This window comes from Miscanthus floridulus, chromosome 10, assembly GCF_019320115.1.
Source record: "Miscanthus floridulus cultivar M001 chromosome 10, ASM1932011v1, whole genome shotgun sequence".
NCBI classification, from domain to species: domain Eukaryota; kingdom Viridiplantae; phylum Streptophyta; class Magnoliopsida; order Poales; family Poaceae; genus Miscanthus; species Miscanthus floridulus.
This window is the reverse complement of record NC_089589.1, coordinates 106,535,311-106,607,399: the sequence shown is the minus strand read 5'-3', so window position 1 is coordinate 106,607,399 and position 72,089 is coordinate 106,535,311. Positions and strand designations below refer to the sequence as shown.

General features: G+C 43.7%; 2 protein-coding genes and 2 long non-coding RNA genes across 4 annotated transcripts; 3 read left to right on the top strand and 1 right to left on the bottom strand.

Annotated features, from left to right (window-relative positions):
• Nucleotides 1–10,705: 10,705 nt before the first annotated feature.
• On the top strand, nucleotides 10,706–13,481 carry LOC136489214 (uncharacterized). Its single transcript, XM_066485919.1, has 6 exons — nucleotides 10,706–10,718; nucleotides 11,285–11,641; nucleotides 11,763–11,967; nucleotides 12,572–12,748; nucleotides 13,113–13,234; nucleotides 13,320–13,481. The coding sequence occupies exons 1-6, from the start codon at nucleotides 10,706–10,708 to the stop codon at nucleotides 13,364–13,366; spliced, it is 921 nt and encodes a 306-aa protein (XP_066342016.1). The 3' UTR covers nucleotides 13,367–13,481.
• A 21,039-nt stretch (nucleotides 13,482–34,520) lies between these two features.
• Nucleotides 34,521–38,844, bottom strand: LOC136489213 (UPF0481 protein At3g47200-like). The gene is made up of 3 exons (XM_066485918.1): nucleotides 38,311–38,844; nucleotides 36,613–37,020; nucleotides 34,521–34,646 (listed from the first exon to the last, which is right to left on the bottom strand). The coding sequence occupies exons 1-3, from the start codon at nucleotides 38,842–38,844 to the stop codon at nucleotides 34,521–34,523; spliced, it is 1,068 nt and encodes a 355-aa protein (XP_066342015.1).
• A 1,065-nt stretch (nucleotides 38,845–39,909) lies between these two features.
• On the top strand, nucleotides 39,910–44,390 carry LOC136485256 (uncharacterized). The gene is made up of 3 exons (XR_010766382.1): nucleotides 39,910–40,175; nucleotides 40,728–40,834; nucleotides 43,755–44,390. It is a non-coding gene; the product is annotated as an uncharacterized lncRNA (long non-coding RNA).
• On the top strand, nucleotides 41,570–42,321 carry LOC136486673 (uncharacterized). The gene is made up of 4 exons (XR_010766910.1): nucleotides 41,570–41,672; nucleotides 41,743–41,826; nucleotides 41,942–42,106; nucleotides 42,188–42,321. It is a non-coding gene; the product is annotated as an uncharacterized lncRNA (long non-coding RNA).
• Nucleotides 44,391–72,089: the final 27,699 nt, after the last annotated feature.

The window sequence follows — 72,089 nt, the reverse complement described above, 5'->3', positions numbered from 1 at the left end:
TAGTAAGCAAAAGCACAAAGCCACCTAAGCTCACTAGCAATGCTCAATAAGACAACCAATGCCTAATTAGAGAGCACAAATACTTAGCTACACAAACTAAACAATGTGACTAATAAGGTTACACATACCAAATTAGCCACGCAAGGGAGCTACTTCTATGCTACACAAGCTAACAAATTACAAGAGTAGCTACACAAGCACAATGTATATGAAATGTAAATATAAGCTTGTATAACGAGCATTCAAACCAACGAGAATACAACGATGACACGATGATTTTTATCCCGAGGTTTACGTGCTTGCCAACACACTAGTCCTCGTTGAGACAAGCTCCAAGGTTGTCGCCGGTCCTGTTGCTAGTGGTGAACCGCAAGTCACACTCTCCCACGTGGAGTGCTTACCACAAGCTCTAGCACTTGACCTGGCCAGACCACTTGTCGCCCTTCGTGTCTCGCTTTACTAGAGTTGCTCTTCACGGCTCCCGCGGGGCGAGCACAATGCCCCTCACAAAGCTCTTCTCTAGAGCACCGCACAAGCTTCTTGCGGGCTTCGACGGAGACCACTACCAAGCCGTCTAGGAGGTGGCAACCTCCAAGAGTAACAAGCACCATCGGCTTGCAAGACGACCACCTAGTGCCACTCGATGCAACCTCACGATGCAATCGCACTAGAATCGCTCTCTCACTCGATCGGTTGAACACTATCAAGCTAGATTGAGTTAGAGGGCTCCCAAGCACTACTACATAAGCCACCAAGACTCCAGTGTGCTCAGCTATACTAAGCTATCATCCAAAGGCCGACCCACACTTTTATTTATAGCCCCCACAAAAATAGAGCCGTTGTACCCTTTCACTGAGCACTAGTCGGGGCGACCGGACACGCCGGTCAGATCGACCGGACGTATCCAGCCAGCGTCCGGTCAACGGATGGCTGCCACATCATCCCTGGCTTGAAATACTGAGCACCCGATCTTAACGGTTAAGTTATGACCGGACGCAGCACAACGCCAAGACCGGACGCGCGAGACTCAGAGTCTGGTCGTTTCCAGAGAGCTCCCTAAGCATCTGTTTTGCGATCGGACGCGTCCACTCCTGCACGACCGGACGCAGACAAGCCAGAGTCCGGTCTTTTCCAGAGAGCTCCCCAAGCGTCTATAGTGCGACCGGACACGTCAGGTTGGTCGCGATCGAACGCAGCACCTGAGTCCAGTCCTTCACCGCATGTCACGTGTCACTGCTGCTCCTCGCGCCAAGACATCAGCGTACATTATCACTGATCGGACGCAGTACAGTGAGGATGACTGGACGCTGCTACGCCTGAGTCCGATCGTTTCTAGAGAGCTGCCCGAGCCTCTGTTTTGCGACCGGACGCGTCCGATCACAGGTGACCGGACATAGCAGAGCGTCAGGTCCTCGCTGCCTCAGCTGCCCGCGCTACGTCACCATACGTCACATGCAACCGGACGCAGGCCCTGCGCGTCAGGTCACTTTTCGCCCAACGTCTGGTCGAAGACCGACGCCTGCGCGCTCTCTACTGCCACTAACCGAACGCGCCAGTCCTGCCGAGGCCAGCGTCCAGTCACTCACAGTGACACCTTCTCGCCTCTATTTCTTCACCGAGTTGATCCTCATCAACTCCAACTTCTTCTCCTTTGCAAATGTGCCAACACCACCAAATATACACCACCATGTGTATGTGTGTTAGCTTTTCACAAACATTTTCTAAAGAATTAGCCACTCAACTTGCCTAGCCACTCGATCCTAGCGACGATGCAAAGTTAGATCACTCGAGTGGCACTAGATGACTGATATGCAAACAAGTTTGCTCCTCTTGATAGTACGACCATCTATCCTAAATCCGGTCATAAACTTCTCTACACACCTATGACCGGTGAAATAAAATGCCCTAGGTTATACCTTTGCCTTGCGCATTCCATTCCATCTCCTCCATTGTTGACGCAACACATGCATCAACCAATCACCAAATGATATGATCCACTTTATATCATCACGTGACCGTATTTGTTCATCGATCTTGACTTCACTTGTTTTTCATCGTTGCCTTCGTCCATTGGTGCCAAGTCTTGCTCAAGCTTCACCGCCATGCGGTCCATCACTCCAAAGCCTCCGACTTGTCCTTCACGTTTGCAACCGGTCCATCAAGCCAAGTCATGTCTTGATCTTCTTCACCTTGATCACATGACTCTATGTCATGTCTCATGTGCAATAAGCTCCTTCATCATCACATGTGTGAGCTTTGCCACATCTTTGAGCCATCATCACCGTCATGACATATATTGCTCACACACATGTACCTGTGGACTAATCACCTGTGTATCTTACTTAAACACATTAGTCCACCTAAGGTAACCAAACAAGGACCTTTAAATCTTCCTATTTTTGGTAATTGATGACAACTCTACAAAGATATGAAAATTAAGCTCAATTCAAGCTAGTACTTCACACAAGTGTAAATTGCCAACTTGATTTGGATTTTATGCCACTTATCCAATTTTAAGCTCTATGTTAAGATTTAGATAAGCATCATAAAACTCGTCTCGGTAGTGATAGCTCCCCCTACATTTGTGCTCAAATGATTTGGTTTCAAGTTTGCACACATGCATAAATATAAAATTTGTGGGAGTGTTATCACTAGTAAGTGATGCTAAGGTGTATAGAATAACCTTTGAAGCGTGATACCAATCGGAGTTACACTTTTAACACCATCCTTAGCATCATAAGTAGCTAGACAACAAAAACACTAGAAACCCCGTGAGATCAACATTATAAGCAAGGTTCTAGTACCACATGTAAAAATATGAGTCTAGCTACCATCCTATGTATACTAGTTATCAAATCATCATTCAAATTCTACAACTAACATACACCACACAAGCATGCATATTGAATTTCAAAAGCTTATGCAATGTAAGCAGGCACATGAATATGCACATATCAAATGCAATCAATCAAAGTTCATGAGCTTGCTCTCCCTACTTGTGTGCTTCTCTTGTCCAAGAATTTTGATCCTTTTCAATTCCTCAATGTTGCTCCCTCTTTGTCCATGTCCATATCCAGCCTCTACTTCTTTGTCTCAATCTCTCCCGAAGCTTTTATATCTTTGTATAATCTCTCCCTCTTTGTCATCAATTTCCATAAAAGGTGTGCTTCTCATTGATACAAATGTTTGTATTTGGGGTAGATGGTTGATGCTTGAATCTTGCATTTTTTATGGACATCACTTGATTGTTGGAATGACACCACTTGTATAGCTTCTTGAGATACCACACATAGGATCTTTGACTTGATACCAATTTGTGGGACACCTCCCTCTATGTCATAGCATGGGTCATCCATTTGATTCACTTGAGCTCTTGTAGGTGAGGGATGCATTCTTCATTTGATGATCACTTAAAGTTGAGGATCACTTGTGGAACCATCGTCTTGCATGATTGATACCATGTGTAGATGTGATACCACTTGAAAGAATTTTCTAGTATGGAACCACTTGTTGGATTTATCAATAAAACCATTTCTTGAACCTTTGCTATCTTCATGAGTACCACTTATAAGATATCACTTGTGAGTTGATCTAGACATCACTTGTAAATTCTTGATGAAATACTTGAGTCTAGATACCACTTGAAACAAACAAACTAGATATCCATTTGCATTGTTGTCTTGTGCTCGTACTCTTATCACTATCATGAGCTTCTATGGTTGACTTGAACTAAATTGATTTACCTATGCTTCCAAGTCTGGTTTGAACCCTCTCTAAGCTTTTTCACACTCATTTGAAGGTTATCTTATCGAGGCTGTACTTGTCACTTGTTGGCAATCTAAATCAAATCAAGTACTTGGGTTCACTAGCTCATGAACAAATTCATATAATAACCACTAGATCAGCTAATCATTCAAGTAATAGTGGTAGGTTATGAATTTTAAACGTTTCATTTGTTATGCATGATCCTAGGAAGCATGTACTATATGCACTAATCGCATACTAGTAAGGGATGAAATGATCATGCACATTACAATGATACATTTGCTATGTTGGAGTAGAGGATAGTCACATAGATTCCAATTTATTACTCCAACAGCAATGTGAAGTCCAATTATAAGCTTGGTGAAGACCAATAGATACCATTTTAAATTCCATTCTTCACCCATATAAAATGAATACCACTTATGATCAAGTACACTATCTTGTTGTGGTTAGCTTGCTTCATCTTTTGATCAATGCTTGCATGAGAGATCTATTTGGAATACCACTTGAATTGCCATGAGTAGCTCTCTTTTGGGTGTTGCTTGCTTTCCTTGATCAACCCTTTTGATTATTCAACTGAGCATCTCAAATGTTCCTTGGATCACCACTTCCATGTTAGCCTTCTAAGTACCACACTTAGTTTACCTACACATAGGCGGCAAGCCCCTACACTTAGGGAGAAATGACCTCTCTCCAAAGAGCCATTCTTGACACTCACTTGAAATAACTTGATTGATTGATCTAAATGATGGACTTAACTTGATGAGTAACCTTGATTCCTTCTTTAAGTCCTTTTCTTTCTACTTGTTTAAGTCATTTTCTTTCTACCAAATGATTTCCAATAGTCATTAGAACTTAAACTTCATCTTCATCTTGAGTTTGATCTTGATCTTCCAATTTGAGTATAAAATGTGTGCAAAGTACACTCCATAATTAAATAGCCTTGTACTCTTTACTTGTTATGCTTCTAGATCATCTCAAAACCAATCTTAGGTGCCTCAATCACTTATAAATATGATTCCCACTTGAGGACCTTTTAATCAAAGCGACTTCAAATAAATTTAATAATGATCACTTATCTGACAGATTCTATACTCTTAAAAAAATACATATCTCCCAAAGTATAAATCCAAATACCACGAAATTTGGTGGAGATGTGCTTCACTAAGTCATCTAGCAGCTGTAAAAATTTGAGCTTTATTTGACTTCTAGATTGCTACCAGATTTCAATTCTTCCACCACTGTTACATGCTGAAAGCTGTTGCACTATTGCTGACAAGATCTACCCTAAAACCGAAGCATCTCTATCCAATTCTCATGAAATTTATACAACATCTTATACCATAAGTCTAGAGCATGTACACCAATTTTTATGCCAATCCAATAAGTTTTGATCACTCATACATGGCTAAGATCACAGCAACATCAGATTCTCAATTATAGGACATATTTTAACTATTGAGCTATACTTCATCAAATATGAATCAAACTTAAAATTAACTTGTTTGAATACTTTCACAAGACATAAATCCATTCAACCACTCACTCAAAGTTATCTCATGAATTTATCCAACACAAATCAATCCAAACTTGATTACTAGTCAATTATACATTCAATCATCTTATAGCAAGCAACATTGCATATTTATCCAATTCAATTAACTCATATGCACCAAAATGAAATGATCAACAAGGGATATACCTTGGTTAGCTCATGATCATTCAATTAGCAAGCTTTAACTCAAGTATTTTTGCAAGCCATCAAATAATCCAATAAATCACCACAACTTGATCATGACACTTGTATGTTGAAGCACATTCGGACTTGACTAAATCTTGGCTTGGCATTGGGATATAATTGCATTAAGCTTCAATGCTTGATTCAACATATGGTGATCAATACGGAAACAATTGAATCAAGCCTCCAATGCCATGGTACCTACACATATTCATCCACTTTTTGATGGTACCTAAACTAGTTTGGGTCCTCTCAAGTTAGATGCAACATACTTAGGCAAAGCCCTAGTATGAATAGTGGGATGTTTTGCAATTACAACCAATAAGGTACCATTGCCATCCTTTCTAAGCATATTATTATCAACAATTGAAATAGACTTAGAAGAGTTACCTAGGTGACATGAATGAGCCATGTGTCCCCTTTCCCGACATGAGTAACACTTTCTTTCTGATTGAGCCTTTTCTTCCTTGCTCATGTGGTGCTCCTCATTGCCTTGCCTCTTATGAGATGCTTTAGCCTTCTTCTCAAGCTTGATAGGACACCTCGAGGCAAAGTGTCCCATATCTTCACACTTGAAGCATTTGATGTGAGCATATATCTTCTTCTCATCATGTGTCTTGATCATCATCTTGGCATCTTGAGTTTGCATTGGATGCCTTGCCTTTCCACCCATTCTTGTTTTCTTCTTCTTCGTCATCAAGTTACCACCAACTTCATGATAGATCTTGACTTGCTCTTGGGGTGTCTTCTCTTGCTCAACTTGTGGCTTTGGTTGAGGCTCTTCTAGTTGCTTCACCAATTGCTTGGTTGGGCACATTAAGGTAAGATGACCTCAAGTGCAGCACTTGAAGCACTTCACATGCTTGAGTCTCTCTTCTTCTTTTATCTTCTTGAGCTTCTCAATGTTAGGGCAACCATTTGCAAGGTGTCCTGCTTCATGACACCGGTAGCACATGGTATGAGAGAGCTTTCTTTGTTGTAGCTTCTTCATCTTTCTTTCTCCTTTTCTTTTGCCCTTTGTCATCTTCTTCTTGAAGCCAAGGCCATAAGGCCACACTTGTCACCATAGTTTCTTTGAGTCTTTAACATGTGCTCAAAGGTGACTTTTGAGTTGTAGCACCTCTATAACTTGTTGCTCAAATTCTTCACTTGTTCATTGAGCTTATTGTTCTCCTTCAAAAGGTTAGTCTCACAAGACATAGAAGTAGAACAAGCATCTATATATGAAGAGCATGGCATATCTAATAAATCACCACAAGAGGTAGATAAATGCTTCTTCTCTACATCACAAGAGTTAGTCACATGTTACAATTGATCACTTGACTTATGTGATGAGCTCTCATTCTTTTTAAGTTTCTTTGAAAAAGCTTTAATGAGAGAAGCATGTTGTTCTAATAATTCTTCATGAGACACAAGAAGCTTCTCATGAGTCAATTTTAGCTCATCATGTGAAGATTTGAGAACATCAAGTAAGTGCTTATGTTCTTCATATGAGTTCTTTAGAAATGAGTTTTTATTTTCTAATTTCATTGTTTTAGCTTTCTCATTTTCTAAAGACATGGTCATGCTAGCAAGTCTACTCACAAGCTCATCATATGAATCAACATGATCAACCACATTAGTATTAGATACCTTGGTGTCACCTTGTGACATGAAGCAATGTGGTGATGTAGGAGAGCTTGTAGTAGCAATGTCATCCGGGCATGATCCATCATCATAACCATCAATTGTGCATGGGGTCGTATCATCATTTGCAACACTTGTGGCATCACCATCAATCTTGTCAAGTGATTTTGTGGTAGCATCATCATTATTATCACTTGACCATGAGGTGGAGCAATCTTCCACAATCACCAAATTGTAGTCATGCTCAACACGCTCATGTGCCTCCACCTTGTGATCATTCTCCTTCTTGAATTTGCCATCATCCCATGTGGAGGAATCACCGAAGGTGTGCTTGATTGATTCCCCATATCTCACGAGCGGTTCCCACATAGTTTATCCTTTTCATTAAATCAAAGCTTAAAGCATCCACTAGATAACAACAAGCATGTGCATCAAGTTCATAGAGAACCTTTTGAGCTTTGGTGAGATTTCAATGGTCCAATACATGAGTGAGACCACTAGTGACAATCCACCAAAACTTTGGTCCCTTTGCATGAAAATGATCAAGCATAGGATTTTTCTAAAGTGTAAAGTTTGTGCCATCAAAAATGTGTGTCTCACAATCAACTAGCCCACTAGACGCTATCCTCTCAAGTCGGTGAAGACAAAAAATGAGAGACCTAGCTCTGATACCACTTGTAGGGTCTAGATGGCGGACTAGAGGGGGGTCAGTAGTCCTTTCTTAAACTTAATCGCATCGGCTAACCAAAACAAATACGGAATTAAAACTATCGGTCTAGCCAAGACTACACCCCTCTATCAAAGTTCACAAGCACCTTATAAAGATCCTAATTAGACAACAAAGATGTCATGCTAGCTAGAGCTCACCTAACCAATTCTAGAAGCAAGGTCACACAAACCTATGCCACTAGTATTTTAAGCAATGAGGGAGCTCCTACACATGCTAATAAGCAAAAGCACAAAGCCACCTAAGCTCACTAGCAATGCTCAATAACAAGGCAACCAATGCCTAATTAGAGAGCACAAATACTTAGCTACACAAACTAAGCAAGTGACTAACAAGGTTACACATACCAAATTAGCCACGCAAGGGAGCTACTTCTTTGCTACACAAGCAAGAAGGTAATTAGTGAGCTACACAAGCTAACAAATTACAAGAGCAGCTACACAAGCATAATATATATGAAATGTAAATACAAGCTTGTGTAACAAGGATGCAAACCAACGGGAATACAAGGATGACACGATGATTTTTATCCCGAGGTTCATGTGCTTGCCAACACGCTAGTCCTCATTGAGACAAGCTCCAAGGTTGCCGCCGGTCCTCTTGCTAGTGGTGACCCGCAAGTCACACTCTCCCACGTGGAGTGCCTACCACAAGCTCTAGCACTTGACCCGGCCGGACCACTTGTTGCCCTTCGTGTCTCACTCTACTAGAGTTGCTCTTCACAGCTCCCGCGGGGGGAGCACAATGCCCCTCACAAAGCTCTTCTCCGGAGCACCGCACAAGCTTCATGCGGGCTTCGACGGAGACCACTACCAAGCCGTCTAGGAGGTGGCAACCTCCAATAGTAACAAGCACCACCGGCTTGCAAGACGACCACCTATTGCCACTCGATGCAACCTCACGATGCAATCGCACTAGAATCGCTCTCTCACTCGATCGGATGAACACTATCAACCTAGAGTGAGTTAGAGGGCTCCCAAGCACTACCACATAAGCCACCAAGGCTCTAGTGTGCTCAGCTGTACTAAGGTATCGGCCAAAGGCTGACCCACACTTCTATTTATAGCCCCTACGAAAATAGAGTCGTTGTAATCCTTCACTAGGCACTGCTCGGGGCAACCGGACGTGCCGATTAGATTGACCGAACGCACCCAGCCTGCGTTCGGTCAACGGATGGCTGCCACATCATCCCTAGCTTCAAATACTGAGCGCCCGATCTTAACGGTTAAGTTGTGACCGGACGTAGCACAGCGCCAAGACCAGACGCGCGAGCCTCAGAGTCTGCTCATTTCCAGAGAGCTCTTCGAGCCTCTATTTTGCGACCGGACGTGTTTGCCCCTGCATGACCGGACGTAGACCAGCTAGAGTCCAGTCATTTCTAGAGAGCTCCCCGAGCGTCTGTATTGTGTCCGGACGCATCAGGTTGGTCGCGATCATACGCAGCACCTGAGTCTGGTCCTTCACCGCATGCCACTTGTCACTGCTGCTCCTCGCGCCAAGACGTCAGCATACGTCATCACTGACCGGACGTAGTATAGTGAGGATGACTGGACGCTGCTACGCCCGAGTCCGGTCGTTTCTAGAGAGCTCCCCGAGCCTCTGTTTTGCGACCGGACACGTCCGATCACAGGTGACCGGACGTAGCAGAGCGTCAGGTCCTCGCTGCCTCAGCTACCCGTGCTACGTCACCATACGTCACATGTGACAGGACACAGGCCCTGCGCGTCCGGTCACTTTTCGCCCAGCGTCCAGTCGAAGACCGACGCCTACGCGCTCTCTGCTGCCACTGACTAGACGCGCTAGTCCTACCGAGGCCAGCGTTCGGTCACTCACAGTGACACCTTCTCGCCTCTGTTTCTTCACCGAGTTGATCCTCATCAACTCCAACTTCTTCTTCTTTGTAAATGTGCCAACACCACCATGTGTATGTGTGTTAGCTTTTCACAAACATTTCCCAAAGGATTAGCCACTCAACTTGCCACGCCACTTGATCCTAGCATCGCTGCAAAGTTAGATCATTCGAGAGGCACTAGATGACCGATATGCAAATAAGTTTGCCCCTCTTGATAGTACGACCATCTATCCTAAACCCGGTTATAAACTTCTCTACACACCTATGACTGGTGAAATGAAATGCCCTGGGTTATACCTTTGCCTTGCGCATTCCATTTCATCTCCTCCATTGTTGACGCAACACATGCATCAACCAATCACCAAATGATATGATCCACTTCATATCATCACATGACTGCATTGGTTCATCAATCTTGACTTCACTTGTTTTTCACCATTGCCTTCGTCTATCGGTGCCAAGTCTTGCTCAAGCTTCACCGCCACGCGGTCCATCACTCCAAAGCCTCCGACTTGCCTTCACACTTGCAATTGGTCCATCAAGCCAAGTCATGTCTTGATCTTCTCCACCTTGATCACATGACTCCATGTCATGTCTCATGTGCAATAAGCTCCTTCATCATCACATGTGTGAGCTTTGCCACATCTTTGAGCCATCATCATCGTCATGGCATATATTGCTCACACACATGTATCTGTGGACTAATCACCTATGTATCTTACTTAAACACATTAGTCCACCTAAGGTTGTCACTCAATTACCAAAACCAAACAAGGACCTTTCAAGCGGCCCAGAGAAGCGTGGATTCTTCTTCTTGTCTCGCGCCTTCCTTCCGCTTCCCGCCAACTTGGTCCCTAAGACGTCTTCTGAGTTTACGCCACCAACTTCAAAGGTTTCTTCAGGGTCACCTTCATCAGAGCGCTCCTCTACATTAGTTCCGGTCACCGAAGTGGCACCGGTGGCAAACCATTAGTGTCAATTATGAGGACCTGCATCAATGGATGTTGGAGGTTAACCTGAACACCGATAGCTCCTTTGGCATTTCCATGTCTGCATAGGAACAGAGTTCGATGGTCGCATGAGAGTTCGATGGCTTCACCATGACGACTAACGACTGGAGAGAGGATGAACAATCGAACACGGAACACCTCTGACCTCGACCACATCCTCAGAATCTCTCTAGGTGCCTTGTCGCCTCTGTGCAAATGCTGCAGATGTTACTAGTCCTCACCACAACCCTGGCCCATTTTGTTGTGAAGCTCCTCTGGTTCTTATATCCAGATCGGGATCCTCGCGGGTCAAGAGAAGAAAATCCAAAGGCTAACTTTCCCAAAATGCTCGTGTATGGTACTTTTTTTTTGTCCCTTGCTCCGTCCAGCCGAACTACACCACAACCCAAAAATAGCTTCGGAGGTGGGTCGCTAAAAGTACCAAAATATCAATGGATGGTTGGTCGCTAAAAATTTATAACAGATGGTGGGTCGTTATTTCTCATTTCTCTAACCGGGTCGCTAAAGCCTGACATTTGAATCAAACTATCTGTCGCTGTATATATATTGGGCTTGCGCAAGGTCAGCTGGCCCATTTTGCGTCAATAGAGCTGGAAAACATTGCCAGCCCCAAATTTTCCCTCTCACACCGCCACGACCCCATGCCTCACACCTCCGGCGCGGCGCTCCCTGTCCCTCGCCTCCGGCTGCGCTCCCTGCTCCTCACGTCCGGCGGCACAATGTTGATCCCCAGCCAAATCCCACGGACGGCGTCGGCGGCAGGCACCCTCCCCTCGTGGATCCGCTGCCATGCTGCTCCCCTTCGTCACCGGCGGCGGCATCCTCTCCACCCCCACGCGGGGCGGCGCCACTCACGGTGGCGGCAGCCTACTCCGTTCGACGTCCCCTCTCCTCACCCCCGCTCCCTCCGTACCGGCAGCCAGGTATCACATCCTCGTCCTCCTCGTCCGTGCGCCTCTCGGACATCCGTTCCCAGTAAGCGCGGCATCCAGCTGCCCCTTATCCCCGTCTTTGACTGCCTCTGACCTCCGTGCGGATCTTCAGGATGTCACAGCATCCATCTGAAGGAGCTCCACTCACGGTGCCACTGCCACAGCATCCATCCTCTCTGTGGCTGGCGGGTGGGAGCAACTGGAGCCGGCGTCGTTGGCCTGGTTGGAAAATGTGGGGGTACCTGGTCTGCAGCGGCGAATTCTTCCTACCAATGCCGCCGCCCCTGCATCAGCCCCCTTCCCCGATATGGGCTCTGGTGAGTTGGACAGACCTAGATTGAATTTTTAAATTTGTCTATTGCGAGATGCGGTTTATGAGATGCATGAGCAGTGTGTTCCAAGTGTGCTTGGTGTTGCAACTGAAAGTATAGTATTTAATTTTATATCAATGAATTGGGCAGCATGATTACTGTAGCCTCATTAGCACTGTCCAAGTCCATGATATATTTTGGGCTATGCAGAAAGTGACAAGTGAAAACAAGACACATTTGCATGCTATATGTTACAGATAGTACGACAGGGCAATGTCTAAATTGCAGATTCTTATGACAGAGCTGTAAAGTCTTGGAGATAAAACTTACATCTTCTTCGGTTATTGCTTCAGTGAAATGACTTTTCCCTCTTAACAAATGCAACAGCAGGGTCCTCCTGTTACTGTCATCGTTGATTCGTTGAAAAATGTAGGAGTATCTATTAGTAGCAATTTTTAACAACTCAGAATAGAGTACATTGCCCATATCTGGTGCTCCTAAATAAATGGTAACACATACTTGATGTGCTTCCAATGGAGGATTAAATGAACATCCTGGAGGCTCCACTTCAACAGTAGGAATAACTGATGTAGTTGCCTATTGTGTCCAGTACATGTAGTTTTTGGTCAGATACATGTGTGGGTGGACTCGGAGCTGGGCGGCGGGCGCGGGCATGCATCCACAGCAGCACTCTGCGGGCTCTCCATCTCCAGTCCAGTCTCCACACTCCACCTGGCCGCTCATCCCCAAGTCTTCTGCGGCAGTGCACCCCTGCCATGGCTAAAAGGTTAGTATTCAGTTTTGTACTAAAATGATTAGATCTACTTAGTGTTCAGAGTGATTTGCTTGCAGATAAATTGGGTGTTTTTGGTCAATCTTTTAGCGAAAAGGCTCAATCTTTTTAGATGTTTTTGGTCAAATATATTGTACATGATCTAGCGAAGTTGTGATTCCAATTTCATGTCAATCAGAATTGGATTTTGTTCTTTATTTTGTCAAATAGTGAAATAGATCGAGTTATTCCAATTTCATGTCAGTTCTCCTTTCATTTGTTTTTCAGTTTGTCAGTCTACACAGCAGCTCAACTCTCCTTTCATTTTCAGAATAGTGGTAGTAGCTTGCTCGATCGATTTCATTTTCTCTCTTTGCAGTACTATAGTAGCAACAGCTGGACACCTTTTTATTCTGGTGCCCAGCAATTCAACAACAGCAAAGCTAAGAGAAGCAACATCTTGGAATCCTTCTCAGTTGGTCACCTCGACAGGAGCCACAGGTTTACTTTACAAATTGGTGCTCCTTTGATTCTATTGTTTTGTATTTTTCATTAAAAATACTGAATCTTTTAAATGCGTATGCAGATAACAGATGTGAAATTTATACCTTCCTACAGCTCGCAGCGTTCTGAGTACTGTTAGAATTCAATCTTTGATGGTTACTGCAAGTGTGGCAATGTATTCAATGTTTACAAGTCTTGGGCTCATTGAAAAAATTCTCATTTTTGCCAGACCATCTTCATGCCTACCTTAAAATGAGTCAGCCAACACCAGACAAGTGCTACTCCCTTCCTCGATCCATTGCTGTTCAAATTAAATTTATTGATCTACAAGTTGAATTTACAAGTACTGGATGCGTGGATTGAGTAGAGGATAGCTTATCAGCTTGTGTTGTTGAATCATTATCTTTGTTGTCTGCTTTGAGCCTGTCATCAAAGTCTGAGAAACAATAAACTCAACTAGTGAAGTCTTGAATAGTGAAAATAAAACACAAACAGCTAAGGGGTAAGCACTGGACGTTTCATTTTTGGAGGCTAACTGAATGTGATTTATATTCGTGAAGCTGTGTCTTCTCACTCCCTTATAAGTTGTACATTGGAACTTGTACTTCATTAGACTACTGATTCTATAATTTTTTCAGGAACTTTTGGATGCTGCCACCAGCTTGTTTGTTTTCATGGACATGTGCTATGCTAAACTTTTGATCATCAGCTAGGATCAGCCTTGTTTTTGATCAGCAGATACTTCAAACAAGGATTAGTTTGATGTTAAGTGGCATTACATGTATAATGTACTTGTTCAATACATGAATCAATGTATGGATAATGTGATCACTTTTGAATGTCATCACTTTTGTGTACGTGAATCAATGTATGGCTAATGTTTGATCATCAACTATACCTTCAGACCAGCTTTTATTTTTTTTTATTTGTTTACAATTGAGCCCGTCGAACTGTTGGTCGCTAAAAGTTATTATAGCATTGGACTGTCGGTCGCTAAAAGCATATTGTGGGTCGCTAAAAGTTGGACCGTTGAACTGTCCTTTGCTAAAGATGATGTCTGTCGCTGTTTACATATAACGGTGGCTTCATTAGCAATTGTAGGGGTCTGTCGCTATAACCTTTAGCAACTGACTGTCCATCGCTGTACACCCCTTTCAGCAACTCTAAATCAGTCGCTGTTTAAGGGTTGTGGTGTAGTGCCCTAAAGAATCGACATTTTGAACGTCCACAGTTTCTCCAAAGCATAACTTCAACCACAAATTTTGTTATAGCACCTGCCATGAAGAAACTGCAGTACTACCGTTTCCAAGTATGCAAAGTCCTGCTGGGCTTTTGCCCTCCACTACCGACCACATCAGCATCAGTGGTTAATATATCAGGTGAAACTTTCAGAAAAAAGGTATGCAAAGTCAACACTTAATACTTTTAATTAAGTTTACAATGGTTAACTTCAGACACTAACAAAGTCACTTGACTTATTTGAGGGAGCAGATCCTTTCCCAGTAATGTGCGACACTGATCGTCTCAGTGTTCCAACAAAAGCACATTAGAAACTCGTTTTAATTCTGCGTCAGTAATTTTGGTGTCTCCTTTGTCCTTTTTTCGACCTAGCATAGTCCAGTCACAAGTGAAAATAGCATTTTGAGTTTGTCCAAAGCGATCTGATGACTGTAAGTTACTCTTCGTGCATGTTTTGATTTTAAACATATGAAAATGTCACCAGTGTATTAACAAATTTTATTTAAAGTATACATTAACTAAATTTTATAGATATATTGTAACAAAATGTGGCGGTCAAAGTATGAGATAATTGACTTTACACCACTTGAAAATGTCATACGTGACTGCATGGATTCTCAAGGCGCCTAATGTACCGGATGTGTCGCCCTCATTTTTTTCTTTCAAAAAAGACAATCACCTATGTACAGGTTGGCCGTATGGGCTGTTGATTGTTGACCCGACGGCCCATAACTTATGGGCCATAAGCCCATAACCTGGGGGCGTGCAGTGCAGCATGCGTTGGTTTATAAAGAGTGGGAAAGCAGCACGCGTTGGGCGTTCTCCCTCGGTCGCCTCCTCGCTTCTGCGCTGCTGCTCCCAGTGCACTCCCACTCAACCATGGAGCCGCCGCCGCCACCACCCTCATGAACGGTGGCCGGAGGAGCAGCAGGAGGCGGTGAGGACCCCTTTGACGACATCGTGATCCCCCCGGACTTGCTCCAGGGTCTCGGCGACGACGATGGGTGCTTGTACGGCGCGGCAGCAATGGGCGCGGTGGCGAAGGACGAGCGACGGCTGGCCGAGGCGCAGGCCGCAGGCGACGGCGGCCGTGTGGAGGATGGGCTGTCGATGACGTACCGGGGGCACAACAAGAACATGGTGATCATGCATCATCGCGCGGTGCAGTGGGCCTGCCTATTTTGGTTTTGGCTTCTTGGGAACCAAAGCGGTTTTGCGATTCTCAAGATGCATGGCTGAGTTTTTTTTCTTTGTTCTGATAAATTAAAGGAAGTTCTTTGACAATGTGCATGTTTTGTTTTCTTGGAATTGTTCAGTCATATCCTTTAAAGGTGGCATTGTGTATTTGTGTTTCAGTAGTTAGAACCCTGTCCCTGTGTTCTTGTAGTACCTTGCACTATGATCTTTGGTGAATGCATGTTTGAGTTTAAATACTACTACTAGATCGCAACGCTTTATTTTCCTTTTTCGCGTCGAATCTGAGCATTGCAAAACCTACAAAACCTTCTATGCCTATAATGCTGGTTGAGTTAAGACCATTTGGGATAATTTGCATCAACCAGATTCCATTTCCATTGTAGCCTTGTTGGTGTAGGAGTTTAATTCCTCATAACAGACGAAATAAACTATATATAATAATGTGAGCATTTGGCACCAGCAGGTCCATCCTATTGTCGTGCCTCAAGACTTCGACAGGGCTGCGGCCATTTCGCGGTCCCGGAAGAAAAGGAAGATCACAGTGAAGGCCGATTACTCCGTCCGAAGGGAAATCGCTTCAAGGTATATAGAGTATATGTATCAATCAAATCCAGTTTATTTCATGTATATCCCCTCTGTCCAGACTTCAGAGAGATATAAGGCTGAATGTTTGTTTATTTCTTGCGCATGCATGCATTTGCTGGCTCAGGATCCCGCGAAGGGGAGGAAAATTCGCGCCGTCGTCTAAAAAGAGCTCTGAAAATTCAGTTGGGGAGACGGCTGAGCATCTTCAATCGTTAGTCGGTCGATCCTTCCATGTATGCAATTCACATACTGCAGTTGCAATTGCAATCAGTACACTGTGACTGTGAGTTCATGTTCATGTTCGCCATCTGTTCTGTTGTGTGTGCAGCTGCACCAACTGCGGGGAGAGCAGCGAGGTGACGCCCAAGATGCGGCGTGGCCCAAACGGCGCCAAGAACTTCTGCAACGCCTGTGGCCTGGCGTGGGCGAACACCGTCAGTGCTCCCACCCCATCTTTTCATGCATCTCCATTTGATAACTTGTTCTCAAATTACGTAGCACTCCCTCCGTTCACAAAAGAATGCAATTCTCGCTTTTCGAGAAGTCAACCCATTTAAACTTTGACTGAATTTATATAAAAAATTACTAACATTCATGATACAAAAAAATACCGTTAAATTAGTGATAGAATATATTTTCATAATAAATTTATTTAAAGACATAAATATTAATATTATTTACTATAAACTTAGTCAAACTTAGACTAGTTTAACCTGCACGCTTCCTATAATTACATTTTTTTAGGGACGGAGGGAGTAGCTGTTACACATCTTTTCATGCATCTCCCTGTGATGACTTACTTGCACTACTGCAACATTATATTGGTGCAGCACTTGCATGGTCGCTCGTTTTCACCACGTAAACCGGCTAACGTTGGGCGTCTTTCTTGTCCGGTAGGGGAAGATCAGGAAGCTCACAAATGCGGAATCCCGGCACGGAGGAGGTCAGTGAATGAGGTTGTATCAACCCCAACACGACTAAGCAAACAACAGCTTCATGTATGGCAATGGAGTTCTTTTACAAAGTGAAACATAACTTGGAAGACTGAACTACTGATGACATGACATGTGCGTACCTATCGCAGATAGATGTAACTGACTCCAGTGGAGTTTGTTCGTTCATGACAGTGAAGTGAAAATGGAAGTAGCTAGCATTGTTGTAACACCCGGTTTTAAGGACAAAGCCGAATGCACATCATATGTGAGCCCTGGTAATCAAACCTCACATATAGCTACAAATGAAGGGGCAATATCAATTCACAATGCTTAATATATAGCGAACTTAGCAAAAGAGATAACCTTAGAAAACAATCAACGGATAGACAACTCTAATCTCCGGGTGCAGACTTCACTCCACTGGATCCAACTGACTGGTTGATCACAAGCCTAACTTCTCAAGTCTCTGACAAACTGTTATCCGGCCTAAGGTGTCGAGGAAATTGCAAGAGTGAGTCCATGTCGAACTCCGCAAATATAGCAACAAGGTAGTGTATTCCATAGCCACATGATCAAGTATAATTGAATAATAAATAGCTCAAAATAACTCAGTTAAGCATGATTTAACAAGTGCTCATCTTTGGCGTAAGAATCCCTTAGCCGCTCGTGACCGTGAGCACGGCTGATATATCAGTTTATTAAACTCTGCGTAGAGGTGTACACTTTCACTGTGAGTCGTGAATTACCCTTTCGCCCGAGGTCGCGAGCCTCTTAACCCTCTACAAAGGAAGGCCGGCAGGGTTCACTATGAAGCCTTTCAAAGGTTCCGTCTAACCGGGAAGGGCCGCAGGGTCATCGGATATAGGAACCCCCCTTCCAAAAAAAAGGCCGCTATCATAGCTAGGCTCAACAGGACAGAGGTTGTCCTATACCCAACTCGCAGTATCCTCTAAGCCGGCTAGAAAAAGACCTCATACTGAGCTAAAGCCAGAGCCATATAGCCCTCACAGCTGTACTGTAAGTTTCGGATGATTACTTACAAATGAGACCTTGTGGAGAGGGAATTTAACCCTCCTGTTGTTGCTAACAAGTCATCTTTTATATTTATAGCATATTCATTAATCAAGTTTCAAGATTATGGTCACAGAAAGAAAACCCAAACTATACTTGCCTTAAACACCGATCCTTCGGTAAGCTTTAATCTTCAACGTTTTCTTCTTCTTCTTCTTGATCTCCAACTTCTTATAGATCACCAACGCAAAACTCATCAACTGGTCAAGACCGAAAAGCACCACACAAGCACCCGAACAAGCATGCATAGCAAACATACTAGATTAGAACAATACAACAACCAATGAAAAGATTCGAAATCTAATCTACACATTGCTACGATCACACACACGCGAAAGGCACACTAATCGGAGCTACGGTAAAACAGAAACATCTATCGAAGGATTTACGTAGGAAAGAAAACTATATGCTTTATCTATTTTAATGATCATAAAACATGTATAGGATATCTCAGGGGAATATCTAAAATTGAGTTAAGTCATTTTATACTTGAGTTATTAGATTTAGAAAACTAAGATAAATTAATCATATCTTAATTATAAATATTTTGATATCATTTATGCAAATTAAATTGAAATATAATAACAAATGAGAGTATATATATTCAAAGTATATATGTCACATTTAGACTTGACAAATTACAATTTAAAGACATACATGTTTATGTCACTAATTAATCATATTTTATTAATCAACATATCTCATATTATATAAAGTATTTAAACTTTACTTTAGAAATATAGAACATGTGAGAGCAACTAATAGAACAATTATATTATGTCTCATAATTGATCTAAGCAAGTCATAATTAAAAAGGCATTAATGTTGGCATAAGTCATATTTTATAATTATAAAAGATTATATATATACTTTTAGTCATTTAAACATCTATAAATTAAAAACATAAATGTGAGGGCATCTGTTCATACTTAACACATATGCAACATTCAACTAATTATAATATAAGACTATACTGAAGTTATTGATTAATCAAATTAATATTTAACTTATAAATTTCCAAGATGTGAGACATGTTAAACATCGCTACTAACACGTATCTCTCACTGCGATGAAACTCGCGCAATCGAATCGAAAACCTAAATCGACTTTAATTAATCAGCGATTAATTAATTATAGGCATAATTAATATTTTAATAAAATAAATTCATAATCATGTGATATGAAAACTAATAGCGCTACTGTGTAGACCTCCATGACACGAAACTAACGCAACTGGAACGAACTGAAACGGAATTAAAACGAAGAAACTACGGAGATTTAACGAACCGGTGGCAATACCGTAAATATGGTCATCTTCTTCCTTGTGATCTTCACGTACAGAACATGGCCACCATGGCCCTGGAGGAGCTGCACACTATGCACACAAGGGAGGGGCCTCGGCCTAGGTGTCTCTGCCGGACGGCCGGATGGCAGCGCCAGTCCATGTGGGCCCTAGGCTGAGGGGCTGGGCTGGAGCCCGCGGCTCTGGCTGTGCCGGCGTGCACGGGCCTGCCCGAGCAGTACCCTGCCACCGCGCGCAGGAGACGCGACGAGAGGGAGGCCAGGCGGGGAAGGCTGGTCCGACGGGGCTGAGGATCTGCAGAGGCATGGTGCCGTGGTGGTGATCGCGACCATGGACGAGGTGGCCCGAAACGGAGGAAGGTGGAAGCCGTCCATGGATGACCTCGCCGGAAAAGAGGGAGAAAGGTTAGGGAAACGATGAAACGGTGATGGATTCGCAAAAAGAATGGCAAGACGGCGTAGAGAACGACGAGATCTACCTCTTGGTTGTGACGGTTTTCGCCGGAGACGTCCGAGGTGGCCGGAAAAGCTCGCCGAAGGTTCGCCAGAAACCTAGCTGTGGAGAACTTCGGCATCCGATCTGCGGGGCTACGAGTGGCGGCTCGAAAAACGGGCTATACTTCTGGAAAGCTCGCGTCGAGAGGAACACCGGCATATATATAGTGTAGGGTTTTGAGGTCGGTGGAAAAACAAGATATTTTATTATTTTCGGATTTAATTAATTCCGGGATTAAGATAATTCCAGAAAAGTCCAGAATTGATTTTTAGCCCACGAAAAATACTCCGATGGCTCCAAAAATTCTAGGAAAATTCTCGAAGACACTTTTGAACATAATGAACCCAAATAAAGTTTTTAGAGCTCACGAAAGTATTGTTGCAAAGATCAAGGAAAAATATTAAGCCCAAGGAAAAAGGAATTTAATTCCAGAAAAAGGTTGGAAAATTTTCCGGAGAGAAAGAAACATCACTCTATCATATTTCAAAACTATTTGCACTCATAAACACCAAATGCAACCAGCATGAATGCACAATCCCGCATGTTGCTACTCCTATGATGAATTTAATTTAAAAAAATATTACTTTTCCTATATTTCATGAGCACAAAACCCGATAACCATTATTTTAACTCTATTTTCAAAAGTGCAAAATTTTAGGGTGTTACAATTGTTCAGTGCATGGCTGTGCATGCCCAAGTTAAACCCAAATGTTGGTTGCTGGCATGCCGCTTTTAGTCCGCCCCATTAACTAAGATCTCTGCTACAAGAGCCTGTTCGTTTGCTCGTAAACGATCGTAAATTTTCAGTCGGGAACAGTGTTTTTCTCTCACACCAAACCAGGCAGCAGTAAATAATCCACGATCGTTTACGGCCTCCCGAACAAGCCGAAGTTTGCTCAACTTTTACGACTTGTGTAATCTGGTTAATTAATACTACTGGCGTTGCTGACTATTGACACTAGTACTAATGAAAGTTGCTGTACATTTGTTTTACAAAGCTAATAAGTTAAAAGTACATCACATCTGCGCCTGTAGCTTAGTGTAGTCTCTGATCCGAAGCCTAAGGATAAGGATGTTGGTTCGACCCCTGCCTGGGTCGTGTTTCTTTTTGTCCGACACGTTTTTCTTACCACTTTTATTCCCCCCCCCCCTTCTTTTACATCTTTTCTTTTCCCCCAATTGAAATTTCTCTTTCACCGTTGAGATTTGACACCTTTTTTTGACCACTTTTCTTTTTCCCCATTGAATTTTGACACGTACGTATAGATTTTTCCAGCACCCAAGAAAGGCATTTGAATCGTTTTCACATATTTGGTGAGACCAATTTTTGAACTGTGGCATGCACGGTTACATGCCCATTGAATTTTTATGGACTTCACTGTAGCATTCATAACCTGTTTTGTATTCAGGTTGTGTTACGATTTGCATTATCCGTTGGATAAAAATCAATATCATAATCAAGTAGATAATGCGCGCGATGGCTGCCTATCTCTTTCGAGAAGGAGTCCTTTTTCCGATACTTACTATTGGCCCTACTTCGAATTCAGTCAGTGGCCAGATGAGATGCATTGTAAGCAATTCCAGTCCCACACTACGGGAGAGGCAAAATTCCCCGAGTGTCTCTGGCTTCCCCGAGTGCCAAAAATCGGGCACTCGGGAAAGAGAATCTTCCCCGAGTGTTGCACTTGGGGAATAATTGCACTCGGGGAAGAGAGATTTTTCCGAGTGCCGCAGAGATCCTAGCACTCGGTAAAGAGCAGCACTCGGCAAAGGCCCTCTTCCCCGAGTGCAACACTCGGGGAAGATCGGCACTCGGCAAAGAAACATGTTACTTGACGGTTCACTCCGCCCACGCCGTTAAAACTTAAAAAAACAAAAATTCTTCCCCGAGTGCCAGGGAAGACACTCGGGGAAGAATTTTTGTTTTTTTTACCTCATTTTTTGTGAGGCCTTCCCACATTATTTAAAACTGTCTGTTCAAATTTGGGACAATTTTGACTTTTTTTTGTTATATTTCGTTAGTTTTTTTCGTTTTGTTGAATTTTTTTGCATACTTCGAATTTGAACTGCAGGTGAATGAAATAATGGAATTTGGTGATTCAAAAAATTATATTAATGATATTTGGTGTATGTTGATGCCTTATCCAGGAACTCGCATGAAATGTCGAGCATCTTGTTGACGTAACATGACGAACAACTTGCGGGAAAAGTGTATTTAAATTATATAAAATCCGAACGAAGTCCGAAAATCACGAAACTTGTCTGGGCGTCGTGTTATCGCATGTAGAGGCTATGATAAAAAATCGAGAAGGTTTCGACGAAGTTGCGACGTCGGATGCCTAAAACCCAGACATCTCCGCATGTGATCACAAGTTTGGCGTTCCTAAGAAAGGTACCTTCTGACCAACTTAGCTCGTTCCAAGTTTGGCGTTCCTAGTTGCCTAATTTCATTTCTCTCCTGCTTGATCTTGTAGTGCCAAAGTGATTTGTCTATAAGTGCCGAATTACGACAAGTGGCCAAAGGCTTTTACTGTAAGGTCTCGTCATTTAACGCTTATGACGTGAATGGATATCGCTTTCACACAACAGGCTACGAGAAGAATCGGGCCAATGCAAGGACCACGAATACCGGAGTATTTACGCCCGACGCTGATCAGGAGGACTATTATGGCACAGTTGAAGAAATATACGAGCTCGAATACCATGGTGAAAATGCACCTAAGCTTGTCGTATTCAAATTCCAGTGGTTTAAACCTGCAGTACAAAGAAAGTCCCCTAAACTTGGAATAGTCGAAACTAGACAGGATTCCTTCTATGAAGGAGATGATGTCTATATTGTGGCTCAACAAGCCAGACAAGTTTATTATTGTCCATATGCATGCAAAACCAACCCACGTCTTCAGGGTTGGTATATTGTGCACAAGGTATCACCATATGGTAAATTACCTCGCCCAAACGATGATGATTACAACTTGAACCCACCCACGCATGATGGGGACTTCTATAAACAAGACGAGGGACTACCAGGGATGCTTGACATAGACTTAACCGGGGAGATTGAAATGGAAGTAGATGAGGAATGGGTTGTTGATGAGCAAGCTGCAGATGAGGTGCATGATCCGAGAGACTTGAAAATGCTTGACGGACTACAACTAGACAACGATGAGGATGAGGCTGTTGACGATTTGGAGGCTCTTGATAGTGATGACGATACCTATCGTCCAGATAATCCTGATCATGAAGAATATTAGAAATACATGTAATACTATGTTATTTTGTAATTACATTTTCTTCATTTTGCATCCCTTGCTAAGTACTTCTCGTTTATCATGACTAATAATGGTTTATTCTTTTTAATTGCAGGTGATGGGACCCACTAGGAGGAGCTGTCCCTTGACTTACTCGAGACCGAGGGACACGTCAGCGGCGGAGGAGACGGAGCCGTCAGAGAGGCAGAGGTGTCCGAGGGGCAGGCCCAGGCGGGGGGCCCCGCCGCCGACTGACCACGACCTTGGCTCCTCGCGCTCTGCTAGGGCTGACGATGTACCTCTGCCCACGGTGGGCGAGGACGCCATTCCATAGATGTACGACGACGCCGTTCCGCACGCGTCCGAGGAGGGGGTTCCGCACACGTCCGAGGAGGGGGCAGGGGGTTCGACTTCCTCTGCAGCCTCGAAACCCTATAAGATAGGTCCCAGCCAGCTCCCGAAGCGACCGATTCTTGTTGACCGCCGCCCACTGATTGCACCCGAGGGGGATAGGTAAGTAACTTCATATGTTCTTCATTTGATATGTTGAAAAATCATAATAAGAGCTAATAATAACTATTGTTAACCACTTGTGCCGGAACTAGATGCTTGTGGAGGAGGGGGTCCTGGCTCGCAATGTCAATGGGATCCTAGTACTTCTGTGCAGAGAACACTTCCCTGGCCTGGTGTGGACGTCGGAGGATGAGGACCCAGAGATACCCTCGTTCGACCACTACGCCCTCTTCCCCGCCGCTGGGCACCTAAACTTGGCGGATCAGGTGCTTACGGAGTTGTGGGTAAGCCTTTCTCGCTCTACGACCCTCAATTCATTGCATTCATTGGACATTCTTGAAATAAAATAATGGATACCTCGTGTCTTTATGCAGGACTTCTTCAGATGCCAGCCGGGACAGGAGTTAAGGGCGCATGAGGTGGCTGCCGCTTCCTGTAGAAGGCGTGTCTCGGACTTGTATCACGAGTCCCGCCTTCAGGCGCACATTGACTACAACGCCACCTACCATAATAAAAAAATGAACAGAACTCAGGCAAGAAGAGAGATAGAGATTCTGACAAGGGAGCAGTACCTACAGGTAAATAGAAAACATCTCATATTGATCTCTTTTTAGATTAACTATGCCTAATTTGATCTTCTTATGGCTTGTAGGTGATTCCGAGCTGGTGCACCACCTTTCCCGATTGCTAGGCTGCTATAGTGGACAAATGGTTGGACGCGGACTGGCAGAAGGCGCACCAAGAGAAAAGCGAGCACCGTATGCTGATGCCAGGTGTACCTCACCATCAGGGCAGCGCCACCCTCAGCAAATTCAAAAAGACATATGTAAGTCTCCACCACTTGTCTAATCTAGCCGCGCTCAATTCTTCATGATTCCTAACCACATGTTGTTGTCTTTCTCGCAGGAGGCGGCGCACGGTGGCCAGCCAATTGGCCAACTCACGGCGTATGCTCTGGCCCACATGGGCCCAGCAAAGTCCAACATCGAGTACAACCCGGATGCGGGCCCAGAGGCGTACACCAACTCCAGCGTCCACACCCGCCTCAGTTTGTACACGGAGGCGTCAAGGTTAGTCCACGGGTCGGACTACGATCCGAGGACCGAGGAGCGCCTTGATCCTGAGCTAGTGATGAGGATTGGGCAAGGCAAGAAGCATGGGTGGTTTTACATGGGCGACGGCATCCTCGAGACGGGCTATACTCCTCCTCTCAACCGCCTACGAGCAGCGAGCACGAGCTCTAGCGTGCCCATAAGCCAACGGCCGACAGCGGTGGCTTCAATCCAGGTAAGTATTCTAGTTTCATTCGTCGTTCTTTTACTTTTACGTTCCTTAGCTCTGCATTATTGAAACATTGGGGTCAAATGTTGCAGGCTGAGCTGCAGCAACTTCAGGCTCAGCAAAAGAGTTTGCTGGTTGAGCGAGAGGCTGAGCGGGCCGAGCGGGAGTCCGAGCGTCAGAGGGTACAAGCTTTGGAGGCCCAGCAAGATGGTTTGCTCAAGTTCGTGCAACAACTTGGGCAGAAACAAGGTTGGAAGATCCCAGCAGACCTGCTTGCACCACCACCACCATATCGTCGAGAGTCTACTCCGGTGAGTATGAGTACGTATGTTTTACTTTCTTTGCTCATGCTTAGTGTCAAACCTAGTGATGGCCTTCGTGCCAGATTTGTTGATGTGTCGGCATTCGTGCCGGATTTGTTGATGTGTTGGCCTTCGTGCCGGAAATGTGGTTGTCGGCCTTCGTGCCGACGTTTTTCTTGCAGGTTTTGGAAACCTCTCCGTGCAGGGAAGGTGCTGCCGAAATTTTCAACTTTTCTTTACACTCCTTACATTTTTATCTTGTCACTCACGTGCAATCTCCTCTTTTTTTTGCAGCATCAATCGGGTGGGGCGTTGAACCATGTCGAAGGGTCGCCGGCATCGCACGTCGGGCCATCCCCACCTGGACCGTCGCCGGGATCGCACGCTGGGGCGTCCCACCCCTCACAGTTGCCGTGAGCCGTCTTCGGAGTCGTTTTTTTGTATTGAACTTGTGAACTTAGAATAGTGTGTACTTTTGAACGTGTGGTTTGTAATATATTGTGGATTTCGGACAAATTTAGTCGTTTGTGATATATAAATGTGGTTTGTGACATATTGGTGTTGATTTGTGGTTTGTGATATATATATATATATATATACATATATATATATATGTATATATATATATATATGCTTTGTTGTTTACATGGAAAAGCAAAAAACAAAAAAAAAGAATTTTAGAGGTGGCTTCCCCGAGTGCCTGTGCCGTGGCACTTGGGGAAGAGGGATTTAAAAAAAAAAATTCTTCCCCGAGTGCCTGAACTGCGGCACTCGGCAAAGAGTATTTAAAAAAAATTCAAAAATCTTTCCCGAGTGTTGCACTCGGGGAAGAAAATCAAAAAAAAAAACAACGTCGGCCGTCGGCCAACGGCGTCAAGTCTTCCCCGAGTGCCAGCACAGCACTCGGCAAAGCCTTCCCCGAGTGCACGATTTTTGACACTCGGAGAAGACGACTTTCCCGTGAGAGGATTAGCCGGAGACTCTTCCCCGAGTGTTGCACTCGAGGAAGGCTTCCCCGAGTGCAACTGGGCCTTCCCCGAGTGCAACTGGCACTCGGGGAATCCAGCAGTTCCTGTAGTGCCAGTTGCTGAGGTGGCGTAGTCAGCCCTACCTAAGTATTGAACGAAACCAACCATTTGTCTAATATTATCCTAACTTTCTTCCGGTGATTTCAACTATCTGCAGAACCATCGAGAAGCTGGTCAAAATTTACAATTAAAATTTCTAACCGGTCTGGGGTCATGGTTTTTTGAGCGAGAATACAGCAAGGGAAGCCCCCACTATAAGATTTTTTTTATTAAATAAAAAAGAGAAAAAAAAGAACAAGGCTGTACAACTATACAACAGACACCAAAACAGGAAGAGCAACAGGTCTAAGGATGACGGAAGAAGAAGAAACTAGAGACTTTTCCCTGTGTGTCATTATAATAGATCGTAATCCCCTGTGTGCCTCTGAAAAGATTCGGCGGTCTTCAGCGCCACTACTCCAACTTTTTCGTGTCCTCCATGCCACTTTCGTCAGTTTGGACTCTAACGCCGTCAAACTGCAGGTGTGAAAAGACGAAAATGCCCTTAAGTTCAAATATGTTATTAATTTTTTGAGCATCTTAACGACTTCAAATGAAAAAACTTAAAACTAGAAAGCTGTAGATCTCGTCGACATCTACAATTTTCATATAAAAATTATTTTTATTTAATTCCGCAAAAAATATGATTTGATATGATTAATATATCTTAGAAAAATCATATTATTTTTTTTGCGGAATTAAATGAAAAAAAATTATATGAAAATTATAGATCTCGACGAGATCTACAACTTTCTAGTTTTGAGTTTTTTCATTTGAAGTCGTTAAGATGCTCAAAAAAAATTAATAACATATTTAAACTTAAGGGCATTTTCGTTTTTTCACACCTGCAGTTTGACGACGTTAGAGTCTAAACTGACGGAAGTGGCATGGAGGACACGAAAAAGTTGGAGTAGTGGCGCTGAAGACCGCTGAATTTTTTTAGGGACACACAGGGGATTACAATCTTTTATAATGGCACACATGGAAAAGTCTCAAGAAACTAAGCTAGGGAGTCTATACAAAGAGAGAAAGCCGGTCGTTTAGCATCACTGAATCTCAAAGCTTGCAGTTTAGCTTCCTCCATGAATAGCCTCTTCCAAGAACTAAAGGAGGGACGTCCTCTATCAAAATGAAGTCATTTCTTTGCTTCCAAATTTGTCAGGCTGCGATGGTGAAGATCTCCATGAAAAAAGGGCTCTGAAAAAGCTGCTTTGCCTGTAATAGCATCCGAAAGAATTCATTTGCATAGTTCCACTGGATACCCAAATACTGCCAACACTCTTTACTGAAAGGGCAACTAAAGAACAAATGAAAAGCAGTTTCTTCCACATTGTTAGTGCAAAGAACACAGTTGTAGTTGTTCCCTTCCAACTTATGTTTTTTCCTCTTTAGAATGTTTCTTGTGTTCAACCTATCCATGAATAGAAGCCATGAGAAAACTCTCAGCTTATTGCAACACTTGGAATCCCAAATCCAAACAAAAGGGGCTGGGGGCTGAATGTTTTTGTAAGGAAAATTGTAGAAACTAGACGATGTATAGATGTTGCTTCCCCAGATATATCGCCAAGAACCTTTTGAGTCCTGCTGTACTTGGATTGTTTGAATGTATTCTTGGAGGCTTTGAAATTCCTGATAGGCTTGCTCAGAGAGGGAGAGATGAAACTGAGACTCCAGGCTGTTATTTAGCAAGAACTGCGAAACTGAAATCCTCTTGTGTCTAGCGAAAGAGTAAAGCCTAGGGAACTTAACTTGCATAACATTGTCATTCCAGAGATCAGACCAAAAAAGGACAGTGGAGCCATCTCCAATCCTGCAGTCAGCAATACCTCTGAAGAGATCACATAATTTTAGAATATCCCTCCACCAAAATGATCCCTTGTCAGTTGTTGCATGGGGGATTTCACCATCGGAATAATGAGCAAACCAAACTAGTTTCACCCAGGGGATTTCCTTTTTGTTATAAAACTTGTCCAAGTGTTTGAGAAGGAGAGCAGTGTTTTGGCTTCTGAGGTTGATAATGCCTAGCCCACCCTTTCTTTTGGGCTTGCTACATTTTTTCCATGCAACCAGTGGCTTCATTTTAGCGTTATTGTCAGAACTTCTCCATAAATAGTGTCTTCTAGCTCTGCCAATGTAGTCAAGGACTGATACTGGCAGTTGTAATGTGCACATGGCATAAGTTGGTAGGGAAGAGATAACTGAGTTTACTAACTGCAGCCTACCAGGATGAGATAGCAGATTTGACGTAGCAGTAAGTCTTCTTTCAACCTTATTCATGATGAAGCCGAAGTGCTCAACTCTGGGCTTGGTGGTACCCATTGGTAGACCAAGGTATGTGAAGGGAAGTGATTCAAGCTTGCAGCTAAAGACTCCAGCCAATTGCTGTGCTTTTTCAGCGGAAAGGTTTAGAGGCACCAAACAAGATTTTCTGTAGTTAACCCTGAGTCCAGTAGATTGAGAAAAAGATTCAAGGAGCCCTTTGAGGGTGAAGAGCTCACGTTGTGATGCTTTCATGATCAAGATGGTATCATCGGCATATTGGATTATAGGATAGTTAGCCATTTCATACGAAGGAATTGGTAACTCAAACAATCCACCTCTATGACCTCTGTTGATAATGCATTGTAGTAAGTCAGTAGCCAGCACAAAAAGGAGGGGGGAGAGTGGGTCACCTTGCCTAACCCCACGTTTACAATGAAAGTGTTTACCAGGGACCCCATTGAGGAGAATGGAAGAGGTTCCAGAGGCTAGAATTCTTTGGGTCCATTCACACCATTTATCATCAAAACCAAGATGTTTCAGCATTTGAAGGATCACATTGTGCTCCACAGTGTCAAAAGCTTTTGTGAAGTCCAACTTGAGAATAACAATTTCCCTCTTAGAATGCTGGTATTGATAGATGTACTCATATGCCCAAGCAAGACAATCCTGAATTGTCATTGTTCTGATGAATCCGTATTGGTTCTTGTGAATAAGAGAGATAATCTTTGACTGTAACCTGTTGGTCATCTACTTAGTAATAATTTTGAGGACACAATTTAAAAGCGAGATGGGCCTGAAGTCATTCACACTTGTTGGGTTGTTTGTTTTGGGGATTAGGGTAATGAAAGAGCTATTTATGACCTGTTTATGGCCTGCAGGTCCAAAGAGCCATTGAAGAAATCAAAGCAGAGTGTGTAGAAATCTTCTTTTAATATTTCCCAGCAGCTCTTCAGGAAGAACCCATTAAAGCCATTTGGACCTGGCGCTTTGTCAGCTGGCATGCGCTTGACAGCAGTATCGATGTCATGGGTGGAGAAAGGCCTTGATAGATGTTCAAGGTATTCTCTGGTAACCACCAGTTGACTCAGGTTATATAGCATCACTGGGTTTGAGGTGCACCCCATTCTTTTCTTATATTCTTCGAGGAGCAGAGCTGCTTTTTCATTGTGATCAGAGACAATCCTACCATCATCAGCTTCAATTGTGGTTATGGTGTTCAGCCTATACCTTTCAGTTGCAGCAGCGTGGAAAAAACTAGTGTTTTCATCTCTGAATTTGCTCCATCTGACGGTGTATCTTTTCTTCCGGTACTCATTTTTATATTTCAATAATCTGAGAATATGGTCCTTTAGAATTTTCCTGAAGTTGAATTCCTGTGTGAATAAAGGTCTTTGTTCCTCCAAGGCATCAAGGTTAGCCAAGACCTCATTGCAGTTTTGTATCAGAATATTTAGATTAGACAGGCCTTTGCTCCATTTTTTCAGGGCAGCTCTTAGGAGTTTGAGCTTAGCAACAAACCTTGTAGCACTGTTAGTAGCATTGACATTTGAACTCCAAACTGATTTCACCACATCAAAGAAACCAAGATGCTTTACCAAAAAATTTTCAAACCTGAAGACTTGAGCTTTTGGGATTGAAGTGCCAATTTGTATTTTGCAAGGGATGTGGTCAGATGTTGGCCTGGCCAATGGGAGGAGCAGTGTGTTGGGAAAATCACTTATCCAGTTGATGGACGTGAAGACCCAATCAATTTGCTCTAGAAGCGGTTCACTCTGCATATTGCTCCAAGTGAAATTTCTTCCTTTTAGAGGAATTTCTAGCAACCCCAAGTTACTGATTATCTCATTAAAAATCATGATATCATTCATATTTCCACCATCCCTATTTCTGTCAAAGATTGACCTGTAGAAGTTAAAATCTCCTGCCAACATCTAGTTATCAGCACATCAATTTGAAGATCGTTGAGCCATTCTACAAATTCATCTCTGGCAGGACCATTACAAGGACCATAGACAGAGGTGAGGGTCCAGATTTGTCCATTATGGGTTGAGGTGAACTTGACTGTGAGACAAATTTATTTATTTGGCCCACTTCACTAGTAAAGACTGAGCTATTCCAGCCGATCAAGATACCTCCAGATGCTCCTTCTGGAGGTGAGTAAGCAAATTTGTTGAAGCGCTTGGGAGCTAACTTTTTTATATATGAATGGTCAAAGTGCTCACGTTTAGTTTCCTGGATGCAAAAGATAGAGCATGCACTTTCCTCTATTTTTTCTTTGATTGCATTACATTTATCTTCAGAATTCAGTCCTCTAATATTCCAATTCAAAATATTCCAACTTCTGCTTGTCTCCCTGCTATTAGCATTGATGATATTATCCACTAGTCACTAAGTGCATATCCTTGGCGCTACTCCCACTGGAGCTTGCTTCATTAGGCCTTGAAGAAAGGAGTAGCTCTGATGTCACCTCCGAAGAAGCGATGCGGCACTTCTTTGCTGCCACTTTCTGGATTTCATGGACTGGAATTTCAAGGAAGATAGCACCAAAATCATTGTATTTAGTTATATCAGAGAGCCCAGGAACTCATTTTCTTGACACAAAGGAGAGAGTAAGATATTGTTCAGCAAGTCAGGTTGAGCTGCCACCTTCTTGCCTTTCAGCTTGTTTATGGTGACTGGCCTTTTTGAAGAGGAAGCACTTTTTCTGGTTTGTGTCCATCTAACTTATCTTTAAGCCTTAGGCTCCTTCTCAACATCAGTGTACAAACTGGGCCATTGCTCTTTCTCCTTCTTATGACACACTTGCTGCACCTTTTCTCATTTATGGTGAGTTGTAGGTCAACTGGCACATAGCCCACACGGAAGTCAGCAAAAACATTGTCTTCATGCACTGATTGTTGCGCGGCTTCTCTAATTCTGCCCTTGGACTTCCTTCTATAGTAGACCTTAGTGATGGGTGTGGTTCTTCTGGTGACTAGTTGTTTGAAGAAAGTGTTCTTTGTTCTCTAGCAGGTTGTTCTGAGATCCCTACTGCTGCCACTGCTGAGATTGTCTTCTTGAGTCATGACCATATTGTTGTTGATCACCCCATTTTCTTCTTCTAGGAGTTCAAATCTTGGTGGGCTAGTTGAAGGTGTGTATTGCGTGTTTTTCCAAGGTATGAATAGGTGCTGTTGCACCAGAGACGAAGAAGCGGACACCATCCAACTAGTAAAAATGCTCCTCAGTGGGAAAGAGTACATGTTGTTCAAGAATAGGGGCAGAAACACTGGTGGAGCATTAAGGTTAAACATCACTGTAACAGTCTGTTCATCAGAAGCTCTTTCTTTGCCTTTGAACTTTTTCCTATAGTACACCCTGGTAATGGGTGTAGTATTGATCTGAGAGCCGGTGAGTGAGGCTTGCAGGTTTGGAGGTAGCTGATAGTTATCAGCAATTTGAGTAATCTGAGTACACCTTGAAGTAGAAGCTGCATTGAGAGCACCCTGCTGAGGAGGGATGTTGATGTTGATGTTGAGGGACCTGATCCCTAAGGCAGGAAGGTCAACTTGTATGATAGAATTTGGGATAGCAATGTTTCTCATGATCTCAGGATCACCAGAATTCCCTTGGGGACTAATCAAATGCTTCAAACCATCAACAATGAAGTTTGTGATTGTCTCCCTTTGCACCTTGTCTATCTGATTTTTTAACAGACTACTGACAGTCAACATGCGGCTGGCAGCAGCAGCAGCAGCTTAGGTCTGATTAGTTTCCACCTGATTCTGTACTAACTCAGTCCGACCGACCATCTGAGGGCCTTACTTAACTATCTGATCGTCAGCAGTGGTCTCCCTTTCAATCATCTGCCTAGGTTGACGAACAAAGGCAATGGAGGGCGAGGCAGCATTGGCTGCAGAGCCCTGGTCCTCCTCCATGATGTCTTGATTCGGGTTGCACACAATTAGTTGGCCCATCGGTTGGTCTGCTATTTGAGTGCGCTTGGTAGGGGGAATGCGAGGGTTCAGGTTTTGGGAGAGACCGGGGGGCTGGACACCACAATCACGGCTAAGAGACCCTTGAATAGGGTTCTTCTCCCCTCTATCTTCTTCACTGAAGTCGCTGCTCGAGGGGGGCTTAACAGGCTTGACAGTCCAGTTGCACTTGAGGTCCAATCTCCCTATCTTAGCACAAAACCGAGCCCGATGACCATAATTGAAACAATAAATGCAACGTATTTCCCCCCGACATTCTTTAACAAGATGTTCTAGGCTTAAGCACTTGAAACAGAAACGAGTGGTAGGATTTGGGGAAAAGTTGAAGCGTTCACATTGGGGTGGATGACCGTCGATTAATTATTTTGGCGGCTGAGAGATGGCAACTTGGGCACTGTAGCTGTTAATGCAAAGATCTCTTTCGAGATTTTGAAAGACTCCTTGAACTGAAACATCCAAGGTCTTGGCTTCATAAGAGTGACTGGATGATGGCTCCGAATTCTAATTCTGTTCCCAAGAGACAGAATGATGGCCAAACACTCTGGATGGAGAACTTGTAAAAGGACCAAGGTTTTAAATCTCCGGCTAAAGGTATTTAGCGGATGATCTCTAAAACAGCTATAGCTGAGCTAAATGAGGCTATAGCCCGCTATAGCCTCTAAGTTGTACATCAACCCAAATAGCTTGATCAGCGTCGAGCAGCTATAGCAGCTATAGCCGGAGATTTAAAACCTTAAAAAGGACAGAAGATATCACCAATCTTGATCACTGAAGACAGTTCTCTGGGGCAAGATTTACGCATAGGAGAGTCTTGAACAAGCTTCCTATGGAAGGAAACCTTTTTAGTAGCCATTTTGCGTTTAGCTTTTCGACTGATCTTAGTTTTCTAGCTATCTTCTTCTTCCTTTTCCCATCTTTGCCATTCTAGTTCCCAGTTGGCGCCTCCATCGTGCCAAATATGGAAGTATATGTCAAAGTGTTCAGAAGTGATTCTCTTAGGAGCTCGAACTAGCAGACCAACCTGTTTAGTGGCAACTGAGAATGGGAAGTGACGATCTTTCATAAAAGTCACATGAAAACCAGCAGGTGTGCCTCCAAGGCAGCAGTGAAGAGCCATGGCGACTGAATCCTCAGTGAGACGAAATAGGAATCTTCGGAAAACCACGAGCAAGAAGAAGGAACCATTCGGCGAAGATGAGGGATGGTGCACAGAGGAAGAAAGCTCGTGAAACACCTCAGCTTCAAACTTCTTACCACGGGAGAAGTCCCAATCCCTCACAAGCTCAGCAAGAGCAGGGTCCTGCTCCAGCTCCAAGAGAGCACCAGGGGAGGGGTCCATATGAGCCATCGACGAAGCAAGAAGCGAGGCACACCTCACCAGTCAAGAGCACACCAACGGCAGTTAGGCTCAGAGGAAGTGGCTGAGGGCGGCGACAAGGAATCCAATAAGAAGTGCCTCTGCTGAGCCATTGGGTAGCATCGACGAAGTTCACAGGGGGCAGGGGCCGGCGGATCCGAGCAGCCAGCGGGCTGCTTGTGAGCAGAACTTCCACAAACGGGGATCTACATTCCCCTGCGGTCAGGTGCGGGCAAGGTTTTCATTTTCAGAAATTAAAATTTATCGGTGGTCACAGATAAAGAGGATAAACAGGATATATCGGAAATATCGGACCAAATTCAAATAAAATTTAATTTGAATTTAAGTAAATTTAAACAAAATTTGTACGAAAAAGATAGATATTTTCTTATCGGCACCTGTGGATAAAGAGGATATATCGGAAATATCAGGAGATTTCGGCCGATATTGAAAATTATGGCTGCTGCTGCTCGACACTCTCCAGCATGGGCTGCTGCTGCTCCTGCTGCTCGACAATCTCTAGCACAGGTTGTTGCTGCTGCTGCTGCTCCACATTCTCGGGCTGCTGCTCCCCTTCCATCTGCACCACTTATTGCAAGGAGTAGATCAGTGGACAGCAGGAAAACTACTACATCAGGAAGTGCTAGAAAGTCGAAAACAGATGTGGCCAATTGAAGTGTCCAAAACATCCAAGGACCAGGCTACGAGCTATATATAAGACCAGTATTGGTTGATCAATAAGACAACAACATTTGAACATTGCAGACAAAAACATAGAGGAATATTTGCTCACCTAGATGAGGCATTGTATAACTATAACATGTGGTCTTCTTTAGATTATTTTCTATAAAAAAAGGACAAAGAACTTTTTCAGAACCTTATAGCTTTATGTGCAAACTAACACTGATCTCAAAACATTCTTCAGTATATCTGTTCTTGCCAATTATTAATAGGATAAATCTTTTCACAGCAAAAAGAAAATCCATAGCATGCAATTTGAAGAAAAATAGGTTCTTTCATGCAGCATGTCCCTCAAAAATCCACACATGAAACATTTGTTCAATAACGTCATACCGAACATATAAGGAACATAAGGGCTTCAGAGAGCCCAAACTTGCTCAGACCACCTTCACAATAAACCACTATGCAAGAGAAGTAAGCAAGATATGAAGCTTAGTCTACCACAAACGACTTTTAACACTGTTCAACTAAAATTTCACATATCAAACGGATCAGCTTCTTGATAAGAACAAAGAATAAATCCTTGTCGGTGCCCTTTTTTACAAATCAAATTAATTATTGTGTGCATGCCAGATCCTTGATAAGAACAAATACTAAATCCTTCATGATCAGGGGCGGAGCCAGCCCTGTTCATTGCTGTCAGATGACAGCAATGATTTCCTGAGATTTTCATTGCAAATTGATGCTCATACGTGAACTTAAGCCATGACGTAGTACTTATGACATCAGTGGAATTTTGGCTGGATCCGCTACTGCTCATGATGATGCACAAATGCAAATTAGGCTACACAGTACCTGAGACATTCAGCCTAGCTTGCTCGATTGGAGTCTCGAACAATGGATCTTAGCCGTGGTTGTTCGGACAACCTTGCTGGTTCAGCTAGACAGTACCTTCATTAGAATAAAGACAAAATCTGTTTAGCAAAGGGTGTGTCACTTAATTTTCACATGAAATTAGATTGTAAAATGAAACAAAAGATGAGATTTGAACATGCTATATATAAGAACAGTATTAGTTGATCAATAACATTTGAACATTGCATACAGAAAAATAGAGGGAAATTTACACTCCTATATGAGGCATGGTATAACATATGTGGTCCTTTTGAGATTGTTTTCTATGAAAAAAATGGACAAAGAACTTCTCATAAACATATAGCTTTATGCGCAAACTAACACTGATCTCAAAACATTCTTCAATATATCTTGTTCTTGCTAATTATTAAAAGAGTAAAAATTCTTCTTAGCAAAAAAAAAAAAATTCCATATAGCATGTGATTTGAAGAAAAATAAAGATATTTCATATGCCTTTCATGCAGCTTGTTCCCAAAATTCACACATAAAACATGTGCTCAAAATCTGTACTGTTATCGAACATAAAAGGCACATAGGGCTGCAGAAAGCTCAATCTTGCTCAGACCTCAAAATCTGTACTGTTATGGAACATAAAAGGCACATAAGGCACGCCACCTATTCCACGGCTTCCTGCAGTGGGTGCTCAACATGCGTTGCACATCGTCGAGCATGCTGAATGGGGTCATTAGTGCTCCACTGCCTAGGCTATTGATCAGCTGCGCCAATTCCTCGTCACTGCTCAGCAGCGGTTGATCCAGGAAAAATTTTAGGGGGGGCTGAACAACACATACCTCCGACTACTGCTCGATCTTAAGTTTCAGCCCCACCTACACTATAAAACTTTGCCTAAAAATTCATGGAGGCTCCAGGGGGTTCCACTTCTCCGGTATGGGTAGGGGGGCTCGTGCCCCCCTGGATCCGCCCCTGCTGCTTAGCAAGTTCTTTATTACCCCTTTAGATCTCAGCAACTCAACATCTCTTCCTGTATTAACTAGGTTGTCCATGAAGCACGTGTACGACGGCACCTCATGGCCAGTGCATGGATACAACTTCTCAAAGGCCAGTAGATTCAGAAGATGCTTCTTGGTGTCATCATGCGCCTTGAACACCGGCAAGCTAAGCACGCCATTTTTAAAGTTGATGTCATGGATGAACTGAGTTTTGCTCGACTTGAAACGAATCCCAGCATCACTAAGCTCCGCAGCAGAAGGCATGGTATTATCCCATTGTACGCCAGAATAAGTGAGTTTTGGGCCACACAAACTCTTATGTAACAAGTCCAAAGGGTGGAGGCCCAAGCTGTCCAAATTGGCCCCGTACGAGAAACCCAGCACTATTGTGTTGACCTCTGCAACCCTCTGTGTAGCCATGATATATAAACACAGAGTAGTAAGAACAAATGAGATTAGTCTCCATCATATAACCTATCCTAGAGCTAGACTTTCAGCGCCGCTAATCCTTTACTTATAGCTCAGAAACCAAACTTATTATTACTAATTGTAGACATTTTTAAAAACTCCATGACAAATCTTACAAAATGTACTAGATGGGTACATGAATCCTAGATTTAACAAAAAAGCAAAACATTTGGCCATTATTTGGTTGTAGCATCTAAAAATTATACTTTTGCCATTATAAACAAAAACAAAAATAGCCATCAAAACCTACATCTAAATTGCTCGCTCTTGCCATTATAAAGATTAGTTGAAATAATAGCCTAATTATACATCTAAGTTACAGATGCATCATGTTATTAATAATGGAACATAATGGCGAAAGAAAATGGCCATTTTTGCCTTTACAAAATTAATAGTAACTCCTTATTCTAAGTACATCATAGTTGATCATTTTCTTTACTTTGTGAATTTTTATGGAAAATAACTCACAATTCTTCATCAAAACTAGCACTCTGCCATCATGGTAATTAACCTAAGATAACCCTAAATTGGCATATGGTTTATTCACCCTGGTACTACAAAAATTAACATGAAGTATGCTCTATGTTCAGGGTTTACAATTTCGGCGAAATATCGCCGAAATTTCTGAAATATCGCCTTTTTCGCTGAGGTCCGAAATTTTTTTGTATCGGTCAAATTTTTTCGGTTAAATTCATCTTTCAATCTAAAATTACACCAAACCACACTAAAATGACCCTCCATATTATCTAGTCTTATCAAAGCCCTAAATTTCTTCAAATTTATTTAATTTTCTCACTCACACATTGGACGGCACTAGTATATGCAGCTCGCCCACCGTCAGCACACTGTATTACCGCGGCTCTACTTCTGTGATATATTATGTTATTTCGTCGATGTTATATAAATTTATGATGGATGATGGATTATAGAGTTTTTCTAGTGAAATGATGCCAAATTTGTTTAAAACTCAATTTAAATTTATTTAAATTTGAACCGATATTTTCGAAATTTCCGAAATTTCGTATTTATCGCTGGGGACCGAAATTTTTTTCTTACCGGTATTGTAAACCCTGTCTATGTTTGCTAGTGTTTTGAATAAATGGCTAAAAATCTGCTAAATCCACATTTGAATATTTTATTTCCTCAACAGAAAACTAAAAAATTGTAAATATACCGTCCCTAGTAGAGAATTACCAAGTAGGACTACTGCATGTGTTTGAATATACTTACCAGGGCTGTGTGCCGCTCAACGGCTAGGAGTGTATACAGAACAAGCAGCGGGAGCTGATTCTCCATAAGGACAATGTCTGATTGGATAGCTGTATACAGGGTGAGGCACCCGTGATAACTGAAGACGGGGTTGTCTGTTGGGTAATCGAAGTAGCGCTCTAACGACTCCAGTAAGAAACATCCATCCATCACCATCATCTGGACAAACTCATCTCTACCTTCAGTGCGCCATTTTTCATCGAGGTTGTCGTACTCACCAAGCAACTCATCAACAACCTCTTGTATAGACGCTAGGTACTCCACTAGAGGCTTCCCGTAGCGCTTGATGCGCTGCAAGACGGCCTCCTTCTTGTGATGCTCCATGGGCATCAGGTCAGCCTCGCCGTAGTGCAGCGGGCCCATGGACACCAGCTTTGGCCGATATGCCTCGGAGTTGCCGCGCTTGATCCGATCCGGGACACAGTAGATAGAAGGTGGCTTCTTCCCACGCCCCGTAACCACCGACCAGTGGCTGTTGTCGAGTGTCTCTTCCATCTCGACTATCCAACTGCCATACCTGGCCTCCATGACTCTAATGGCCTCCCCCAAGTTAATCTCCTCCTCTTCTTCCTCCTCCACAATCTCCTGCACATGGTGCTGTTGCTGCTGTTGCTCCTCCTCTTGGTGCTGCTGCTGCTCCTCTTCTTGGTGCTGCTGCTGCTCCTGCTCCTGCTGCTGCTGGCGTGCGGGCACTCGCGAGCGCGCGCGTAGTCAGGGACCGCGCAAAGCGGGTGCGTGCGCGGGGGGCGCGTGGGTGGGCGCAGGCGCTGAGGAGCGTGCGGGCCGGCGAGCCGTGCTGTCGGGCGCATGGCGGCAGGGAGCTCGGGGCCGGCCGCCGCCGGCGTGTGGAGGGAGTAGTTGTTCTGGCCTCATGGTGAAGCCTCCAAATGAGAGGAGCGGCCAAAAAAGGGAGGATAAAGAATTTATACCGTTAGGGGGAAAGTCATTCAATGTGCCATGTCCATCAGTTCTACTGCTACAGGCCGAAAACAAAATACCTAACTGAACCGAAACCGAACGGAAGTATCATTTTTTTCGGTTTGGCTTCGATTTTTGTTGTCTCGGTGATCGGTTTTTACGCCAAAGAGAATTGAGAAACCGTTCCAACTCAACTTCCAGCGATCTGCTGGATCTCTCCTGGCTCCCGAGGGGCTGACTCCACCAGCACATCCAAGAATCTCACCGCACCACCTTGGGCCTTGGCCTAGCTAGCCAACCCACTAGCTGGGCTCCCTCCCCAGACCCCACACGCATCTCCCCCTAAGGGCTACTTTGGCAGCAGGGGATCCCGGAGGGTTCCCCGCGAATTTCCCGGGTCGAGAAACCACGCGGTGGCTTTCCCTGCGCCAATCTATTGCGCTCTTTGGAAGCCCATCCACTCGGGGCCAGAAGCCCGTTTCCCTTCGTTTTCCACGCGGAAGAAATCCACGAGTCATGAGGCCGGGAGCGTTTCCCCTTCCCTGACCTCGTCGCTCTCGCGACCCACGAGGCGGCGGCCGCCGCCACCACTGTCGCCATCACCTTCGGCAGCTCATGGCCGGCGCATCGCTCCTGGCGCGCATCTCCCAGGTGGCCAGCAACTGGCGTGCATCTCCCGGTGCCCGGCGATGCATCTCTCGCGAATCGCGACCGTGTCGCTGCCGCCACAAGATCCACATCTCGGAGCAGCACCTCCACCTCAGCGGCTCAGCCTCGTCCTCCTAGCACGGCAAAATCTCGTAGATCCTGGGGCCGCCGAGCTGCCGCATCCTCCTCCATACTCCTGCGTCCTGGGAGAAGCATCGTGCCACCGAGCCTATCTCCATACCTCATTCAATCGAAGCGTGGTGAGCATGCACCCTATCATTCTTGTTTGGTGGCTGTGAAAAGGATTGGGATATCTGGTACCTCGTGACTTTGTATTCTTGCTTTATTTTCTTGTGATATTGTGCGGTGATTTTTGCGAAATATGTGATTCATGTCTACCCGACTAGAAAGATTTCCCTGGTGAATTTTATTCATGCTCATAAGTATGCAGGTTGGGTATTGCAAAATTTGTGATTCTTGTGTCTAGCCGATTGAGCGAACAATTAGTTTATGTTCTATCGTAAATTAGTTTATGTTCTATCGTAAATTTATTCATTGCTTACAAGTTGACTCTTGCATCGAGCTTGTCTTCTGAGATAGTTGGATATGTTTGCAATTGTGCTATTTTAGATCGATGTGTAAACTTGCTAGACAAAGGGTACAAATACGTACATAGGATGATCGATGTGTAGTTTTGCCTTATGTATTTACAAAGTCTCTCTATTAACTCTTGTAACCTTTCAACCTCTGAACCCTTCTCTGGATCCGTTGCCTAGGTGACTCACCAATTTCAACTTTTGGAATAATTATAGGGTCTAAAATTATTAGATCGCTCCTGGTAAAGCGAGAAGGGGCCAAGAAGAATTTCCTGCTACTGTTTCAATTTTCAATTCCAGAAAACAACATGATCTATCAATTGGTAAGCTAGTCCATTCTTCTTAGCCCCTTCTTGCTTTATGAATCTTACTGTTTCATTTTAGATTGTTTTTTAATTTAATTGAATTTGGCCCCTTCAATTTCCTCATAGCAACCTCATCCATTTGTACAGAGGGAGTGTTCACAGCCTTTCATTATGGCCCACAAAACCTTTACCTTAATGTTAACGAATTTTTACATATCCTTTCAGCTTAGCTGACAAAGGAAACTAGATTGCGCAGGAGTCAGTTAGTCAGACACTATTAGTATAGCATTATTTAATTAAACTCTATGGATTGATCATTTTTTCTAGATTGTGACAGAGTTTAGGCATCAAACTGTTAACCGATCAATTTTTCCCTTTTGGGCAATACTTGCCCTATGGATTGGCTGTCAGTTACTAGTCATCAATGTGTTTGGCTTGATATTTCTAGAGACTGGGTTGTTCAAAAATTCTTTTTTAATTGTTTTCTATATATGGTAGACCATCATGATTGGTTTATTGCCTTGTAGTGTACATCATATGTATATAGCACAACTGTTGACAATCACCAATAGAAGGATCAAGGATGCTGACTAAACTTAAATTCAGTTGTAAGTTTTGCTTTTTAATAGCATCTGCAGTCTTTAGTTTCTTCTAGCAATCCTCACTTTTGAATCAGGTAGCAGAATAGAAGAGATGCATGTGTTAGGCCTGTTCGCTTAAACTTATCAGCCGGCTTATCAGTTAGAATCTACAGTATTTTCCTTGTGCTTACTTGCAGTGGTATCAGTGGAGGCATTGCTGGTGGAGGCAATGTTTGAATTGAGAAGAAAAACGCAGCTGCAGTCATTGTATGCAGGTATATTATTTGAACAACAGCTTGCACTTGCCAACAGCTATGACTGTCGATTGATCTTCTTGTTTTCCAGTTCACCTTGCTGGGTACAGATCCATACCACAAGTTGTGCTACAAGGAGCTGCATCATCCAAAATGTGACGTCTGCCTTTAGTTTGTAAGGCTTCCTCTGGAACCTGAATGATCTGCACTGCAGACTGATAAACTGCATGTGCATTAGTATTTCTACAGTTTGTCAGTGCAAGAAACTCATTCTTTTTGTGTTTCTGTAGATCCCAACGAACAGGAGTGGCTTGATAGAGTACCGAGCCCATCCATTCTGGGGCCATTCTATCAGAGACTACTATGAGGGGATGAACATGAAACTGGACCAGCAGATACCCATGCTCTTGGTTGAACGGCAAGCGCTTAACGAAGCCATGGAAGGAGAGAGTAGAGTGAGTATTTCTTCTGGCTTTTTTCCTGCAAAATGTGCGGCCTTCGGAAACACTAACGTTCATCACATCTGCATTATCCAGGGCCCACACCACATGCCTGAAACAAGGGGCCTATCATTCTTGTTTGGTGGCTGTGAAAAGGATTGGGATATCTAGTACCTCATGGCTTTGTATTCTTGCTTGATTTACTTGTGATATTGTTCGGTGATTTTTGTGAAATCTGTGATTCATGTCTACCCGATTAGAAAGATTACCTTGGTGAATTTTATTCATGCTCATAAGTATGCAGGTTGGGTTTTGCAAAAAAATTATTCTTGTGTCTAGCCGATTCAGCGAGCAATTAGTTTATGTTCTATCGTAAATTAGTTTATGTTCTATCGAAATTTATTCATTGCTTACAAGTTGACCCTTGCATCGAGCTTGTCTTCTGAGATAGTTGGATATGTTTGCAATTGTGCTGTTTTGTGATTAAGCATGTAGCATTTTCTGGTTCATATATATGTGAAAAGGCTGGCTTTATCTTATTGGCTTTTCTTTTCCTTGGTTTTTCGTAGGAAGGGGCTAAGAAGAATTTCCTGCTACTGCTTCAGTTTTCAATTCCAGAAAACAACATGATCTATCAATTGGTAAGCTGGTCCATTCCTCTTAGCCCCTTCTTGCTCTATGAATCTTACTGTTTTGTTTTAGATTGTTTTTGAATTTGAGCGAATTTAGCCCATTCAATTTCTCCATAGTAATCTCATCCATTTGTCATTGGTGTTTCCATCACCACCCAGAAAACCTTTACCTTAATGTTAATGAATTTTTAACGAGTCCATTATGTGCATATCCTTTCAGATTGCGCATTAGTCAGTCACCATTAGTATAGCATTATTTAATTAAACTCTATGGATTGATCATTTTTTCTAGACTCTGACAGTTTAGGCATCAAACTGTTAACTGATCAATTTTTCCCTTTTGGGCAATACTTGCTATATCGATTGGCTGTCAGTTACTAGTCATCAATGTGTTTGGCTATATTTCTAGAGACTGGGTTGTTCAAAAATATTTTTTAATCATTTTCTATATATGGTAGACCATCATGATTGGTTTATTGCCTTGTAGTGTACATCATACGTATATAGCACAACTGTTGATGATAACCAATAGAAGGATCAAGGATGCTGACTAAACTTAAATTCAGTTGTAAGTTTTGCTTTTTAATAGCAGTCTTCAATCTTTAGTTTCTTCTAGTAATCATCACTTTTGAATCAGTAGCAGAATAGAAGAGATGCATGTGAAAAGAGAGTACATTGATAATAAAGGGACCACAGTTTTGCTTGGGTAAGATTCTGACAAGATAACAGTGGTGTGAAGAGTCATGTATTCCTGATTTTTGTTAGCATCTTTATGTTCTTTTTTTTTTTTGCTTTCCAAAGCCTGTTTAATTTGCACTTTATCATGAGTCCATGACCTGCAAGACATATGTTTCTATTTTTTTTCTTGTGAGGATGCTTTCATCGATCTGGGGAATATCTCATTGGTACATGATGTTAGTATGGTTTCTTGTTTTGTTTACACATGCTTTGTCCAGCAGTGTCTGACGTGATAGATTATGCATGACAAATTAATGATTATTTCACTAACAATTTTTTTTGGTTCGCAACAGCCAACAGGGAGCACCAGAAGGTCGGCAACATCTTGGTATTTGAAACTGGAGGTCAACCTAAAAGCTGAAAGACACGTGCAATTGTTGAAAATAACTTGCAAATTTATTCATAAGTTATTAAAGTTTGTGCTGCCTTCTTGAGTTAGCATTAGAACTAAGTTGTATTTATTCGGCTGAGATGTTACTCATCAGTTCATCTAGAGCTACTCTCTCTCTCCATGAATAAATCAATTCCTAGAGTTGTCTTTAAGTAACTTTTTTTAAATTTGATCAAATTTATATAAAAGAGTGTTAAGAATTATGACACTAAATTAGTATTATTAGTTACACTATGAAATATATTTTTATAATGTGCTCGTTTGGTTTTATAATTTTTTCTATAAATTCAGTCAAATATTAAAAATTTTAACTTAAGACAATTCTAGGAATTGATGTATTCAGGATGGGGAAGTATTTTTAATAGTTATATGGACGTTTGTATCTCATAGAAAGGAAAGATAATTTAAAATATCAGCATATTTTGTATGTTTCTTTCTTTTTGTTTTTAGAATATTTTTGTGAACTTACTAAGTTTTTATTTGGAGTTCAGAACATTGTGCAATTTATAGATTACAACAAGCAAACTCAATCAATATAGTTCTACTATGTTAGCCTGACACATAAGCACAAAGCGGCTTGAGATTGACACAGACATGCGGACGTAAGTACGTAACACACCCTGGCCTCTTTTGATCTTGCTTCCAAACGGCGTCTGGGAAGGGGGAACGGGGAGGGGCAACGGCCCCAGGGAAATAGCAAGCCGCATAAATCCCCGTGGGGGGCCTAACTACCCGAGGCAAATCTGTCACCTGTTGCCAAAGTAGCCCTAACTGGCCAACTCGGCGTCTCCCCCTCCCAGTCTCCACTCGTTCTCTATCTCCAAACCCTAACCCTCGTGGCTGGCGATGGCGGCGGAGTAGAGGAGTGAAGGGCTGAGGGCGTGCCGCTGCGTCTGGATCCATGTGAGGCTGTAGCTATAGGCAACGAGGGGAGCGGCTTCCGGAGGTGTGCCTGCGTGTGCGAGCTGGTGTGTGCCACTTGCCGGGGCCCTAGGGTGGTACGACTATTGGTGGACGGCGCGGACAAGCATCGAGAAGGAGGAGAATGGTGCCAGCGTGCCAGGAGGCGTTCCTAGACCTCAGGCCTCATGTCAGCAAGAGGCGGTGGCAGGAGCAGCGCGGGTGGTGTCGGTGCCCACGCAGGGTCGCTGAGGCTCAAGGTTGAGCAAAGCGCATGTGCTCTCATGGAGCATATTCTGGTTTTTCTGTTTAAACCAAAAAACCAAACTAAAAAACCAAAACCAAACCTGTCAGTTTTCGATTCTGAAATAAACCGATCGGCTGTTGTTTCCTAAAAACCGAACTTTTCAAGTACCGAAAAACCAAACCGAACTACTGGTTAAAACTGAATGCCCACTCCTACCGACATTGTCATCTGTAGCAGCACCATAGCGATGGTTTTTCTCAAGATTTTTCTTCTTTGCCCTCGGGCGATGGTTGTTTTCTATTTCGGTTGGGTATAAGGGTGCTCCGAGGGCAGATATTGCTTCATTCTTAGAGCAAAGTTGGGTACATAAGATTTTGGTAGGAGGTGTGTGTACAGGCCGGCGGTATAGTTGTGACTCTCTCTCGGCTTGACCCCGCATATTATTCTTGTTAGTATGCTTCCATCTCATAAATGTCTGAAAAGAGTAATTTCGGGCCCTTTCAGAAACATGCAATATTTGACATCTTGTTGCAAGAAACTACAACTTGGTCAACAACCTACTACTTCGATCATAATTTTAGCAAGAGAAAAAATGTAGTTTTATTTACTTATTTTTTCAACGTGATCGTGATGTGTCAAAATAGTTGTATGCTTCTTAAATGGACCCCAAAAGTTGTAGTTTTTGGTGCCTTAGTCAACATAGTGGTAGTTTTTTGAAATGTTGAAAACTTGCTGAGAATTTATAGTGCGGTGCAGGTCAGAACTCCTTGCTAGCATCGGTTTTGTTTGGAAATAAGGATCTTTTGATGGTTGCGCACATGAGAGTTTGATGGCTTCACAATGACAACTCGTCCTGGTTATGGTGGCCGGTTGGTTAGTGCATCCGGTGATGAGTTGTGGTAGCGGTAGCCGGTAGCCGTAGAGGCCTCCGACCTCCAAACTCATCCTCGTCTGGTGCCTTGCCACCCCCCACCCTCGTGGGCTGTGGCATGTGCAAATGCTGCAGATGTTAGTAGGGAAAAGTTCATTCTATCTCAGAATTATAGCCTTAGCCAAAATTTTCTTCTTAAACTCTTAACTCTAAAATCAGAATTTTACTCCTAAACTTTTAAAACCATTCAGATTACCTCTCTGCCCTGGTTTGGAGTGGTTTTGAAGGTGTTTTTTTTATCTTTTACTAGCAAACATGCCCGTGCATTGCAATGAAACACAATACGTATAGGAATTGGACTCCGTATCATCGCTAGACATAAGTTGTTCTAACTTTGTATGAGTGTGGATCATGAGCCCAGGTCACATACGAGATATGAAGAATCAGACCTTGTATCCATAATCACTAGACACGAGTTGTTCTAACTCGTATGAGTATAGATCATAAGTCTGAATGAAGTATAAAAAGTGGAATAGAAGAAACTCTCCACTACCTGAATAGTCAGGGGAAGGTGGACGAAAAAAATTAGATAAAATTTTGGCTCTTAGGTATAGACTAACAAATTTGCCCGTACATTGCAATGGGAGATAAAAGACTATAAATAATTTATGAAAAATAAATACAGGAATGGTACATAACTACATATTTATTTATAATTTATCTTTTCTATAAAACATAAAAGTTTAATTTATTTTATGATGATCATGACATCCATAATATAAGCTAGTGTTGGCAATAATAATACAACAATGTCCCATTATGTCCGTATTAAATTTATAATACAATCTTGATAGTTTTTTTCTCCCGTTACAAAGCACATAGTTTTCACATTCACAGAATTAGCTAGGGAAAGACGGACAAAAAATAGGGGAGAATTTTGGGTCTTTAATACTAAATAAAAATATAGAAGTATAGATAAAATATAGGTGTACATGTGACACTACCCAAAACCCCTTTCACAGCCGGATTTTGAACCGACAGTGGCATACCAGCAGTGATGGAGGGTTGACATCACTGTCGGTTCTTAAAAACCGATACTGATCTACAGGCAACAGTGTCGGTTCGTGGGTCCACCCGGCAGTGTCCAGTTAAATAACACTGCCTGTTTGTAGTCCCAACCGACGGTGAAGGTTGCTTCAAGAGTGTTGGTTCTTGGCTCAAGCCAGCAGTGTTGAGCAAGCCTACACTGTCGGTTAATGGCTCAAACTGGCAGTGTTGTCATAACCATCACTGTCGGTTCATGGCTCAAGCCGACAGTGTTGAGCAAGGCAACATTGTTGGTTTGTTGCTAACCGGCAGTGATGGTTACGATAACAATGCCGGTTTGTTGCTAACCGACAGTGATGGTTACGGCAACACTATTAGTTTGTTGCTAACCGGCAGTGATGGCCCGTTCGCATTTTATTGTTTTATAATTTATTTTAATTTATATTTTTTTTGTGGAATCGGGTTTCACTTTATATACGCTACGTAGACGATATGTCCATCAATATTAAACATTACAAATGTTACGGTTACAGTTCAAATGTTCTTATCAAGATCTCAATCCCTCAAAATAAAAAAAGAAATTATTCGATAAGATAAAGCATGCTTCTCGGACTTGTTACAATAATCTGGCGAGTCGCTCTGAGCTATATTGGTCCTTGAACTTCACGGATTGTGCAATGGAAAAGACTCCATGTTTTTTCAATACCTCGGCTAAGATGAATTTTGCCAGCTCCGATTGCAGCGCGACGATCTTCATGTCTAACAACCTTTTGTGGTTATATTTCTTGCGCTGTCGTTCAAAAAAGATGATATCCAAAGAGGAATCAGTAAATCATTTTGTTGAATGATTGACAAACATAAATGAAATGGGGATTATACACATCAACATATCGGCTTCTTCCGATTTTCCGCCGATGTAGCGAAGCATTGCCCACATTACATAAAACACGCATTCATTGTTTCCCGCCGGCTGTTTTTGGTACTTACCCTCCATTTCAACAACCTTGAATGGGACCTGCGTCCCACCGAGATGTCTTCTTCGGACACTGAGCAACATTAAAAGGAGAAACGTTAGAAAGCGATATGTGTGATTAGAAAATAATATATTATTAGGATCGCTTACTAATTCAGCACTGCCACCAGTGCATCCAGATGATGAAATGGTTTTTTCTTCGAGTCCCACACCTCGATCAGATTTTTGGCAAGATTAACACAAATCAAGACGAAATGGTGGCTGCAATCACAGAATCCTAATTATCGAATAATCTTAACGAAAAAAGAAGCATAAAATTAAAAGCCGAGAACACATACTCGCAGTTGTAGGCTAGAAGTATGTGGGTTTTGTTCTTCATCTTGAATTCGTCGAAAACAATAATCACTCTCTGTTTCAGGTCTTCCACGTCACATCCATGGAGGCCTAGACATGTCTTCTCATTGACTCGCAAGGGGTCTAAGAAGCCTATGTTATCCCATTTGCTTTTTAGAATGCAAAATTTTGCTATACACCTACATAAAATCATGGAAAGTGCTCAAAAGTTAACAATTTGTGTTCCGAGAGAGTAGTTAATTGTAATATCGTGCGTGTAGGGTACTTACATAGTCCACAAGGTCAACATTTGTGTATCGAGAGAGCGTTTCTGGTATAGCTGGAACAAGCACTCCCACTCGACATCGAATTTCTCTTCTTCATGATAATTAAAAACATATGGCGAATGGATAATAACCTCAAAACCAAAGTCCTCCGTCTCTGTTGTTTGAGCCATGTAATATTCATGCAACTAGCGCATATATGTTGTCAAATTTTTTTACTCGTCATCGGGAACCAAAAGATTGCCCCTTTCATACTTCATTGCCGGTGTTGCCATCCCTTGTACATTATAATAGATGGTCACGACCTCTTCCATGGTTAATTCGGGGTTGTCTTCGGTGAACTTCTGTATCTTCCTTAAATCTTCATTGTGTATTTCATCGGCTCTTGTTGTAGCGTACTGATTCTGTGTTTGCCTTTCGAATTCGGACTTCAACAAAAATGGAGGCAGTGAGGCACAGAGATTGAAGAAACTAATACAATCTTCCTTCGAGACATGTGCTGTAAATTTTCCTTCCATCAAGTTTGTAACGCTGCCACTAAACGGTGTTTTTCTTTTTTGTTGGTCCACTTTGGGAGCATTAGTGACCGAATCCAAGGACCTTTTCTGCGACTGCGAGGATGTCCTTGATCTTGTTTTGGGCTGAGGTGGAGGAGGAGGATGACGACGAGAATTTTGTTTTCCCAGGGCTGATGAAGATGGAGGAGGAGGAGGAGGAGTCTCTTTTCTTGGGGCTGATGAAGATGGAGTCGGACGAGGAGGAATAGAAGGAGACCTCTATCTTCTCGGAGGTGATGGCAAGGGCTGAGGAGGGGAGTGATCTCTGTTGGAAGATGGTGAGTGATCATCGTGGGTGGACGAAGACTCGCAATCACCTCATCATCAAAGGAGAATTGGTGGTCAAGCTTAATGAAGCGCTTGCGCCAGGCCACTTGAGAGCCCTTGTTATGACCAAGTTTCGGCCTGTCTTCCGCTATGGGGTACTCAATGTGTATCTTGTTATACTTCTTATCAATTATTCTGTCAATGGTGACATGAGCGTACCTCTATGGAATTGGGCGGCCATTAATGGTCCCATCTCCCGTAGGCCAGGCCTGGCCGAGCGCCACCTTGTCCTTTGTCCATTCCTGACGGATGTACAACTTAACATTGATGGGTTCAGTGATGCCGTCCACCGGATGAGGCACATTCGCATCTTCTTCGTCGAGCGAGGTCGATCCGCAGCAGCTGCAACCCCTAAACTGTGGGCTAAAGGCAGTAGGAGTAGGGTTTTGTGGTGGTCCTGACCCCTTGGACAGCAAATTTTGTTGGACTCGTGCTTCAACAGTCGTCCCGAATGATTACATAGTTAACAATAATCTAACTATCTTTATGTGCATCAACAATGAGGGCCTTATTGTGATCAAGCCGTACATAAGCAAGTTCATCACCCTCTTGAAGGATAGGTAGGGGTACGTTCACCCCGAATGGAGGCATTTCCTGATAGCCCCTGTAGTCTTCTTCGTCTGTCACTCCATCGACACCGACAATCTTTCTTTTCCCTTCTAGGACTACTTTTAGCCTTTCTTTTGTCTTGTTGTCCCTTGCATAGAAGACTTGCATAACATCTCTTGCAAGGACGAAGGGATCGTCTCTGTATGCAGTCTTAGTGAGATCAACGGTAGTGAACCCTTCGCTGTCAGTGTTGATTTCCTCGAGCCGGATCCACTGGCAGCGAAAAAGAGCTACCTTCAAAGGACCGTAGGCTAGCTCCCATATCTCCTCTATGAAACCAAAGTATGTCGCCTGCACGTTGCCATTTTCGTCGTGAGCATCAAAACGAACACCATAATTTTTGTATGTGCTCTTTCCATCTTGTTTTTTTGTGTGTAAAATGTGAATCCATTGATCTCATACCCTTGGTACTTAAGATATATACTCGAAGGTCCCTTGGCTAAGGCATCTAGTTGATTACCCAACTTTATTCCAAGCAAGCGATGTCGCAACCAGTTGATAAATTCCTCCTTATGTTTTTATCTAGCCAAGCCTGTGACCTGCTCGGATATAGAGTTTGTAGCGATTGCCTGTGCTCGTCAATGTATGGCATCACACCCTCGGCTTGCTAGAGAACAACGAACTATGCCTGTCTGAAAGAAACATGGTCATCTACTATAACAGATTTCTCCCCAATCGTTCCTTTGCCACGTAGTCTTCCCTCGTGATGAGATTCTGGAACTCTAGCCCTTTTGATGTCTAGATAATATGTGCAGAACTCAATGGCCTCCTCCGTTGACCATCCTTCAACCATGCCCCCTTCTAGCCTGAATCTGTTCCTAACATACCTCCTAAAAACTTTCATCAATCTTTCGAAAGGGAACATCTGATGCAGGTACATTGGGCCAAGGGCTCTAATTTGGTCAACAAGATGAATGAGCAGATGCAATAAGATATTAAAGTAAGTCAGCGGGAAATGCATCTCAAGCCTAACGAGAGTTTTGGCTATGTCCCACTGCAGCTGCTCTAGCGTGGACACATCAATGACCTTTTTTGAGATCGTGTTGAAGAATGAGCAAAGCTTTATGATTGGGACGTGGACCTTTGGGGGGAGGATACCACATAGGGCAACAGAGAGCAGCTGAGTCATAATGACATGACAATCATGGGTATTCATAGGGCTATAGTTGAACTTGAGTTCTCTCATGTTCACTAGCCTCTTCGGGTTCGCACAGTAGCCCGTCGGGACTTTGAGTTCATTGAAGAAAGAAATAAACGCACGCTTTTCTTCCTTCTTCAATGTCCATGACACAACTGAAAGTTTGAACTGGCCATTCTCTAACTCCATGGGATGCAGCTCCTTTCTGATTCTCAAGTGTTGCATGTCCAGGCGTGTGGCTAGTGAATCCTTCGATGTCCCCCCGGTGTCCATCAAGGTGTTAAGAGTGTTAGCGTACACGTTTTTAGTGATGTGCATGGGATCACGACAGTGGCGTACATTCAGAAATGGTCAGTTAGGTAGTTTCTAGAAAACCATTTTTTTCTTCCAAATACTCCCATCAGGCGCTGCTACCGCATTGTCCCCCTACCCAAGGACAACCTCCAGTTTGTTGAGTTCTCGAAGTATCACAGGCCCGTCTCGATATTTTGGAGCTAAGCGTTTCTCAATAGTACCGTTGAAATCTTTTCTGTTCCTGCGGTAAGGGTGATCCTTAGGTAGAAACCTATGATGTCCCATATAAACTATCTTTGAGTTATTTGGTAGATTTACCGCATCAGTGTCGTCCAAGCACTCGACACATCCAGTATAGCCTTTTGTCTTCTCTCTGGACAACGAACCTCGACCTGGTAGGTCGATGATTGTAGCGATAAGTACTCCCTTGATCGTGACATGTTCCTTTTTGTACACTTTCCAAACATCCGACACACCCTTTTCAAACATCTCCACTAGTTCATCGATCACTGGTTCCAGAAACATATCGATGTCATTCCCAGGTTGTCTTGGCCATTCGATCAGTAGTGGCATCTGGATGTACTGCCGCTTCATATAGACCCAAGGTGGAAGGTTGTATATACAGAGCATCACTGGCTAGGTGCTATGATTGCTTCTAACCTGGTCGAAAGGATTCATCCCATCTGTGCTCAAAGCAAACCAAAGGTGCCTTACCTCTCCACCGATGTCCTTATAGAACATAGTATTGATAGTCCTCCAGGCATGCCCATCGGCGGGGTGCCTCATCATTGTATCTTTCTTACGCTCTTTGCCATGCTAGCACAATAGCTTGGCTGACTTTGCACATGCAAACAACCTATGCACCCGGGGAGCTATAGGGAAATACCAAACGACCTTTACGGGACCCTCTCTGGTCTTGGTACCCTCATTTAATGGCCATTCCTTGTACCGTGGAGCTTTACACATGGGGCACTTGTCTAAGTCTTTGTATTTTTCTCTACGGTATAATATGCAATTATTGGAATATGCGTGGATTTTTTCAACCTCGAGGCCGATGGGGCAGATCATTTGCTTGGTCAAGTATGTCTTTTCTGGCAACTTGTTTTTTTTTCTGGGAGCATTTTCCTTATTATACCTAATAACTGATCGAAGCCTTTATTGCTCAATCCATTTGTCGATTTGAACTCTAACAGTATGATGTCGGCTTCCAGTTTGCTCATTGGACAATTCCTATACAATGGTGTTTTGCCATCTTGTCTCATTTTCTCTAGCTTTCTTAGCTGTCTTTCACTAAGACATCCGGTCTCTATATTATGTAGCATCTGAGAAATGTCATCGTTATCCTCGGTGTCATCAGCTAGCGTGTTCCTAAACACATTATTAACTGTGGCCATAGGTTCCGTATTGACACTGGTTTCCTCATCAGCATCGTGGATGGCTATGTCAGGCATGTCCACATCATCATCGTTTTCCTGCAGAACATTCACACCAACCTCACCATGCATAGTCCATATCGTATAGTTTGGCATGAACCTTCTGGTAATCAAGTGCGATCGTATAGACTCAATTTGACGAAAGTTCCTATGATTCTTGCAATCTTTGCATAGGCAGAAGACAGGGTTCCTATTCCCAACATGGGCTTTGGCATCGGTGATAAACTGGCTGACGCCATGCATGTACCGCTTGTCTGTTCGGGACAGATGCATCCACTCTCGATCCATCTCTGCACAAAAAATACTAAGACAATAATTACAAAGAATTAATAAGAAATCGAGCTTCATGAACAACAATTGTAGCTCGAAAGTACAATTTTTGGAAAATATTATTGTACACTAATTATTGGAAAATTGAAATTGGTAGCCCCGGCCCTGTAAATTGTAAATCGTAGTAAAAAACAATTATTGCGCAATAATGAAGAACATCTATTCTACTCTACTTCTAAGAACTAATTATAGCATCACATACTAGCAATGATGATCTTGACCACCATGGAATAATTAGCTAGGAATTTAAATGTGTTCATAAACACCAACCGTTTGGATGATGGATTCACCACAATTTGAGCCTTGCATAAATGTCCAATTGGAAAGTGCTCTCTAGAATGGAGAAAGAACTAGAATAAGAATCAAGCAATGTAGCCATCAAAACGAAGCTAATTAAGCAACAAAATCAAAGGAGTGGATGTTTGTTACTAACCTTAAAGCAAAAAGATCAAGCCATTCTTCAAAATCCAAGCACTAGCTTCATGGTGAAGAGCAGCCGCAACAATGGAGGGAAGGGTCCAAACGCGCACCTCTGTTCTCGGGATGGAAGAGAGGAGGAAGGAGAGGACGGCTGCAGCCTTTTTGTGTTGTAAGCTTATCACCGTCGGTTCTTGGCTAGAACCGACAGTGATAGAGCCAAATCACTGTCGGCTCTTGGCTTAAACCGGCAGTGATGAGTGGCCGCCAAAACACTGCCGGTTCAAGCCACAAACTGGCAGTGATGTGGTCCTTCACTACTGGTTTTAGCCCAGCCCCAATCATTTTGTTATTTTCAAGCTCATAACCGGCAGTGAAGGTACATCACTGCCAATTCTCACAAATCCGACAGTGATGATGCCGGCAGTGATGTGCAAATCTGGCGTAGTGTGAAGCATATATGACTATGCGTGTTGCAACAGAATGTATAACTTGTGTCGTCTATTTCAATACGTCTTGGCATAAGACTTTCTACTATGCTTCGATACAATTTGGGTCACGAAAGTGGACAGTGAATCAGTGCCGGCCCTAAGGGGTGGGCAGGAGGTGCGACGACCGAGGGCCCTCGTGGGATGGGGGCCCAAGCCCAAGTATATAATACTCCATACCCTTTAGCTATAGTCCATTAGGATTTAAGATTATTGAGAAGATGCAGCGGTCCATCAGCAAAAGGAGTCGTTGGCCTCTTTCTTTCCGGGAGGCAAGGAGCCGAGCCGCCAACACCCGCACATGCGCACATAGCGATCGCGAGTCGCGACTTCCGGACTTCTGGCGAGACGGGAGACTGCGAGAGACGCAGCGCCGATCACCAGTTCACCACGCGATCACCAGCGCAGATCACCGAGACACCGATGCTCGAGTTCTAGTCTTCCAGAAGCCAGATGACGGCGTTCCAGACGACAACGGCGACCAGGCAGCTGAAGCAGGGCTCGACGAAGACGACGACATCTGATCTTGGTTATTGCCTTCTGTCCTTTTGTGATTTGTGAATCTTGGTTCTGAATAAGTTCATATCCAAATTGTTTGGGCCCTAGGTTTTTTTTACTTGTTCAATTTTTGTCTAGTACTTTGTACTCATATAGTTATGCTTTTCTTGTAATTTAGATCAGATGTTAGAATTTTAGAATGTTACCAAAGAAATATTTGTCGAGAGGGGCCGTCGCGATAAGTTCGCCAGAGAGCCCTCAGAATCCTAGGACCGGCACTGCAGTGAATCAATGAGGATTCTTATCTCTAATTCATCACATGTTATTACTCCTAATAAAACTTGGACATGATCTTATGCTCGATTTTTCGCTTGTTTGGAACAGCCGCAGCCGGCTTGTTTGGAACAGCCACAGCCGCGGCGGCTGCGGCTGCGGCTACTCCAACTCAAGTAACAGTGGCAGGCTAGTTTTATTTTGCAGCATAAGCCGCAGCCGCAGCGGCTTGCAGGGATATAAATTAAATAAAGTGGAGGGGCAGAAAGACTCGAGAGAGAGTAAAAGACGAAAATTCAGAGAGAAATTTCGGTTCTTATTAATATAGATATATACATATATAACATGATCTCCTCGTAACGAAAGCCAAAGCAGTGAAACCGTGATTGAGGTGCTCGACGGGGTGGGTCATCATCTCGGTATTACGCACGAACGTAGAGCCATCACTGCCGTCGGACATGATCATTGTCCGGCCGGCGCAGGCACATTGCAGCAGTGGCCCGTTTGGGCAACGTCTGCTGCAAACCGAACCTGGATTTTGATTTAATAGGCATGACATGAGGCATGTGGGTGTTGGATAATATGGTCCAAACTGATAACCCGGCCTGTAGATCTTTTTTTTTCTGACAATACAATATTTCTTTCCCATCTATCAAATCGCAAATATCTCGGCGCTAGTCGACGTCCTCGATGCCGACTATTCTAACCTGCTTTGTTGCTGCATGCTCCCGACCGTCTGGTAATGGTCGCCGAAGCGCTGCATGCAAGGATTTCGCAACGGGCGGCGACGAGCGGCAGCGATGGAGCCTGCTTGCACTATGATGCATGGTCCACGTCCTTGACGCCATCGCTGACCGCGCTAATTAAGCCACCACCATGTCGCTACACCACGCCTCATCGCCAAGTGACGGTTGCCCTCTCCCGTGGTGGTCATGTTCCGGGAGGTCACCGAGTTCAAGTAGGAGCACAACACCAAACTCTTCTTGCGTTACCACACGTGCCCAGAGAGGCCTACCTCAACTCTAATTATCACGAGTTGGAATGGGACACGAATAGAAAAACAAGATGGCAACAGGAGTCCACCTTGAGCTGTTCGGCCGATGGTTTCTGCTACCGATAAGTCAGCTGATGCTATTTTGTTGTGAGAAAAAACATTGTACCATAGGTGATAAGTAAGCTCTAACTCCAGCTTGACCGTTAGATATTTGGCCCTGACCACTTCAAGCTGTGTCATATAATATGTAGTGAAATCAGTCAAACCCTAGAGGCGAGGCAGCAACCGAGATCAGGAGATCGAGGTGGCGGTGGCGGCGACCAGGAGATCGAGGCGGCGGCGACCGGAGGCCAGGAGATCGAGGCGGCGGCGACAGGAGGCGGTGGAGATCAGGAGATTGAGGTGGCGAAGGAAGGGGAGCTGTCGAGATCATGCCTCTCCAGGCCCTGAGTTTCCTTCTCATCTGGAGGTTCTCGCCATGCTAGATCCCCGCCGTGCAGGCGGAGACCATAGGGTCGGCTTCGGGGAGGCCAACACGCACTCTCCACACTCTGGTGAGCTTCGGTATTAAAAGAATCAAGTTGCCCAAGAGGGGGCTGAATTGAGCTAATTTTAAATTCTTTGCAATAATTAAGCCTTACACTTAGCCCACTTCACCCCTTATGCCTAGAATGTGTTTCTATTGATCTTACGCACAAAAGTTTTGCACTCTAGGTTCCAATCCTACTCTAGCATGACAATTCTAGGAATGTAAAGACATGAAATGAATTGCTCAAATGTAAATGCTCAAAGTAAAGAGAGAGAAAGGAACACGGCGATGTTTTTCCAAGATATCGGAAAGTCGCCACTCCCTACTAGTCCTCGTTGGAGCACCCGCGCAAGGGTGTAGCTCCCCCTTAATCCGCGTAAGGATCAAGTGCTCTCTACGGGCTGGTTCTTCGACACTCCATCGCGGTGAATCGCCCACAACCGCTCATAACTTGAGTTGGGTCATCCACAAGCTCCGCTGGATGATCACCAAACTCCCAATCACCACCAAGCCGTCTAGGTGATGGCGATCACCAAGAGTAACAAGCACAAACTCTCACTTGACCACAACAAGCCTAATGAGAAGGGCGGATGCACACTTGCTACTCTTCTTGCACTAATGAGGACCTTAATCTTGGATTCTCAAATCTTAATCACCTCTCTAGGCTCTTATTCTTCCTTGCACTCTCAAGGTGTTTCTCAGCTGAACAAATGGGCAAGAGACCTCCCTTGGACGAGTGGAGTAAGTATCTATACCCCCTCATTCAAAACATAACGTTTGGAGGCTGAGTCAGCATTCTGCGGGGTGACCCGACGCTCCGGTCAGTTATACCTACAAAGAGACATTGAGTTCTGACCGGACTTTGGCCTGCGTCCGGTCAAGAAAAATGCTCTCTGGAACCTTACTGATGTTGACCGGACACTGGCACGCAGAGTCCGATCACTTCACTGTTCAGTGTCCGGTCAGTTACCGCATCCTGACCAGCGTTCGGTGACCAGACGCGTCCGGTCAGCACTAACCAGACGCGTCCAGTCAAGAAAATCCTTCTGTGGAACCTCTCTGAAGTTGATAGGACGCAAGTACACAACGTCTGGTCACTTTTCACTCAGTGTCCGGTCAGTACCAGATGACTATAGTTGATCAAATGAACTGACCGGGCTCACCCTTCAGCGTCCGGTCGCAACTAGACCAGCGTCCAGTCAGTTATTTGACCCTCCATTCACTTCCAACTTGAAATCCTATGTGAATGAAGTTTGCTCCAATTGATCTTAGGGCTACTCCTGAGCTACCTAGTGCTAGGTTTGACAAGTGTGCACTACACCTAACCCACTAGACTCACCTAGGTCAGGCTACTAGTCCATACCCCCTTGATAGTATGGCCAAAGGAAAAACAAAGTCCTAAACTACTCTAAGTGTCTCTCCATCACCAAACGACACTTAGAACTAGTCCATCCTTAACCTTGTCGTTCATCCTTTGAAAACTAAAACGATTTCCATCGATAGGGGCATGACAACCATGATTGCCCAATCAATTGCCATTACCATGACCTAACTCAAATTGCCTCTGCAAAACACACATTAGTCATAGTAATCTCGTGTCGTCATTAATCACCGAAACCCAACTAGGGGCCTAGATGCTTTCAATCTCCCACTTTTTAGTGATTGATGACAACACAACCTTGAGTATGTAGAAGAGATTAGTGAGGTTTTCAACATGCTTGGTTCATATAAGCTTTTGACAATAAGAGCAAAGGGGTTAGCCATGCTTATATGACCCAAGTCAACATGGTGTACTCAATAGATATGAATTAAGCAAGAGTACATGAAATAAAGCTCATTTGAATCGGAGTAAAACGCGGAAGCAAAGCAAATGAGCATGAGCAAGTGACATGACATATATAAAGATATCAATGTAGAGAGCACACATGTCACATAAGTCTCACCATCACAAGTATGTAATGTAGTGCATGAAAGAAAACGTGAATGCACAAAGTATCACACAGAAAGAACCAAAAGTAACCAATCACATGCTCCCCCTAGATCACATGCTCCCCCGAGATCTAACATACTCGCTCCCTCTCCCCCTTTGGCATCAAGCACCAAAACCTAAGGGTCAGACGGCGGGACAGAAGCAGACGAGTTGGGCGCTGAGGTGCAGTGAGAGATCTAGAACTGAGCATCATCATCCTCTGACCCTAAACTCTGAGCGGTCTGACCCTCTATTGCTGGAAGTGAAGGTGAAGCGGTCTAAGTTTGCTCAGTGACTGACGTGACCTGTGACTCTGGAAGTATCACTGTAGGTAGTGGAGCCACAGCTGCCTCTGTCGCTGTGATTGTCTGAGGTGGCTCGGATGATGCAATAGATGATGGAATTGTCTCTGTAGTCCTGGTCACTAGAGCAACTATGGTAGGGACAGGGACTTGTAACTCTGGAGGTGTAGGATGCCCTGTGAGCTCACTGAAAGTAGCACCGAGACTCCTAAAGACGGAGGTGCCCGTCACTAACCCTGAAGTACTCTGAGTCGGAGTGAAGCCCGTAATAATGGGAGTAAAGTGAGGACCCTGAGTTGTCATGGGTGAAGCAAACCACTGGGGCACCTGCTCTGTAGGTGAAGCAAACTGAGTAGCTGGTGGTCCCTAACTCTAAAGCCCACTAGGCTATATAGTTGGAGTCACTAAAGTAGTGGTAGCAAGCTGGCCTATCTGAGGTGTAGACTGCTGAGGAGCAACCCCAATAGTAGTGAATACATGCTGCATGAAGCCAAGTAACTGCTGCTGAATCACAAGCTGCTGCTGCTGCATGGCTTGCTGTAGCCTCTATAACTCGTCCTGTCGAGCCTGTACCTGAGCAAGTGTAGTTGCAACTATAGACTCTATAGAGCGGACTCTCTGAGATCTGAAGGCAACTCCACTATTCAGATAAGCATTATAAAAGTCCCCCTACAACATAGTATAGAAGTGCTTTCAAGCACGCTCATCCCACCTCGGTGGAAACCAGTCCTCAAACTACACAAAGCGGAGCTGTTGCACTTGTCTGGCTGTAGCTGCCCTCAAGTCAAGGTGAACCACTGGAGGTGGACCCTGTGGTCTAGGAGGTGGACGAGAGCCCCTCCTCTGTGTCTCAAGCCTCGGTGACACCTAAGTCCATGTACGACCAGAGCATCGAAGCTGTGGCTGTGCTGCCTGCTCTATCTGCTCAATCTGCTCTGTCTACTCCGCTAGCTGTGTCTATTGCTCAGTCTCCCCCTAAGGTAGACTCTCCTCCAAAGAGACATGTCGTCCTCCAAGCATGACAGTACCAGGTGGACTACCATGAAGAGTCTCAGCCCTCTCAATGGCGGCCCTCTGAGCTGGTGATAGCTGATCGCCTATACGAACTCCACTCTTAGCTCCTCCTCTCTCTGCTCACTCTGCGGTGGCTACCGCTGCTGCTGCTCTCTCTGTCTCAACATCTACCAACTTATGCTTCTTCGTTGTAGTCTTCTTTGCCTTTTCTTTCTCCTAAGCAGTCAGGCAAGGCGGAGGCCTTGGATCCTCATTTCCAGGACCACCTCCGGCATTCTTGCAACGTGCCATTGCTGAAGCGGACAAGAATCACTGCTAGTTGATAAGGTGCAACTACCGACTGACACTCGCGAGGCTTGGCCTCGATCCATACTCATGGGCTTGGCCCCAAGTTTACTGACACTATCAAATCAACCACAAGTGCACCGACTCGCTGCACAATGGAATAGATAGGAAATATAAAAAAGCACTATATTCATCTAGAGGTATGAAACCCTAAGAAGCAAGCAGTAGATAAGAAATTGAAAGCGATGGCTTGCTACCTGATGAAATCCGATGAACCGGCGACCGATGAGCAAAGGAGAGAATCGCGGGGCACCACCAGGATTGGCAATCTTACACCTAGGGTTAGGGTTCCGGCATGAAGTGGTGCAGTGGCCGAGTAGCCGTGGTGGCACAGTGGATGTCGGCGCGGGCAGGAGCTAGGCACCAGCGTGGCTAGGGCACGGTGAGGCAGGCGTGTGTGCTGGCGAGGCCATGGAGGCGTAGACGAGGAGATGGAGGCGTAGATGGCAGTGCGGGCGTGGTGGTGCGACTATGGTGCGGGCACGGTGGCACGACTGTAGTGTGGGCGCGGTGGCGCGACTGTGGAGGCGGGCATGGGCGCGGAGGCTGCGCGACGCTGAAGTTAGCGTGTCGGTTAGGGCAAGCGCATAGGGGCGGACGATGGAGACACATGCAGCGCGGGTGACCTAGATGGAAACAGAGAAGACTGGATTTAAGGGGGCCCCCGCGTGATAGATAAGAGAGGAGTTTGAGATCCACGCGGATTCAACTGATCGGATGCACCGGTGGCAACGACCGGACATGGCCACCCGGAGTCCGGTCAATAATAGAAAGGTCCAGAACCCCTCAAATCGTGACCGAACGCGTCCGATTACCCTGGACCAGACGCAGCCAGAGTCCGGTCAATCCTGGCTTCGTCTTCTTCGTTTAACCAGACGTAGGGTCACCTTCACACCGGACGCTGGAAGAGCACTGTGCAGCATTCGGTCACACCTGCGCTGCATCTATTCACCTCCTATGAACTGACCGAACGCTGGAAGCAGAGTCCGGTGCAGCGTCCGGTCACCATTTTCCAGCGAATCTTCAAAGTTTCTTCACGCTGCCTTTTACCAACCAAGTCCCAACTTCAATAAGACGCAAATAAACACCAATCGAGACTGATGTGAGAGACCTCTCTCAAACCCTCAATTTTTTTAAATATTTTGCCTTAGGCTATAATTCTTTTTAAGAAAATAGGCAATAAACGGGGCGAGGAGCACCATGTGAGCACACAAGAGGGTTTTATGACCAATAGAAGCTTCAAATGCTCTCTCTAATTGTGGACAAACACAGTGGGTGCTCAAAACATAATCGAAAAGAAACAACAAAGCAACACACATGCACATGCAATGCAATACTTTAAAGTAATTCTAGTTGCTTGTCAAGTTTGATCCAAGGTTAAGCTTCTTCACACACTTTTCGGCAGTTATTTTAACCATGTTAGACAAGCCCTAAGTGCATTACTAAAAATTAAACGTATTGTATATTACAATGCAATGCAAGGGACAACACAAGCTCTTTATTTAGTGAAGTTACTAAAATCAAGCATATTGAGCTCATTCCTCAACCGACAAAATGTAGCCTCATCTAGTGGTTTAGTGAAGATATCCGCTAATTGATCCTCAGTCCTTACACCTTCTAGTGATATATCATTTTTAGCAACATGATCTCTAAGAAAGTGATGGCGGATATCTATATGCTTGGTGCGAGAGTGTTGAACCAGATTATTAGCAAGCTTTACCACACTCTCATTGTCACAAAAAAGACATACCTTTTCTAGAACTACACCATAGTCTAGTAAAGTTTGCTTCATATAAAGAATTTATGCACAACAGGCACCCACGGCAATGAATTCCGCTTCGGCGGTGGACAAAGCCATACTATTTTGCTTCTTGGAGGACCAAGACACTAGTGATCTACCAAGCAAGTGGCACCGTCTAGATGTGTTTTTTCTATCAATTTTGCAACCGGCATAATCCGAATCAGAATAGCCAACTAGTTGAAATCTAGCTCCTTTGGGATACCAAAGACCAATGCTTGGTGTGTGCTTAAGGTACCTAAGGATTCTTTTAACGGCAACCGTATGAGCCTCCTTAGGACTAGCTTGAAATCTAGCATACATACACACACTAAACATGATGTCGGGCCAAGATGCGGTCAAATATAATAAACTAGCAATCATAGAGCGGTAGAGAGTTTGATCAACCGATTTACCTCCCTCATCTAGGTCGAGATGTCCATTAGATGGCATTGGTGTCTTGATTGGCTTACATTCATCCATTTTGAACATCTTGAGAAGGTCCTTAGTATACTTTTCTTGAGAGATGAAAATCCCTTCTCAATTTTTGCTTGACTTGAAAACCAAGAAAGAATGTAAGCTCTCTGATCATAGACATCTCGAACTGTTTTGACATCAATTCACCAAACTCTGTGCAATAGTCTTCATTTGATGATCCAAATATGATATTATCAACATATACTTGGCAAATGAAGATCTCTCCATCAAGCTTCTTGGTGAATAGTATGGTATCGACCTTCCCAATGGTGAAGCCCTTCTCAATGAGGAAATCCTAAATGCGCTCATACCAAGCTCTTGGGGCTTGTTTAAGCCCATATAGTGCCTTGGAGAACCTATAAACATGATTAGGATATCTAGGGTCTTCAAACCCGAGAGGTTGATCAACATAGACTAGTTCATTTATGAAGCCATTTAAAAATGCACTTTTAACATCCATTTGATATAATTTCATTTCATGATGCGATGCATATGCAAGGAGGATATGAATGGCTTCAAGTCTTGCAACCGGTGCAAAGGTCTCTCCAAAATCCAACCCTTCAACTTGAGAGAACCCCTTTGCAACTAGTCTTGCCTTGTTCCTCACAACAATGCCTTGATCATCTTGCTTGTTGCGGAACACCCACTTTGTTTCAATGACTCTTGCACCTTGTCGTCGCTCTTCAAGAGTCCAAACTTCATTGCGGGTGAAGTTGTTCAACTCTTCATGCATGGCATTTATCCAATCCGAATCTTGAAGAGCTTCTTCTACATTCTTAGGTTCAACACAAGAGACAAAAGAGTGATGTTATAAATGAAGCAAGTTTTTGAGAGCGAGTCATTACACCCTTTGAAGGACTCCCTATGATGAGATCTTGTGGATGTGCTTGTAGTAGAGGTGAATTTCTTCTATCAACCACTTGAGGGGGAGGTTGTAGAGCATCAACATCTTGTGCTTGTGCCACCCTTTGATCGTGAGAGACATGAGTATCTTCATTTTCTACTCTCTCATCTTTATCATCAGCTTATGGCACATTTGATGAAGAAGATGGATCAATCACTTGTACATCATCTTCATCATCTTTGGGCTTGATGTCTCCAACCGGAATGTTCTTCATGGCCTCCCTCAATGGTTCATCACCTAGATCATCAAGATTCTCATGTGCTTCTTGGGAGCCGTTAGATTCATCAAATTCCACATCATATGTATCTTCAACCAAGCCTGTGGCATGATTAAATACTCGATATGCTTTGAACTTTGATGAGTAATCAACAAGAAAGCTAATATCACAACGTCTTTGAAACTTCCCTAGGTGTTGCCGCTTCTTGTAGATGTAGCATTTGCAACCAAACACCTGGAAGAAAGATACGTCCGACTTCTTCCCATTGAGCAACTCATAAGGTGTCTTGCTAAGAAACTTTTGAAGAAATAGGCGGTTGGATGCATAACATGCAGTGTTGATAGCTTCCACCCATAGAGCTTTGGGTGTATTGTACTCATCAAGCATTGTTCTTGCAAGTATGATAAGTGTCTGGTTCTTTCTCTCTATGACACCATTGTGTTGAGGAGTATATGTTGCGGAGACCTCATGCCTGATTCCAACTTCATCACAATATGCTTCAATGTTTGTGTTGTCAAATTCTTTTCCATTGTCACTTCTTATCTTCTTGAGCTTCACTTCAAATTCATTTTGTGCTCTCTTGGCAAACTTCTTGAAACATGATGCAACTTCTGTCTTGTCATGAAGGAAGAATACCCAAGTATATCTAGAGTAGTCATCAACTATCACAAGACAATAGAGATTTTCTCCCAAACTCTTGTAAGTTGTTGGTCCAAATAGGTCCATGTGAAGGAGCTCTAGCACTCTTGTTGTTGACATGTAAGCTTTTGTAGGATGAGTGTTTGCAACTTACTTGCCGGCTTGACATGCACTACAAAGCTTGTCCTTCTCAAATTTCACATCCTTCAAATCTCTCACCAATTCATTCTTCATTAGCTTCTTGAGTGAGCTCATCCCAACATGTGCAAGTCTTCTATGCCATAGCCACCCAAGTGATGTTTTGGTGAATAGGCATGTCTTCAAGTTTTCATCTTAGGTTGTTGTATCTAAATCCCTTGAAAATGACTTGATCATCATCTTTCTTTGATACAACCACTTCCTTCTCGGTAAACAAGCATTGAAAGCCAAGATCACACAATTGACCAACGGATAGCAAGTTGAAGCTCAAAGAAACAACATATAGCATATTTGATATTGAATGATCATTTGATATTGCAACTTTGCCCAATCCTTAAACTTTGCCCTTTGAGTTGTCACCAAATGTAATCCTTTCTTGACCATCTACTTCATCTAATGAGGTGAACATACGAGGATCACCGGTCATATGTTGAGTGCAACCACTATCAATAACCCAATAACTTCCACCGGTCTTGTAGTTCACCTACACACAAGAGATCAAGCTTGATGTTTAGAGACCCAAACTTGATGGGGGCCCTTGACTTTCTCAACTAGTGACTTTGCAACCTAAATTTTCTTAGGCCTATTCTTGTTGGGAGGACCTAAGAACATGACTTTCATTTTTCCACTAGAATCCTTTCTAAGCATGTAATGAGCATTGAAAGCAAAGGGTCTAGCATGCTTGGGCAAGGGTTGTGGTGGTGGAGTTTGACACTCATGGGCAAAGTGTCATTCTTGTCCACACTCAACACATCTCTTTGGCTTAGGCTTTGACTTGTGTTGTTGTTGATGTTGAGCTTGAGCCTTCTTCTCTTGATTTGCCAAGTACCAAATACCACTTCTATCCATCTTTATCACGGTGTTCACGAGTAGCTCACTTTGGAGATATTGGCCTCTTGTGAACTTGCTCAAGCCGGTCTTGAGATGTTCTTTCTCCAACTTGATATTCTTGTTCTCTTCTTTAAGTTCATCATGATTTTTCTCCATCTTGAGTCTCTTATTCTCTTCTTTGAGCTTCTCATTCTCAAGAGCTATATCACAATCATGATCAAGGTCCTCTATCACAATTGTATTGATGGTTGATAGCTTTTCAAGATCTTTCTTGAGCTTCTCATTCTCATTCCTGATCTTGACATACTCATCATAGTTGTTGGACTCAACCACTTGCTTGCCTTTGCTACTAGAACCTTGCTCAATGCTCTCAACAATCAAGTCATCACATGATGTAGCTATATCAATCTTAACAACATTGTTAGTAGCATCATGTGGCTCATTGGATAATAACTCATAAGAAACAATAAGATTATCATGATTAACTTTGAGATTGGTATACTATTTTTTAGCAAATTGTAGCTAATGGTGAGCTCATTATGTATCCCCTCAAGTTTATCATGTTTTTCTTTAAGCTCCTTTTTAGAGGATTTGAGCTCCTTGAGTTTGGATGACATAGTTTTATTTTCTTCTCTAAGCTCAACACTAGTTTTTTCAGCTATGTCACATTTTGCTAAGAGTGAGTCATTCTCAAGTTCTAGCTTTTCATTTTTCGTTCTTGTCTTCCTAATGATTTTAGTATATTAGTTTAACAACTTGACAAGATCATCATAAGAAGGTGATTCAAATTCATCATCACTATCACTAGCACTTTCATCATTGCTAGCATTATCATCACCACTACTATCATCACCCTTTTGCACCTTTCGTTCACCCTTGGCCATAAGGCATAGGTGTGTAGAGGATGACGGCGGCGGTGTCAATGAAGATAGTGAAGAATCAATTACAATAGCAGCCACCTTCTCATTCTCACTTTTATCATCGGATGAGTCACTTGTTGACTCAATATCCGTGAGCCAATCGCCAACAATGTATGCCTTGCCATTTTTCTTCTTCTTATGGAATTCTTTCTTCTTGCCATCCTTATTCTTTTATGGCTTGTTCTTTTTCTTAGCATCATCATCTTCATCACTTGAGTCATCTTTCTTGCTCATGTACTTCTTGTATTTGTCTTTCTTGGGTTTGGGGCATTGATGAGCTAGATGACCAAGTTCTCCACAATTATAACAATCCATCTCAGAGATGGGCTTTCTTCTATTGCTAGTGAAGAATTTCTTCTTCTTGCCATCAAACTTGACACCGTTCTTGTTGAGCTTCTTGAGCATCTTGGCATTTATTCTCACCATGAGAGCAAGACTTGCATTATCAATTTCATCATCACTTGAGCTATCATGATCAACTCTTGCTATGCCCTTCTTCTCTTGTCTAGCCTTGAATGCCAAGTCTTTCTTCTTGGTGGAAGAAGAGCCATCTTGTGGTGTGATATGCATGTACATCTCATGTGCATTGATCTTTCCCAATATTTGAGTTGGTGTAGCGGTGGAAAGATCACCTTGATGAAGCACCGTCACAATATGCCCATTTTTGTCAATGGGGAGGACACTCAAGATCTTTCTTACAACATCGGAGGGTTGCATTTGTGTGAGTCCAAGCCCATTGACTTCCTCTACAAGAACATTCAAGCATGAGTACATCTCATTAGCTCTTTCTCTAGGAAGCATCTCAAATGAATTAAGCTTTTTCATAACAAGGTGGTAGTGTTCCTCACGCTCACTTTTTGTTCCCTCATGGAGCGCACAAATGTCCGACCATAGTGCATGGGCGTCCTTGTGGTTCCGAACACGGTTGAAAACATCCTTGCAAAGGCCTCTAAAGAGGGTGTTTCTAGCCTTTGCATTCCATTTCTCATAATTTACTTCATCGCCTTGAAGGTGTGAGGGATCCTTAGGTTTTGGGAAGCCTTGTGAGGCGGCTCTAAGAACTCCAACATCTAGAGCTTCTAGATATGCCTCCATGTGAATTTTCCAATAAGGAAAATCATCACCCTCAAAGAAAGGAGGAGGTCCATCCCCGTGGGACATCTTTCTCTAGGCGGTTAAGCCTAGTTAAGCGAGCACGAGGCTCCGATACCAATTGAAAAGATCAAGATGCCCAAGAGAGGGATGAATTGGGCAAATTTTAAATTCTTTGCAATAATTAAACCTTACACTTAGCCCACTTCACCCCTTGTGCCTAGAATGTGTTTCTATTGATCTTAGGCACAAAAGTTTTGCACCCTAGGTTCCAATCCTACTCTAGCATGGCAATTCTAGGAATATAAAGACATGAAATGAATTGCTCAAATATAAATGATCAAAGTAAAGAGAGAGAAAGGAACGCGGCGATGTTTTCTCGAGGTATCGGAGAGTCGCCACTCCCCACTAGTCCTCGTTGAAGCACCCGCGCAAGGGTGTAGCTCCCCCTTGATCCGCGCAAGGATCAAAGTGCTCTCTATGGGCTGATTCTTTGACACTCCATCACGGTGAATCGCCCACAACTGCTCACAACTTCAGTTGGGTCATCCACAAGCTCCACCGGATGATCACCAAACTCTCAATCACCACCGAGCCGTCTAGGTGATGGTGATCACCAAGAGTAACAATCACAAACTCTCACTTGACCAAGAAGGGTGGATGCACACTTGCTACTCTCCTTGCACTAATGAGGACCTTAATCTTGGATTCTCAAATCTCAATCACCTCACTAGGCTCTTGCTCTTCCTTGCACTCTCAAGGTGTTTCTCAGCTGAACAAATGGGCAAGAGACCTCGCTTAGACGAGTGGAGTAAGTATTTATACCCCCTCATTCAAAACATAACGTTTGGAGGCTAAGTCAGCATTCTGCGGGGAGACCAGACGCTCCGGTCAGGGTGACCGGACGCTCCAGTCAATTATACCCGCAATGAGCCGTTAAGTTCTGACCGGACTCTGACATACATCCGGTCAGCACTGACCAGACGCGTCCGATCAAGAAAAATGCTCTCTGGAACCTTGCTGATGTTGACCAGACGCTGGCACGTAGAGTCTAGTCACTTCACTGTTCAGCGTCCGGTCAGTTACCGTATCCTGACCAGCGTCTGGTCAGCACTAACCGGACGCGTGCGGTCAAGAAAATCCTTCTCTGGAACCTCTCTGGAGTTGACTGGACGTAGGTACACTGTGTCCAGTCACTTTTCAGTCAGCGTCCGGTCAGCACCAGACGACTGTAGTTGATCAAATGAACTGACCGGACTCACCCTTCAGCATCCGGTCGCAACCAGACTAGCGTCCGGTCAGTTATTTGACCCTCCATTCACTTCCAACTTGAAATCCTATGTGAATGAAGTTTGCTCCAATTGATTTTAGGGCTACTCCTGAGCTACCTAGTGCTAGGTTTGACAAGTGTGCACCACACGTAACCCACTAGACTCACCTAGGTCAAACTACTAGTCCATACCCCCCTTAATAGTATGGCCAAAGCAAAATCAAAGTCATAAACTACTCGAAGTGTCTCTCCATCACCAAACAACACTTAGAACTAGTCCATCCTTAACCTTGTCGTTCATCCTTTGAAAACCAAAATGATTTTGATCGATAGGGGCATGACAACCATGATTGCCCAATCAATTGCCATTACCATGACCTAACTCAAATTGCTTCTGCAAAACACACGTTAGTCATAGTAATCTCGTGTCGTCATTAATCACCGAAACCCAACTAGGGGCCTAGATTCTTTCAGGTATCTCTACATCTCAGATCTAAAATTTCTTCATTCGTAGCATCTATTCTCATGTTTCTCGTGGTGCTTTTGCCGTGGCCGGGTTGGCTACACTGGTCGGAATCCTGTACCTCAAGAAAGATGACAAAGCTGGCGAGGTGACCGATGAGGGGGCCAGCAACATGGTGGTGACTGACATTGAGGCGGCTCTAAATGATCCAGCCATCATCGCGGCGGTGGAGGCTACCACCGATGTCGCCACGGCTTCGTGGGCCGCCAGCAAGTCAAAACGCTTGTCGACTGCCGCGGCGCGCACTGCGGAGGCGCGGTCCAGGTCGGCAAAGCGGCGGTATGGATCGTCGAATTGGGTGTTCATGGTGTCCAGGATGAGCTTGAGGGAAGGATCCATGGCACCACGACGACATTGGAGGTGGTTGAAGTGGGGATGATCGGCGAGGGGTTCCAGGATCGATCGAATCCGATACCAATTTGTTAACAGCAAGAGGGGATTGGGATCGGAGGAATTGGAATTGGGGATAGAAGCACAACAGAGGTAGGAACTGGATGAAGAGTGCTTAACAAGTAAGAATATTGTTTACAGTTTTGATCAATGTCCCTTTCCTCTCTCATCGTTACAGACATATACTCTCAGCTCTCCATCTCACCCTCTCTACTTGTTGGAACAAGATGGCAACATTGCCTGGATGGAGTACAATGATTACCTCATTTTTCGCATGCAGTATCTTGATTGGAAGATACCTATTACCGACAAAGAGGCCATAAGTGAGGCGCCTGACAGCAGGAAGGTGGCCGTGGAGCAGGAGGGCAACGTACGTGATGAAGGTTGATGAGGCAGTGATGAAGAAAAGGTTTGAGGAATGGAGGAAGGGGCATGACGAGGCATATGAGAACCATAGGGAGCAGATGGTCATGGAGCAGGAGTACAAGGTTGATGAGGCAGTGATAAAGAAAAGGTTTGAGGACTGGATGAAGGAGTATGGCCGTACCTACAAGGACAAGGAGGAGGAGGCTCGATGGTACGAGGTGTTCAAGGTGAATGCAATGGAAGCAGAAAATTTGTCACACCCGATTTTAAGGATAAAATGGGATGCAAAATCTTATATGCGCCTAGAGATCAGTCACACACATAAGCCGACAAATTATAAATAGTATCATCACAAGTGTTTATTACATCACGAATAATAAGACATAGTCTTCACATAAATGTAGCGGAAGTATAACGAATAATCTCTCGCGGAAGCTCCATATCACAGGGACATCAACTGGTTGACCACAAGTCTAGTATTCCTCAGAAAAGTCGTCATTACCATTAATAAAGTTACAAGATCATGGTTTAATTGAGCACTAGCAAAGCTACCCAATGCATATCCCATAGGAGACAAAGTATAAGTACAATTCTAGGGAATCCCTATCAAGGTGACACTTGCAACATGAATTAAATGTATTAAAGTTGATAGGAAACAAGGATGATTTCATGCTATACTTGCCTTGAACAAAGTGCTCCTGCTGATCCTGCTCGTCAAAGTAGTACTCTTGATCACCCACGAATTGCTCACCATCTATACTCGATAATCATAGCAACATACAAGCATCCAGAAGCAATCATGCATAGCAAACAAAAGCTATAGATTAGAACAATATACCAACAGCATAAAATCAAGATGAAAAGTTTGTAAAATGAATCTACGTCTCGCTACGAACACACAGACATGAAAATCACAAAAATCAGAGCTAAAACAAAAAAGTTACGAATTAAACAAGATTTCCTTTAGTAAAATAATAGATTAAATCTAACCTCGAATTCTAAAAGTTGAAAACATGCTTAACAATAATATGAACATGTAGATTACTCAATTATGAACCTAACGCAACTTGAACGGATCAAATCAGAGTTATAACGAAGATTTTATGGCCTAAAGAAAACTAATGGCAAAACTATAAATAGATGAAAGTTAATTTTAGAATTTAAAATAATTAAAATCTGATTTTAAACCGAAACAAGGACTGCGGCATGAAAACGAAGAAATACAGGGTCTCTTTAACAAAATTGCAGGGATGGCGGGTTGAGATCCAAATAATTGTAATGGCCTTTTTGCAAAAACAACAGGCGAAGGGTTACGGCTGATCTCCACCGTTGGATTAGATTTGAGCGGCGCAGATTGGATCGGGCGGGGGAGAGAGAGCTGGCCGGCCGGCGAACTCTAACGGCGACGCCATGGCTGGAATTGGCCGGTGCTCATCGATACGATGGCTCTGACCACTACCGGGCACGAGAAAAGGACGATAAACAAAAGGAGCTCGAGACGAGCTCGATGGAGGGTTCGGAGGGAACTAAGACGGCACGGTGGCGAGCTCGAGCTTGTTATGGCGGCTTGGGTTCGCCAGGGAAACTACGGCGACGTGGCACCGGCAGTAGGAATTCGAGGGAGGTGGCGCGACGAAAACTATCGGCTTCGTTACCTTGTCCCGAAGCGCGGCAGACAGCTCAGCGAGTCGACAGGGCGGTAGTTGGATGAGTCCCGCGGCGCCGCGGCTTAGGGCACGGAGGCGCTGCAGATTGCTAGATGGAGGCGGCGGGTGCAGGGGTCGCTACTTATGAGGGCCTCAACGTGCGGGTCAAGCCAGGCGTGGCGTAGGCGGCGCGGATTCGGCAGCTACGGCGGTGATGGTATCCGGCTCGGACACGAGCCGAAGGAAGGAGATGCGCCTGACGAGCGGGCCGGGCGCGTCAGCGAGACAGGCGAGGGAGTAAAACGCGGGCGGCTGCGCTGGGCCTTCGGCTGGGCCGCGCGATAGCGCTGCGGCTTTGCTGGCGTTGGCCCAAGCGGAAGAAGGAAATGGGAAGCGGCCTGGCTGGCGGAGAGGCCAGGCTGAGCTGGGCCCAAAACCAGTGAGGGAGTAAGTTTTTCTTTTCTTTTTCTAAACTAATTTTCCAAACCGATTTTGAATACAAATTCAAATCAATTTGCAATTTGATTTCAAAACACACAATACAAAAATAATATACAGCAGCATGAATACATAGGCACGTAGGTAAACCTTATATTTGATTTTAATTTGATAAAATCTATTATTTTTCTATGTTGCATGCACACACTATTGCATAAATAAATCCAATTCACCTATTTAAAAGTGATGCAAATTTTAGGGTGTTACACAATTTTAACACACATACCTAAGGCGATACCCGTTATGGCCCTAACAATCTTGGGGACTGGACTGAGGATGAGCTCAAGAGGATGCGTTGCCGTCAGGGTGCCTTTGAC

What these genes read in the sequence shown, in the direction of transcription:
- LOC136489213 (XM_066485918.1), bottom strand. Translation starts at nt 38,844, where the DNA reads ATGGAAGAGACACTCGACAACAGCCACTGGTCGGTGGTTACGGGGCGT. An exon ending in TTGAGCGGCACACAGCCCTG is followed by an intron (nt 37,021 to 38,310) that starts GTAAGTATATTC and finishes ATGGCTACACAG; the next exon opens with AGGGTTGCAGAGGTCAACAC. An exon ending in AGTTGCTGAGATCTAAAGGG is followed by an intron (nt 34,647 to 36,612) that starts GTAATAAAGAAC and finishes TAAGTGGTGCAG; the next exon opens with ATGGAAGGGGAGCAGCAGCC.
- LOC136489214 (XM_066485919.1), top strand. An exon ending in CTTCCCCGATATGGGCTCTG is followed by an intron (nt 11,968 to 12,571) that starts GTGAGTTGGACA and finishes TATTGTGTCCAG; the next exon opens with TACATGTAGTTTTTGGTCAG. An exon ending in CACCTCGACAGGAGCCACAG is followed by an intron (nt 13,235 to 13,319) that starts GTTTACTTTACA and finishes ATGCGTATGCAG; the next exon opens with ATAACAGATGTGAAATTTAT.